Genomic DNA, 71,622 nt, shown 5'->3' with positions numbered 1-71,622 from the left:
GTCACGTTCCTTTTGGCATTTCCCAAGGAGTAGGTTGTTTGGTTAGTGCTGCCTTCAGGGGTCTCCATAGTGTGGCAAGAATTTGGCTCTCACCTGGGAAACACGAAAGAGAAATCACAAGTTAAGGTGGATGGTCTGAATAAGGGGAGCCTTGCAGGTACAAAATTAGGATGCACCTGCTGGTGAAAGGGCTCCGCTTCAGCTTTTTCATTGCTGAAACAACTGTGTTTCCCAGAGCATAGGCAATGTCCTGCCCTGTGACCAAACTGTACATTGTCCCATTTTACCTTGTTTCCAGCCTAAACCTTCCCTTGTTTGGCAGAGCCCTGCCACTCTGCAGAGCAGAACACCGGTTGCCTTAGGCTTTTCATAACTGATGTTGAAAAGGCTGCACCAGAGACATACACATACGTAGGGAACCCAATATGTCACTTCCTGTTTTGCCCATCCCATCCAACACCTGATGAGGCTCCTTCTCTTTCTCCAGAGGGGATAACTGCAGAACAGGGCTTGCAGGGTGCTTGCAGGCATGCAGATCAGTTGCAGGTCTTCTACTGTGATTGCTGCTGGGAAGCGCCATCTTCTCCACAACTTGTGTGCCATCTTGAAGAAGAATGGCCTTGTTGCAGCTAAAAACAAACAGACAAACACAGCAACGTTGTGCCCAAATCCACCTTGTCATTCTGTCATCAATGCATCTGAAAATTGCAGACATAAGAGAGGTGCCCCTGGGTAAGAAACCTGCCAGATTGCGGACAAATAGGCCCAGGGACTTTTGTACTAGGCACCTTTAAAGTTGATGTTTGGGTGGGAAGACCTAAAAGGGATTCGCTTTCTGGATTAAAGCATGCAACTCATACTGCTCCATACCAATCCTGCGTCACCTCTGACAAGTCCCTAATTCCCCCTGAATCCATCCGGATCTACTGTGCACCTCTGTTTTTTAGTATTACATATTAAACTATGGCGTTCATTTAATTGCTTATTGTAACCAGCCCACGTATTGATGGAAGTAAATATTTAAACATTTTAATGAATAATTAAAAGCAAACAGAAACGTAAATAGGCCTAATGTTTTTGGTAATAGGTTTTCATTTTTACACCACCCAGGACTGGCTCTAGGTTTAACAGTGCGGTGGGCAAAGCATCCTCTGGTGAACCCCTTACTCTGTTGGTGGGTCCTCACAAGCTTACCGGGTAGTAGCAATGGGCTGGGAGCTGCCATTTTAATTTCCCATATTTCCTCCAAAGTGATGCTACATTGGGGTCATTCTTGGAAATCAACATGGCACCCAGACACTCTGAGGATTAGGCCATATAGCGAGAGCCAGCCCCCAGAGCAAATGTGAGCAAATGCCCCTGCTTCAGCAAGTGGAGCCCTGGCAGCTGTCCAAGGTGCTGACCCCACCGCTGACCCTGACCCATGAAGCAGAGCAAATGGGGCAGTGGTTTTTCTGAGAGCTTCTACTGCTGTGATGTTTAAATGGTTCCTGAAGACAGAGACTGCATACTCTGAGGCACTTGCAGGAAACCTGCCACGATATGGACAGCTTAATTTGGAATGCATTGAAATGAGGTAAACAGCTTTTTAATCACCAGGCAAGATTTTAATGAGAAGAACAAGAACAAGAGGAAATGCACCCAGGAGTGAAGACTTAATGCCCACCACAACTGGCATTCCATTGCTGCTCTATCTGTCTAATTAGCTTAAGTACCTAATGAAAACAACCGGTCTACAATTATCTGGGGGTGGGTGCCATTCAGTCTTGTAATTATTCTCCTGTTTAATAAGCAGGTGTCAAAAGAAAGAAAGAAAGAAGGAAGGAAGGAAGGAAGGAAGGAAGGAAGGAAGGAAGGAAGGAAGGAAGGAAAGATCAGATCTCCCCATCACATTTTCCAGGTCTAGAAAAACACATCTTTGTCAAAGGAGTGCTCTTTCTCAGCGGTCGGTCACTTTCTCAGTATTTCAAGGGAAACTAATTTTTGCAAGTGCACAAAAGCTTCTCTCCAGCAACAAAGTGCACTTTCCTTTTCCACAAGTCTGAACACAGGCAGCTGAGATGAAGCAGGAGCATATAGAAGAATCAAAAGCCTTGTTCTTCTGGCAATATAAGCATTTACCAAGAAGCCTGTACTTCTGCAACCTATAGGGCAAGGTGAAAAGACCAGATATTCTATCCAGATAGGGCTGTCTGCATGCCAGCTGCTGCCCCCACTCCAGATTTTGAACCTAAAAACCTGAATTCCATGTCAAGGAAGCGCATGTTCTGAGATCAGAAAATGATTAAGCATGAATAGATTTGCTTATTTAACATAATGTTGTTTTGCTCAGGCTGTTTAAATGGAATATAGCCATGCTGCTTATTAAGCAAATGTCTTGCTGAGCTGATTTGAATTGTCTCTTAATTGCTTTGTACTGTACTCTTGAATCTATTATAAACCATCAAGGCATCAGTTTGATTGAATAGCAAGGTACAGATCTTTAAAACCAAACAAACATTTACTTACTCCAATATTTTGTGTGATAGGATAGAATGAAATAGAAGGAAGGCTTTAGAGATAGAAGTATCATAGAGTTGTAGTCAGTTAAGACTGACTCAGAGTAAACCTATTGAAATTGATGGATATAATTTAGTCATCTCTATTTCATCCCAGTGAGTCTACTCTGAATATGACTAGTGTTGGATGCAACCCATAATAATAAACCCCAATCAATTCCATGTTTTGCCTTAGATTTTTGAAATGCATTGACTGCTCTTTAAGCAAAGTCAGTGCTTTTCTGTGTGATCTCTTTATTTCTTGTAAGCAAGTAAGATGTTGCAGAAAACCTAGACATTTTGTAAATGCAAGCAGTTCCATCACAGACTCTAAAAGGCAGGCCCCTCACAATTGCACTGAGGAAACTGAGGGCAACATCACCCGTGCATGTACCCGTGGCTGAGTGACAGCCATAAACCCAAACAACTATTCTACACGATCTTCTGCAACATTGTCAATGATCCTTTAGCACACCTCTGAATGATGCACCAGATCATTGATCTCTGCGTTCCAAGGAACTCTAAGAGTATGCCTGGAATTTTGGGGTGAGAGCATGCAGTCTGCTCCTCATGACACGATATGTTTGTTTTAGGACTTGCCGATCAGAAGGCCAGCAGTTCGAATCCCCGCGACGGGGTGAGCTCCCGTTGCTCGGTCCCTGCTCCTGCCAACCTAGCAGTTCGAAAGCACCTCAAAGTGCAAGTAGATAAATAGGTACCGCTCCGGCGGCAAGGTAAACGGCGTTTCCATGCGCTGCTCTGGTTCGCCAGAAGCGGCTTAGTCTTGCTGGCCACATGACCCGGAAGCTGTACGTTGGCCAGTAAAGCGAGATGAGCGCTGCAAACCCAGAGTCGGTCATGACTGGACCTAATGGTCAGGGGTCCCTTTGCCTTTACCTATGTTTCCAGTGGGAAGGAAATAGGGTTTTTTTCTGACTCCATAGTGCAGCACCACATGGAATGTGGTACACGTTTCTGGTTACAGCAAATAGACATGAATATTGTCAAACTGGAGAAGGTGCCGAAAAAGACAACCTCAGAAACAGCTTATCCCACCCACCTGCCAAAATCCCTTGTGCAGTGATTCCCAAGCACCCAAAATCCAGCTGGGAACCTTGTGCACCCAAACAGGGCAGGATGATTGGCATCCAGGGATGTCACTCCTGCTTTCTGTCTGGTTTGGGTAATGTCCGCTGATTAATAGCCGGGTGTGGTTTCAGAAAAACGGGCTCATGGGCCTAAATGGAACCACTGGCAGGTCAACATTGGCCTGTTGACCTCATGCTCACTCCCCCTGCACTAGGGCAACGGAGCCCTTCATTCCACTTCAATTGTGCCAACCCAAATTTCTGGTCCCCTTCATGAATCACTGCCTTGTTGTGGCGAAGGGGCTTGAATAACTCCAAGAAACTATGAGCTATGCCGTGCAGGGCCACCCAAGACGGACAGGTCATAGCAGAGAGTTTAGAGGTCCCAAGTCACAAGGTGGTTAGATTGGTCTCAACTAGAACCAGGGCCTTTTCAGTACTGGCCCCGACGTGATGGAACGCTCTGTCACAAGAGACTAGGGCCCTGCAAGACTTGACATCTTTCTGCAGGGCCTGCAAGACAGAGCTGTTCTGCCTGGCCTTTGGTTTGGACTCAGTCTGACCCTTATATTTCCCTCCCCTTGTGGTTTTGATCTATGGGCAACTTTTAAAATGAGGCTGCATTTTAAGTTGCATTTTAACCTGTGTTTTAAATTGGGTCCCCCCCCCATTATGTTTTTACTGTAATTTTTACTGTTGTTAGCCGCCCTGAGCATGGCTCTTGCCGGGGTGGGTGGGGAATAAATAAAAATTATTATTATTATTATTATTATTATTATTATTATTATTATTATTAGACTAAATGTGATCCACCTGAAGAAGGAACTGGCAAACCACTCCAGTATTTTGCCAGGAAAACTCCGTGGACATAAAAAAAGGAAAAGCTTTGAGAAGAAAGTGAGAGTTTCCAAGGCATGCTCTGGTTCATGGGGTCACGGAGAGTCGAACAGGACTAAGACGACTAAACAACAAAATTTCAGGTATTTCCTGTAATCCTTCCTGAACAATAGCAATGGTCTAGAGGCACCTTTGGTAAAGTAATTTTGCAGATGGCTTGAAGTGGGTTTCCTGACTTTAGGTTGGTACCTTATCCTCACCCTTTATGGCAGAGCTCCAACATGGCCACATTCACACATGCCTTGGCAGTGTCCAGATGAGGTCCCTGCATTGCACCCTGCGTGCCTTTGAAGAGCCTCCAAAAACCCTGCCTGGCCCCAAAAGACAGCTGCAAGAGTCTTAACAGTGACTCATCATTTGGAGCACATTTTATTCCATTGATTTATTTTTATTCGTGTCAAGATTTATATTGCGACTAATCACTGAAGCCTCAGGGTGGCTAACAAAGATAAATATTTTAAAAACGTGAAACAAAGCAACAGCGGGATTGGAAGCCCTGTAAACAACAACAAAATAGCAGATAAAGCACCAAACCAAAGCTGCCAAGGCACTAATTCAAGGAAGGGAAGGAAACAAGTGCTAAAAGCAATCAGATGTCATACAAGGCGGAAACTGAGCTATTGGGGACCCAGGCCCTGGATTTGTATTTGCTGCCAGCTCTCCAGGTTGAAGCATCAGGAATATTAATTTTTTTAAAATGGTTCCAGTGGGTGGGTGCAAAGTTCCTTTTGCCAAACCACTAAGTGGTATAAAAGTCTGAGAGCAGGCATAAGGCAGCAGTGCAGGGGTGAGGGATCCGTAGTCCTTCATGTGCTTTTGGACTCCATCTCCCATCGTCCCTTACCACTGGCAATGCAGGCTGGGGCCAATGGGAGTTGGAGTCCCAGCAACATCTGGAGGGTCACAGGTGCCTCATCTCTGATGTAGTGGATAAAGGTAAGTTGTCAGGTAGGGTGGGGAGCCCTTGACTGAAATCTCTCCTATCCCCTAGCCAAGAACTAACTAACAGCAACTGCCCAGGATGCAGAGATGCAGGCAGAGGCCATTCTCGCCTGTAAGTACCATGGAAGCTCAGTGTTGTTGACTGGCTAGATGATCCAGGTGCAGGCTGCTGATGTTGACACAGTGGCTAGGCAGCCAGAGACTGCATCCTTGCAGTTCTGACTGAGGTTTCTGCCTCACTCCATAGGCGTTCTTGAGTGATCATCAGTATGGGTAGAAATTTCCTTTCTGCTCATTTATTTGCCCTTCTGCAAGTACCAGATTTCCTAGAATAGGCCACTGCTGCAATAGATCAGCCACTAAGGCTACATCCATATGATCTGTTGATGGGTGATTTACACTTAATTGTTTGCACAAAGTTTGCAGGGAGGGCAGGCAACCCTCAGATATTTGCTGAGCATTCAAGCTGATTTGTTTGTGTTGAAGTTATATGATTTTGCATAAGGCAAGTGTTATTCCACATTTTCTAGTTTATTTTCCCATGCGGGGGTGTGGTTTGTTCCACAAGAGCACCAAGCCAACTTTAATTGAATTTGCTGGTATGTGATTGAATCTCACCCTGAAAGAGTGACAGTCTGAAAGTCTCTGCCCATCTGCAATATGAGGATTCTAATGCTGATCTGTCTTATAGGGGTGTTGTAAGGATTGTTAAGATGATGATTGCAAAGCACTATGAATAAGTGTGCAGAGTTAATATTCCTTCTTACCGAGTAATTCCAGCATAGTCCCATACATCCGATATTAAAAATGGGGCTTACTTGGCAGATCCATTCTGCTTTTTACCCCAGCTACTCCTTCATTTCCTCCATTGATCCCTCCATGTTCAATTTTAGACTGTAAGCTCCTTGATCACCACCTATCCTCTTGAATTCTGTAAAGCACCATTCACATGGCTAGAGTACAACAATAACAGGGATGGTGCTGATGCTGTAACAGAGCCCTGGATTCAGCCATAAACAAATAAACAATATGAGTGAGCTCTCTTTAAAAAAAAGAAAATAACCAGTAGAGTTTGTTCTCTATCCAACCCACGAATTGGTCTAAAGCAGTCCTACATTGATCTGAAAATGTGTTTCATGGTCCATGGAATGGGATTTACCCAAGGCTGGGGGAAGAAGGGAATTGTAGAAACTAAAGACTGGCTGTTATATCCCAAAAGTATGAGAGTAGGCAAAAACAGTTAATGAAGCCAAAGAATCTATCACACACTCTGTATATAAATAATACAAGGTTTGCTGTCCCCTTTCCTTCTTCTTTGCTTCTGGAGAGACAACTGTTAATTTTGCATCACTTTCAGTAACTACTCATCTGCAAGACAGACCCAATTTTCCTGACATGAAATGTAAAATTTAGAATTTATTTCCACAACATTTCCCCCCTTACCTGCATCCTGCAGTGATCTAGGGATCTTCCTTTGTGGCTGGCAGAGAGAGGAATCAACTTTGCTTCTAACATTCTATGCTTCCATCACTGGAACAACAGATAGGTTTAAACACACAGCAGCAGCAGGGATCTAATCATGCCTAGTCTGTTTTAGTCAAGAGAAGAACAGTCTGGAGACAGAAGGAGGTGCTGTGCTCCCAGCTCCCATGCCTATCTAATCCACCTCAGCTCCGAATGAATACAAGAGGATATACAGTCCCTTTATAATAAAAGGCAAGAACAGTGATGTCACTAAAAAGCTTCATAACACATATGTGCAAAAGGGAAACATTGATACTACTGCACTGTACCTTGCTTTCCATTCACAAAAAATAGTATTTGTTGCATTGCTGTTGTTGACATTATTTGGTACAGCCAATTCCTCACTTTTCTTCTTCTCCCACTTTCTTTAAACATATTGCAAGCCTTAACCCTTCCCTTCTTTTTTTAATTTGGAAGGCTCTCCTCTAATGGAATCCAGCCCCCACACAGTACTTAAAAAGTGCCCCCACCCCTAATATAAAATAACAGCATAAAATCACAATAGATCAAGCAACTCATCACCAAACTGCTAGGCAACCCCAATACAGATGATAGTTAGCATGAATCAAATGCCTCCATAAAGAGACAGGTCTTAGCTTGGCACTGAAATAACTGATCTGCAGCATGTGCAAAGTGTGCCATTTATGGTTTTGTTTCACAGCTGAAACCAAAATGTTGCTCTGTTAAAACAGTAAATCCATTTAGCCTCCCTCACAGGAGCCAACACTTAGGGGCCAAGGTCCCTTCTCCCCCCCCAATAAAATATTTGAGCCCCCCCCCCATTTAAGGGCACTGTCATTCAAATGGTGTGATTATGTGAGGCAGGGCTTTTCTTCACACACCCCACCACAAAAAATTATTCAAGTTGCCACCCCTGGCCTCCCTGAAACTGCTTGCTGCCATTCTACCCTGCAAAACTGAATCCAGACAGAAAGTGTGTTCCACATTCCATTAGCATCAATAAAAAGGCTCACATGGTTATATTCTGGCATTGCAGCCTAGCATCCCTAAGCATACCTGCAGTCCTAAGTAAGTTTGTCCCAACCAAGTTGCACTGATTTTAGTGAGACTCAATCCCTGTGAAGAAGTAGGGCTGCAGGAACAAATATAGTAGTTTGTTCTTTGTCATATACACCCAGCCCTTTAAGATACAAAAATAAATGTAATATTAACATAAAGCACCAATAAATAAAGGACATTAAACCAGGTTGGTTGTAAAGGAAAAATGAGGAGGGAGGGGTAAAACCATTTACGGGCTCCTTCAGGTGTTTATTGAGTATTCCTCCTGTTTTTCTTACACCAAGGTTGTTGTTGTTTAGTCGTTTAGTCGTATCCGACTCTTCGTGACCCTATGGACCAGAGCATACCAGGCACTCCTGTCTTCCACTGCCTCCCGCAGTTTGGTCAAACTCATGCTGGTAGCTTCGAGAACATTGTCCAACCATCTCGTCCTCTGTCATCCCCTTCTCCTTGTGCCCTCCATCTTTCCCAACATCAGGATCTTTTCCAAGGAGTTTTCTCTTCTCATGAGGTGGCCAAAGTATTGGAGCCTCAGCTTCAGGATCTGTCCTTCCAGTGAGCACTCAGGGTTGATTTCCTTAAGAATGGAGAGGTTTGATCTTCTTGCAGTCTATGGGACTCTCAAGAGTCTCCTCCAGCACCATAATTCAAAAGCATCAATTCTTCAGCGATCAGCCTTCTTTATGGTCCAGCTCTCACTTCCATACATCACTACTGGGGAAACCATAGCTTTTACTATATGGACCTTTGTTGGCAAGGTGATGTTACACTTTGGTTAAATTATGACTGGTCCTTATTGAGCCTTCATCCTGATTTTATTATGGAGAGGTTATATGACAATGAACATTCACCCTGATTTGCCAGTGCAGTTGTTTAACACATTTTCCCATTAATCATTTGTCCCCACCCCACACTTTAGAAGGTAATTCCTCGTCACTTTCCAAACCACCAAGGGTCAATTTCGCTTTTTAAAATACGTATTTCTTATTCTCTCATTGTGAAAATCTAAAGTTCCAGTATGTGCTTGAATCCCTCCCACAAAATACTGACAGTGTGGAAGCATAGTCGAATAGCAAAAGAGGCAGAAAGTGCTTAGCACAAATGTTAAATGTTTTACAAGCTTCTTGGTCTCTGTCCAGGGTCCTGAAAGGCTAACTACTCTTATTCTAAGGAATCTTCAGCCTGACTCACTCCTGCCTGCCCTCTGCCCCAGAGTATTCACCAGATCTACACCCTCCTAATTTACCTGCAGGTGCCGCTTCATCAGGAGTAGACAAATGCAACGTTCAACTCTCTTCAAAACTATTATCTGGCTAATGGGAGTTGTAGTCCAGCAACACCTGGAAGATACAATTTGGGCTACTTTTCCAGTCCTTCTAAAAATGCATATACAGTAGTGAATAGACAGAAAGAGATTATGCCTGCAGTCTCTGCAATCTCCACCATTAATTAACTTTCTGTGCAGAGAATCTACAGATAAGCAGGCTGTATGCAGCTGAGATTCCTTCCAAAAGCAGAGTCTCACAGTTACACAGCAAGACAGAGACAACAGGCATAGCTTCTGTGCATACTAAACCAATCATTTAAGGGACAAAGACAGCTGGCATGATCTTTCTTCACATGTTTACTTTCAGAAATTCTGGAAAAGACTAAATTCTATAATGAATTAACTCTATAAGACAGAGATATCCCTGCTTCTCAAGACAAGCAGTGCTGCAAACTGAAGTTCTGATACCAAATAGACACCAGGTGTTCACCGTGCATAAACAAAGCAGCTCTGAAACAGCAACTTGCAATTGTCAGCAAAGCCCAGTCAAGTTCTTTGTACAACTGGTTTGTTTTCCAAGCCAGAATGCTAATCAATTCAGGCCTCCAGCTAGGAAGGTACACAGAGGCTGTCAGAGTTTACTCTTGGCTGTCCATACAGGATGGTTAGATTCACCCACACTAAACACTTCACACACAAAATGGCATGTTTCTTAGGAGTAAGACAGTTTACAGCTTTAGAAATTCAATCACCCTGCTTTTCCACCTCCCCTCCTGTCCATCCTGCAGTTCGCTCTAAGCTTCATTTTATTTGTTATGCAGGGGGGAAAACACATTAGATGGATGTCGATATTTATTTCTGTATACCGTGTGGGTGGTCTTTTCTTCCTTACTGGGCTACAATTCAAGAACCATATGCAGCTCTGGTACAGGTGGAAAGGTTCAGAGGCAAAAGTGGGTGGAAGGATGAATATAAATTTTACTTTCTAGGCAACTGGTTATTTCCTATACACAGCTCTCGCTGTCCTCCATTCAGATTAGCAAGAATCAACACCAGAGTTCAAGGACATCATCCAGCCAGACAAAATAACTCAAGGTGGATGTAAGGCAAGACCAGTGAGACCAGTGAGGTGTGTCCTGGGAACCACTGTTTAAGAAAGTACTTGACAAACTGGAAATAAGTCTACAACAGAGTGGCAAAGGTGATGAGATACCTGAGAATCAAGTTCTGTGAGGAATCATTGGAAGAACTGAGTACGTTTGACCTCAAGAAGATACCATTATGATGCAACATGGTAGCTATCTGGAAATATTTGAAGGGTTGTCACATATCAGATGGGCAATTTTGTTTTTTTGCTGCTCCAGAGGATAAGATCCAAACCAATGGGTTCAAATTACAAGAGACTAACAATTTTAAGAGCTTCCTGATGGTATGAGCTGCTTGACAGTGGGAAAGACTTCCTTGGAAAGTGGTGGATTCTCCTTCATTAAACGTTCTGAAACCGAGTTCACCTATATGAGATGCTGCACTCATGAATTCCGTGCATTGGCGCAGGGTTGGATTACACGGCCATTGAGATCCCTTCTGGTTCTATGATTATATGAAAATCCACTTTGAAGAATGCTTTTGGGAAAACTAAAGACAAGTTATACTACTCTCATTCTGAATCAAGAGGGGAAACTGTCACTGTTCCAGTCCAACGCTGGATCCCACAGAGAAGGAGGTGAGGCTGGTCAAAAGTTGCAGGACCATGGATAACTCCATATGAGCAAGTTACTCCAACAAGGGTTGGGAGCAGCCTGCAGCTTAACCCTCTGTCTCAAGACTACAAGCTCCACCACCTCATGTAGAAATGCAGAGCTTTAAAGGGCCAAGCACCTGACCAGCGGACAGACACTCCTCTTCCACTCCACTGCCTCCCTCCTAGTGCGCTCTCTGTGCTACTGGGCTAGTGAAGTGTGGTGGGAGGCATCTGGTTCCTCCGGCTCATGCTCAGAGCTCCGGTCTTGGCACCTGTGAGAATCTGAGCTCTGGTCCTCATAGTCCAGAGGATTATTCTGAGGGCTCCTGTCTGACAGCCAGTAGTCAGCCTAGAGCCCTGGACTTGATCCATCTCCTTAACTGGTGCCTCTGTCTCTGCATCTTGGTTGCTGCTGAATTAAGGGGTAATGAGAGGAACTCATCCCCATTGTCAAAGCAGCAGGGCTGAGAGTCTCTGTTTTCCATTGTGTGCTATGGCAGTTTAATTGCCACCGTACAGCACAGCCAAGGTGAGAGCATCACTTTGGTTGTCTCAGCAACAGGGTTGCATTTCCTTTCAAAGCTAGGGTCGCCCGCACATGATGGGTGTGAACATTTTTCTCTCCTTTCTTAGAACCCAGGGGGGGAATGAACAATGGGGAGGGGCACCCTTCCCCCGTTTCAGCACAGCTCCAGTGAATTAATTCACAAAACATTGTGAGAGATGGTAATTCACATAGCAGTTTCAATATTCAAATGGCTGAGCCACAAATGGTCCGTAACAAAAAAAAAAAAAAAAGAAAAGAAAAGAAATCCTAGCAACCAAAATCAGCATTAAAGCAGGTTAGGGAAAGGGTATTTTAAAAATGCAACTGCTTTCCTTGGCTCCTTTGGGTGAAAAGTTTGGATAGGCATTAATAAATACAATTCTGTATTGGAAATCAGCCCTGAGTGCTCACTGGAAGGACCGATCGTGAAGCTGAGGCTCCAAGACTTTGGCCACCTCATGAGAAGAGAAGACTCCCTGGAAAAGACCCTGATGTTGGGAAAGATGGAGGGCACAAGGAGAAGGGGACAACAGAGGACGAGATGGTGGGACAGTGTCCTCAAAGCCACCAGCATGAGTCTGACCAAACTGTGGGAGGCAGTGGACGACAGGAGTGCCTGGCGTGCTCTGGTTCATGGGGTCACGAAGAGTCAGACACGACTAAACGACTAAACAACAACAAAATTATAATATTTACAAATGCTCAGTGATACACCCTGAGTATACCTGAAGGAGCGTCTCCACCCCCATCGTTCTGCCTGGACGCTGAGATCCAGGGCCGAGGGCCTTCTGGCAGTTCCCTCCCTGCGAGAAGCAAAGCTCCAGGGAACCAGCCAGAGGGCCTTCTCGGTAGTGGCACCTGCCCTGTGGAATGCCCTCCCACCAGATGTCAATGAGATAAACAACTACCTGACATTTAGAAGACATCTGAAGGCAGCCCTGTTCAGGGAAGTTTTTAATGTGTGACATTTTAATGTATTTTTAATCTTTGTTGAAAGCCACCCAGAGTGGCTGAAGAAACCCAGCCAGATGGGCGGGGTACAATTAATAAAATATTTTTATGTTATTATTATTATTATTTTTTTATTATTATTATTATTATTATTATTATTATTATTATTATTATTATTAATAGTCCAAATCCTGTGCAGCATGTTTCAACATAACACCAATGCATTTGGAAGCAACTATCTTGGAGAAAATAATGTAACGTGAAAGGTTATTTCATACATGCATGGTGAAGTTGTAAGGCTATTTTAAAAATTCTGAGGGGAGGGGACTAGAATATAGCAAAATGAGAGGTCAGTGCATTGCAATAAGACTTCAGTGGAACTTTTAACTATCTTTGATGGACAAAACAGAGATCTCCCTGACAAAGACTTGCTGTCATTTCTTTTGGCAGCAACTAGGGAAGTGACAGCATGAAATTGGAAGTCAGATGAAGAAGGTTGACTATAGGAATGAACAAATGTGATTTGGCAAATTGATTTACTGGAAAAACTGACTACACACATAAAAGCAACAAGACAAGTAAACACTGTGGATGACTTTTGTAGTCAAAGGTACGGATTTGTTCCTTGGACAAAATATAATTCTGGCTACTCATGGATCTTTGGGATAAGTAAAGAATGTTATACTAGTTAAATTTACTTGTTGTGTAACAAAAAGTATTAAGATTATCAAGGGTAGTGTACAGCTAATTTACAATGTATGCAAAAACAGGTACATCATTGCTCTTTGCTGCTATTGTTAATGGTATTTTTTAATAGAACAAAATATAAATAAACTGGGTTTTTAAATAAAACAATAAAACCCCAAACATCAACATTAATCATCCTAAAACATACCAAATATTTATCCTCAATACAGTGAATAGAAAATTATTGGTGTGTAGCAGCTACTTCTGGTGGTTACTATGTATGGCTGTTTTTTATTCCAGATGTGCCGAACTGTGAATGATTTTTTTAAAAAAAAAATTGTCATGCTTTGCTTCTCTGATGTTATCTTAGGCCACTGATGAAGACATTTGGGTCAAAATGTGTTGAAGCATGCTGCTGCCTAGAATTTGGCCTATTAAGGACAGATTATTGGAGGATAATTACTGTAAAATAATATTTTTTTATCAATACAAATACCCCACTGTAATGGTTCTAGGGGTTGCTCGTGCGTAAGTTGCTGCCACTCCTGGCTAGGTTGCCTGGTTGAACCCTCTCTGTCTGGACAGCCTCAAGTTTCGTGGCTGTCTCAGTCGCTGGCAGAATCCGTCAGTGGGCGTCTCTTGAACCTTTTCCAGCATAAAAGCTGTTTGACGCCAAGTCTCCTCCTACTCTCCCTGCGCGGAAGTCTCCTGCGCAGGGAGGGTGTGGCCAGTGGAGTACCCGTACTCTCTCCGCTGGTCTCCGGTGAGGAGTCCTGGAGCCTCCTCTCCGATTCCCCCATCTGCCCCCCTTCTCCACTGGTGTTACGCTGATTTTCTTCCCCCATAGATGAGCTGCCTCTCTCCCTACTAGGACCCTCTCCGGCATCCCTCTGGAGCCCTCCCTCTGCCTTAGCTCCGATGGCAGTTCCCTGACACTCCAGTATTACAGCCATAATAACAGATTTATGTAAATTTATTGTGCCTTTTGTCCTTAACTCGGATTTTTGCTACCATTTCAGTATTCAGCAGAATATCTGGGGTGTCTGCACAATAGAACTATTCTATTCATTCCTCCCTTCACCTAGTGGGCAGGCTGCAAAACTACATTTCGTCTTCTGGTGAGGCTTATCCTTCATAATATAGATGGTATTATTATTCAATCTCAGCTTCTCCAAGCATGTTATTATAACTAATTTACAGAGCCAGTTTTAGATAGTGCAAGACAGTGCTCTCCAAGGCCCCCTGACACGCAGAACCATAGAAAATAGGCTGCCGTACAATCTCAGTTGGAAATGAGGACCGTTCGCCAGTCTTTGCTTCTGATAATTCATTCCTGGCATTTTCTACCTGGCCAGGTATTCTTACTGCTGCAAAATAGCATTGGCTGGTCTATGATGCTCTGGTGCAGCAATGATCTAAAATCTTCCCCAGCAGCTTATCCTTAGGCAACGTTGATCAGAATCTTAATAAAGCATCAGGGTTTCATAATGTCCTTGGTGGTTCCATTTGCACTTTTCCTATTAAAAGATTTAATCAAAGTTTATCCCAAGACAGAATGTGACATTTCAGAATGTGGATAAGTGAGGCATTGGACACACCACACCATCAGTTAGTACCCTGAGCAAAGTTAAACTTTTGTGCACATGCAATTGCCAGACTTTCCTCTCTGTATAATGGTACCCACAGAAGCACCCCTGGCAAGTTCTGGGTGCCCTTAACCTTTAATGCTTAACCCTATGCAGAGAAAGGCAAAGGTTGGGTCCAGATGCCGCAGAAATAGACATCTGAACAGCATAGAAATGAGCCACAGAGAGCTTTGGGACTGCAGGCTCCCTTTCCCCCTTTTTTTGTTCAGTGTGGCTGCAAGGAGATAAAAACCTTTTGTTCCCATTCTTTATTTACCATTATTGGAGTTCTGCGTTTGTTTTCAACATTGTGAATCTATTTTATTCTTTGCTTTGGTAATACCAAGGTTACATACACACACACACACCTGTAGTTCAAACAGCTTTGGACTGACTTTGCCTGGAAAAGTGGCATATACTGTAAATTAAATGAAAAACATTTGCAAATTGTGTTTTTTTTATTAAAAAAAAATACCATCATTTGTTTCATGGTTAAGATCAAGTTCAGGAGAAATGGCAAGCTGAAGTGATACCTTCAGGACTTCTTGAAATCTTGTGAGCATGAGAGTTTGCTGTGGTTCATTCTTGTAACACCAAACCATGGTTTATCATGACATCTGAATGCAGCCTACTCCCTCAAGTCCCATTGAACCAGTGCCAGAACTTCCACCAAGGGATGATTCTTGATTTCACTCAGGAACAATGCATTGTGATTACAGCATGTACTAACCAAGGCCATAGGGCCATCCCTGCTGTGAGGTAGAATGAGGCCATCATCTCAGGAAGCTAATCCGGCGTGTCCTAAAAGGGTGACATTCTCTATATCCCCTCCACAGTTATGGAACTTGTTGCCAGTTGGGCACTGCCAGGCCACAGCACTACAGCTGAAGTGTGGGCTTTAGCCCATTGAAGGAACTCCAGTTTTTCATGGAGTAGGTCTAGGTTCAATCCCTGGCATCTCTCTGGGAGAGAACCCTGCGGGAAATGCTGGGAGGCCATTGCCACTTATTGTAGGCAATGCTGAGCAGGTGGACCATGCATCAGACTCAGGCAGATTCCTATATTCCTACAGGCTTAAGGAATAAGCTATAAGGTAAGGAAGCATGTAAGTAGTATTTTGCCCAATTGCTCAGTCCAAATTATTTTAGATGTACCTGGCAGTCTTTAAGTTCTGACTGCTCTGGATTGATTCCATGTCTCCATAAATCCCATGAAAAGCATGCACAAATAACACTGTTGTTAACAGACTATCACCTTTTTGCACAGAGATCTGGATTCTAGCCAAGGTGAAGGCTAGTCAGGAAGACCAGGAGGACCAGCTGGTGTGAATCAAGACATAAATAATTGGAATATTCTTTGTAACAAGTGGGAGACAAACTGAAATTGCAGAGTTATGAAAAACTAAAAAACAAAGTGCGAGATTGGCTTCATTATTATCAAATAATGGAGGCATACAATTTGGACAAAAAAATTGGATTCCAGGTGGAAAAATCAAAATTGGAAACAGAACTGTTAGATCCCAAAACTAAGATTTTGTCAAGGATGTATAACTTGCTGTTGAAATGGAATACTCAGGACGAAACGGTGAAATCTGCTATGATTAAGTGGGCACAAGATGTTGGACATAACATAATGATGGCTGACTGGGAACAGTTGTGGACCACAGGTATGAAGTTTACGGCATGTAATGCCTTAAGAGAGAATATTATGAAAATGATATACAGGTGGTACATGACACCAGTCAAGCTTGCAAAAATCTATCATTTGCCCGATAATAAATGTTGGAAATGTAAAGAAACTGAAGGTACATTCTTTCACCTTTGGTGGACGTGCCCAAGGGTCAAGGCTTTCTGGGAAATGAGATATATAATGAATTGAAAAAGGTATTTAAATATACCTTCTTGAAGAAACCAGAGGCCTTCCTCCTGGGCATCGTAGGCCAATTGGTGCCAAAGAAGGATAGAACTTTCTTTATGTATGCCACGACAGCAGCAAGAATACTTATCGCAAAGTATTGGAAGACACAAGATCTACCCACCCTGGAAGAATGGCAGATGAAGGTGATGGACTATATGGAACTGGCAGAAATGACCGGCAGAATCCGAGACCAGGGAGAAGAGTCGGTGGAAGAAGATTGGAAGAAATTTAAAGACTATCTACAGAAATATTGTAAAATTAATGAATGTTAGAATGATGTTGGATAAAAAGTTAAGTGGTTTTTAGCTATAACGCTATAAGGAATATGAAAAAATGGATTATTAACAGGTAAAAGTTTAATGTTACAATATTTTAAGATTAAAGACTAGGATAAACAAAGAGGGAAAGGATTTGCTGAACTAACAAATTGAATTGGAATACAAAAAGGGAGGTGTGAGGAGGTCCGGGAAACAAGCAAATGAAAGATAAGTGATGGAAAGATGGGATTGTTTTTTAATTATTTTTATTTTGTATTTTTCTTTTTTCTTTTTTTCTTTTGTAATATTTTGAAAATTTTAATAAATATCTTTTTAAAAAAAATAATAATTGGAATATTCACAGTTAGCATTCATAGTCAGGACAATCTGGGCTGTGCAGTGCAATCTTATGCATGTGTACTCAGAATTAAGTCCCACTGAGTTTAATGGGACTTGCTCCCAGGTGAGTCTGCCTTGTGGACTGAAGCCTGAAGGAATAAGTCCAGCTCAGCCCTTACAACCTGTTTTCAAGAGACAACAAAAGCGGGGGAGGGTCCTCACTTATAACACCATTTCTTGATTATTCACTATTATAGGGCCATGAGCTTGAATGCACAAGACTGTCCAAGTAGCATTCACATGGAAGGTCAGCAGAGGGCACCAGAATGCTATGTAAACACCTCTGGATTCTGAAAAATGAAGATCAGTTTAGAAGAAAATGTTACCAGTCTTTTTTCTTCCACTTCTTTTTTTTTTTCACTCAAGCTTTGCAGGAATATAAATGATCGATTGCTGTAAAGGTAAAAGGTAAAGGACCCCTCGATGGTTAAGTTCAGTCAAAGGTGACTACTGTATGGGGTTGAGGTGCTCATCTCGTTTACTGGCCCAAGGAGCCGGTGTTTGTCCACAGAAAGTTTTCCGGGTCATGTGGCCAGCATGACTAAACTGCTACTGGTGCACAGAGGACCGTGATGAGTGCCAGAGCGCACAGAAATGCTGTTTACCACCCCACCACAGCGGTACCTATTTATCTACTTGCACTTTGGCATGCTTTCAAACTGCTAGGTTGCCATGAGCTGGGACAGAGCAACGGGAGCTCAATCCATCGCAGGGATTCGAACCGCCGATCTTCTGATCAGCAAGCCCAAGAGGCTTAGTTGTTTAGACCACAGCACCACTTGTAATGATCCAGTGCAACTGGATAGGCACTCATTTCTGCTTCTATAAACTAATAATTGGGTGAAATTCTTTGCCGTTTTATTTGCTATGGGTGTGATTCCATCAAGGAAAGGCTGGTGCAGGAAATCTGCTGCTACAAGTGCCCATCAAGGCCAACTGGTGCAACTTGCAAAAAACCATGTGATTCGCCTCCACAAAAAGCAAGGAAAATATTTTCAAGTTGCTTCAACACTGGCACTTCACACCACAAAACTGTAATCATATTAATCCATTTTCTTCACCTCTCTCTTGGCGAGGAGGCACAGAGATCAGGAGAGTATTTCATATGTGGTGATAAAGTTCAAACATTCTGAGCAGAAATATATTCAATGAAATAAGTCTCTTTACAAAACAGACAGTTCACAGTTCAGTTCAGTGCAGCGCAGTTCACCACAGAACAGCTTTGCCGACTGTCTTCCATGAGGAACAAAAGGAGCTGCATTCTAAGGAATTAATTACATTTCTACGCATGGCAGCCCATTAGTAGAAACTGGTGGCACAAAACTGGAAAAGCTCGTCAAACATGCAACTTTCTCCATGGAGACAAAAGGCAAAATGGACAGCAGCATTAAGGGCGAAACTTACAAAATATATGAAAGCTTTAAATGGAACTCAAGACGCCAACAATTTTATGGAAATAGACTGTCCTTTTTTTACTTTCTTGTCTGGCAATCCACACAAATTGCACCCTCCATCTATGCAGTGCAATGTACTTTGTTAAATACCCGAGCTTTTAATCAGTGTGTGGTTGAAGACTGTACTGTTTTTGATACATATTTCTGCTGATGTACTAGCATAATCTAAAGCTTCCCCTTGTAAAATTGAATATCAAAATAAATTTAGAAATGAGAGAGAGAGAGAGTTTTCACACTTTAATGCTACATCTGCATGTCCCAGTGGATAACCAATCAGAAAAGCAGAAATATACCAATGTGTATGTTGGATAGATAGCTGCAGCAATATATCTGATAATGAAGCAAAATATGCAACTCGTGCTGATGTTATTTCACACTCGTCAGCGTCATAATGCTTCTAAAGAACTATTCTGACCACATTTCCTGTTCCAATAATAAACAGACCTTCTGCAAGAATAAAAATAAAGTAAGTACTCAAGAACCATAGCCATTGAAAATGTCAGGACATTTCCCAACAGCGAATGACAGTGACAGATCCTTTTGAGTTGACACACTGCTTAGGCAGTTTCCTCTTCCCTTCTCTATTAGTGACATTTTACCCAGTGGAAGTTTACACCCAAGTTGGCAGAAAGAGGCAGAGCAGAGCATGGGGCTAGCGGAGTCACAGAGATATAACAATTACCTTTCAGATATGAATGCAAACATGTGGCCCTGCTTTCATCAGCCAACCGATGTGCCAAAGGCACAGTGGGGCACACCTACAGATGGCTAGGCATGGACCACACTGGATTCAGAGCAGTTAGGTGGTCTTGCTGACCACCCACTTCAATTCATCCCCTAGGCAATAAATCTTTCTTTCTTTCTTTCTTTCTTTCTTTCTTTCTTTCTTTCTTTCTTTTTTAGGTTAACATTGCCCAGCTATTAGGAACAGCAGAGAGAACGTCATTCACAGAAACATTGAGTCAGCCAAACTGTAAGTTTGCGCTGGTACCCTGAATACCCTTTGCACAGCAATGGAGCATGCACATGCGTATCTCAGTGGAAAGAGAGTTTGTGTCATGCTCATGAAGCAGATACAACCACATGCATATTACCATATACTTTGCATATTTACAGTGTGATCTGGTGAACGTTTACTTGGAGCTACAGTAAGTCCCATTGTGTCCAGGTGGACTCGTTCACTCCTAAATGTGTTTGGACGCTGCAGCATTTAGCTTGCCAACTGCCATAATGAAGATCTTCTTTTATACCACCCAAGCTAAGAACATACATTTCTTACCAGTGTTGCCAGCTTTTCTTTTCTTTTCTTTTTTAACCATCCCTGTTCATCTGCCTTTAACTATAGTCTGGCACAAAGAAATTAGAAATTAAGCCAGGAAACATTCCTCAGCCAGTCAACAAAACTTTGTTACTCCCATTTTCTGCACCTCAATTGCCTATTTTTAGTTATCATTGCATGCATATCACAGCTTTCCTCCAAGGAGTTCAAGTTGTGCATGGTTCTCCTCTCCACAACAACCCTGCAAAGGAGGTTAAGCTGAGAGACTGTGACTGGCCAAAGATCACCAAGTAAGCTTCCAGACTAAGTGGGGATTTTAACTAGGGTGTTCCAGGTCCTTTTCCAACACTCCAGTCACTACAGCACACTGGTTTTCTTGATGTTAAGAGCCAAGGGTACTAAAAAGGGAAACAAAAGACTAGTCCAAACACCAGCAGTTAGCCAGTTTGAGCACTGGCTGAAGGTCCCCAAGACTTGGAAGGGCTCTTCATGGGACCAACCCAACAGAGATCCGCTGCCCTCCTCAGCAGGCCCTTGGATGCTGCAACAAACTCCCCTCCTCCATATAAATACATTTCTAATCACCACAGGTTACCTTTTGGATTTTGTGTGAGGGAATTCTTAGATACTTGGAAACTCAGGCAAAAGCAGAACAAATAAGAAAAAATTATTTTACAGAACAAAGTAGATAAAACAAAGGATGTTATCAGGAAGTAATGTTCTTTCGGGAAATGGTTAACTTATTAATAATTATACTAAAACTAAAGGATGTTACAGGCTTCTAAACAAGGAAGTAAATTCATAGCTTCTTTCAAACTTAAGTTGCTTAAATTCAGTTATTACACTTCAGGTAGTTGTTACAGGTTTCCACACTAAATGGAAAACGCTCAGCTTATTTGGAGTTATTTTACTTCACGTCCTTAAGTTAGTTAGATGTTTACAACTTAATACAGTGGTACCTCGGGTTACAGACACTTCAGGTTACAGACGCTTCAGGTTACAGACTCTGCTAACCCAGAAATAGTGCCTCGGGTTAAGAACTTTGCTTCGGGATGAAAACAGAAATCGCGCAGCAGCGGCGCGGCAGCAGCAAGAGGCCCCATTAGCTAAAGTGGTGCTTCAGGTTAAGAATAGTTTCAGGTTAAGAACAGACCTCCAGAACAAATTAAGTTCTTAACCCGAGATACCACTGTACTTTGGTTCTTAAACAAGGTGGTACTTTCTGTCAGTTACCCAATTACACTCCTGAGGTATTTCCAAATAGTATAACAGACCCAGAGGATCACCACACCCCTCTTAACTGGTTTGGGTCTTAGGAGTCTTCTCTTTCTAGGTACATGAGAGGTACCCAAACACCCCATACTTCTTGACATAGCACATAGTTAAATGGTGGCATTTGCTCCTCCCGCAAGAAGCAGCGACAGGCATCAAGTTGGATGGCTTCAAAAGAGGATTTGACAAATTCATAAAAGCTAAAGCTAACTTTAGCTAACATAAAAGCTAAAGTGGCGACTAACAGCTTCTACATTCTTAATGTTTGAATGTGAAGGCTAGTGCAGGATTGGAGAACATGTGACTCTCCAGATGTTTTGGGACTGTAACTCCCATCCATCCTGACCACTGGCTGTGCCAGCTGGGGCTGATGGGAGATGAAGTCCAAAAGTATCTGGAAGACCCCAGGTTCCCCACCTCTGCACTAGTGAGCCAACCCTATACTATATTTCCTCCATTCTTGGCTCTTCTTGTGAGAGAGAGACTTGGGGAATGGCCATAAGTAAGGATTTGATTCTTCCACACGCCCTCGATTGTCACCCCAACAGGTGAAGTTTGACACAATGGCAAGGTCACACAGAGACCAAAGAATGGGAGATGGAGGGAGGGGAAGAGGTGGAGCAAAAGAGTGGCGAGAAGAAGGGAAAGCTGCAAAATCTGACACCGCATGGGGTTCGCAAGTGGTTCCAAAGGCCACCCAAACTTTTCTTAGGAGAACAGAGGGAAAGTGAGCTGGGCCACAAGGGGACGGAACAGACCAAAGACCTGGAACAAAGAAGCAGCAATAAGAGAATGAGATGAATGGGGGGGGGGGCTTTGGTGCAGGGGAGGGGCAGGAGAATGGAAATGTCTAAAAACGTGAAAGAAAGGGGAAATTACAAGGGGCATGGAGGAATGCATTACCAAAAAACTGAGAGCAGTAGAGGACTCAGATGTGCATAAAAGTTCTGTTATTCTTTGAAGGAGAACTACCTGAAAATGATTCACAGATGGTATTTAACTCTGAGTAGGCTTGCTAAGATGCATAAGCCCGAATCAGATAAATCCTGGAGATTCAAAGAGGCAGAGGAAATGTTTTTTCGTACGTGGTGGACTTGTAAAAGGGTAAAAGAGTATTGGGAAATAATCAATAATGAATTGGGGGGGGGGTCTAAAAGTACTTTCAAAAAAAAAAAAAACAACAACAAAAACCCCCAGAGTCTTTTCTGTCGGGGATAATTCAGACTGAAATTCTCATGTGTCAAAAAAGGTCATTTAGGTATGTTACTACTGCGGCTCGTGTTTTGTTAGCCCAAAAATAGAAAACGAGCGAGGTCCCAACCAAAGAAGAATGGCAACTTAAGTTGACAGAATATGCACAACTTGCAGACTTAACATTTAGAATAAGAGAACAAGAAGAACGTATGCTTAAAGAAGATTGGAAAACGTTTATTGAATATATGGAAAATAATTGTGTACAGCTGAAAACGCTGGCAGCATTAAGATAAATCCAACAGTGTAAATAAGTTTTGATGGGTGCAATAATAGAATACTGAATGGTATAGTTTTTGTAAAATATGGAGGGATTTATGATATGTAAAATGAACCATGGGAAGAGAAGGGAAGTCACTGATAGCTAAAGGATGTAAAATAGGTATTTTAAATTGTAAAACAGAAAAGTTAATAAAAAATTATATATGAGTATAAAGCCTGTTTTCAGAGCACACAAAAAAACAGATTTGCATAAAATTTGCATGCACTAACCTGCCTGTGTAGGTGCACATTTACAAATGATTGCTGTAATTTAAACAAAACCCCTAGCGGTGCACTCCATTGTCTCTTAAGGCAGACCACTGCCAACAACATCATATTGGGGAAGACCTATAACCAGATGACCTGTGTGTCTGCTGTCCATTGTTGATGAGCTCTCCTTGCTCTTCCTTCTTAGAGTTCATTAAGTTGAACTTGGACTGGAAAGCCCTTCAAGCAGATGACTCTTTTAAAGGCTGCCCTTGGTAAACTAGGACCCTAATACAACTATTAAAAGTGGAAGAGTCCTGTCCCATTTTTTATGTGTCTTGACATCCTAGCACAATAGGAATAAAGGAAGCTTATCCCACGTCAGACCGCTATAACAGCTCAATATTGTCCACACTGACTTGGAGCAGCTCTCTAGGGTTTCAGACAGGGGGGGGGCACAGACAGCCCTACCCAGGGACTGAACCCGGGACCTTCTTCATGCAAAGCAAATGCACCAAGGCTCTGACTGTGCAATCTATACCCTGCAGGTAGGTGGGGGTTTCCGTCATGAGCACTGTCTCTGTGTAAGTAAATCACACATAAGTTGAAGGTCCGCCATAACGCTAAGGTAAGTCTGTGTCTATTGCTCCCTGCAAATTGGCATTTTAGAATTAACAATGTGCATCATGGGGACAAATCAAAAGTGAGCGTGTAAGGGTGTGGGGTGTGTGCGCGCTATTGTTTGCTATTTTAATTATGTATTTTGTCTTTGACGATATGACATCTCTCGCTACCTATAAAGGAACTGCTCACAGGCACAGACTTTGTCTGGATAAATATGATAATATATGGAAGGATTTTATGCAAACATTTACATAAGTATTAGGATAATAACACTATACCAATTTATATAAGAATATGGGAATGTCATATATTGCATTTTTGCTTATATCTATCCATCTATCATCTATATCTTTATATGTATCTTTTTATTTTTTATAATTTTTATTTGTGATTTTTAATTTCATACATTTCAATAATTTTACAATCGTTAAAATAATTTTGAAACTCGACTTCCTTCCCCCTTTTTCTGCGGTTCCTTGAATTTAATTTTGATATTTTCTGCATATTCCAAATTAACTTAATCATTTGTTCATCTGCTCTAAATGTATACTCTTATAAAACTGCAGGTTATTACAATAATCCTGCCAATGTTCTTATCTGTTTACAGTTTGTTGGTAAATATTCAATAGATCATTTCTATTATTTTATATTTATCTTGGGGGGTTTTTCTCTCCCCCTCATCTTTCCTTCTTTTTTCTGTATCACTTTATTTCTTTTTACAGAAATCACTCCAATAAAATGTAATATTTTTTAAAATGTATTTTGTGTTTTTATACTGTAAACTGTGCTGTGGTCTTCGGACGCTGTTGTCCAGAGACAATGGAGTGCGCCTCCGCGGGTGAAGTCAAGCCGCAGGAGAATCGCAGCAGCTGCAGAGTCTGGAAACACGTAACTGCTGCCTCCCACATTGTTCTTTCTGCATTAGCACCTTCGGATGAGAGGCGGTATAGAAATTCAATTAATAAGAAAAAGGTAAAGGTAAAGGTAAAGGTACCCCTGCCCATACGGGCCAGTCGTGACCGACTCTAGGGTTGCGCGCTCATCTTGCTCAAGAGGCCGGGAGCCGGCGCTGTCCAAAGACACTTCCGGGTCACGTGGCCAGCATGACGAAGCTGCTCTGGCGAGCCAGCACCAGCGCAGCACACGGAAACGCCGTTTACCTTCCCGCTATAAAGCGGTACCTATTTATCTACTTGTACTTAGGGGTGCTTTCGAACTGCTAGGTTGGCAGGCGCTGGGACCGAACGACGGGAGCTCACCCCGCCGCGGGGATTCGAACCGCTGACCTTACGATCAGCAAGTCCTAGGCACTGAGGTTTTACCCACAGCGCCACCCGCGTCCCCTAAGAAGAAGAAGAAGATGTTAAATTATTTTTGTATGCCACAACTGCAGCAAGAATTTTGTTAGCAAAGAATCGCAAAACACAAGAAGTACCAACAGTGGAAGACTGGCAGATGAAGATGATGGACTTTTCAGAGCTAGCCAACCTGACTGGAAGAGTCCGCGACCAGAAGGAGGAGTACCAGGAAGAATGGATAAAGTTTAAAGACTATTTAGCGAAATACTTTAAGATAAGCTACATGGAAAAGCTTGCAAATACGAGATAGTCTTAGGATTTAAATATGTAAGGGTAGGAATTAAGATGTTTAAAGACAGACTAGAAGGAATGAAAGATATTAAGTGATCAAGATACTGTAATTTTTCTTTGAGTAGATCGATTTTGGAAAACTGTTAAAATGATATATAATGAAATTCAACCAGGGGGATTTGAGGAAGTCACTTAACAATGTTACCAAGATTGGTTTAATTATAAACAGGAGGTATGTATGTATGTATGTATGTATGTATGTTTGTTTATTTATTTTAATTTTTTTTGGAAAATTAATTAAACAATTTGAATAATAATAATAATAATTTTTAAAAAGTTGCACGCTGGAAGCCAGAGGCGAGTCCTGAGTCTATGCCAGTTTGAGACCATTCTGGTGCAAACGACAGCGTGCTAGGTGGGAAAAGGCGCTCCCAGCGCCCTTCCCTCCCTGGAGGACTACGCTTCCCGCCGTGCTTTGCGCGGCGCCGTAAACCAAGGGGCGGGACCAGAGGCCTCTCCCAGTTTCTTTCCCTCCCTGAGGACTACGCTCCCCGCCGTGACGTAGGGCAAAGGGGCGGGGGCCGGCGGCCGCTCCCTGCGTCCCTCCGCCCCTGAGGACTACGCTTCCCGCCGTGCTTTGCGCGGCGCCGTAATCCAAGTGGGCGTGGCCGTGGGGCGCTGGGACAGAGAGGGAGAGCGAGCGCCTGGTCGCGCGTCTTCTGGTCCGCGAGCGCCTCCGCCATGTCCGCCGCCAGCTGCTGCCGCCCTCACCCGCCTCAGGGGCCGACGCTGGGCAGGGATATCCCCGGCCCCGCCAAGCGGCTGATCCTGCCCGACGGAGCCGCGCTGCCTCCCGGCGACTACAGCACCACGCCCGGAGGAACCCTCTTCGGGACCACGCCGGGCGGTGAGCGGCCGAGGGGAGGGAGGGAGAGAGCGCCCCTGAGCATGTGCAGAGCGCCCCTGAGCAGCCCCCCCCGGCGGGCGTTGGCTCTTGGGACTCCCCTCCGCCCACCCCCTCACTTCCAGTGGGAAGCAGCTGTGGAGTGCCTCTGGGCATGTGCAGAGTCCCGTTCCCAGGGAGGGCTCGGTGTGGCGGTCCCCCTTCAGACCAAGCTCTAGTAGTGCCTCTAAACATGCGCAGAGTGACAGCTGCGGGCGGGTAAGCAGGCGGCTTGATCAGAGGGAAGCAAGAGCGCCTCTGAGCATCCCTTACCAGTGTGAGCTCTTGAGGGAAATGGGGTGGTGGGAAAGGATTGGGGGCCGAGGCTCCCCTGCCACTCCACATCCTTTTTGCAGTAAGCACTGTGGTCCCCAGGGCATCCTCAGAGGGGCAGGGTCTGTTCCTGGGAAAGAACTGGAGAATAGGTGTGGATAATATGAAGGTGAACTTGAGCCAGACCTGGTTCATCCCCCTCTTTTTAATAACACTTAAGTACTATTCAAGTGGGGGGGGGGAGAGAAAGAGGGAGGCAATATTTCCTTGGTCACTTAGATGCATGAAGTGTGATTCTCAGTTAACAGATTGGCCACTGAGTATAGGGAGCCAGAGGATGTAAAAGTCCTGAAATTCAGAGTGCTGCCTTAACCACAGCACTAAGGGCCAAACTGTTCCTTACGTGGGGAGAAATGATTGAATATGCTGGTGTCCTTTTGCTAAGATTACACACACGTGGCAGTTGCCTATTTGAAATCAACCATTCCCTGAAACGATGAACTGACACTTAGTGCCAACATTAAATGGAGGATCCTGGGGTATGGGGATTTTGGGGTAGGGGACAGTAGTTATGGTCAGGCTTGAGTCATGATACTGCCTGTTTTAGAATGATACTAACCAATTAGGTGCTCCTTTGCTGCCCTGAGTGCTTAGGAATAAATATTGAGTTTGGAAGGTGGGCAGGGGAAGATAGTGTATAATTCTGTTAATTTGAGGTAGTGGAACTAATTACCTAACACAAGAGAGCAAGCCTAAAACGTCAGAAATGATCTTCATTGTGTGGAGAAATGTTTTGTCTTTATGCTGTGAAACAAGTCTTTGGTTTAAAAGCTTTCTGTCCTTGGCTTCAGTGCAGGAAACTGCACAAATGGCTGAAACCAAAACAACTGATTGCAAACGGTGCAGATTAAGCCTGGTTGCTGCATGCCTTCAAAGAGGCTTTGTTTTTAGGGGCAGAGAATGGATACCCCGAGGTTGGGGAGTGGGAAGGGACTGCCGGAGAATGCGAGAGTGGAGCATATTTGTTCTTTGGAAGTATTTGGGCTAGAGATCGTGTGCATAGTTCAGGCGACTCTCAATTTACAAGGGTCATGCAGCACTCCATGCAGATTATTAGGCTTTTTGCCACCCCTGATGTTGAGAACAAAGTAATGAATTTCTTAGATGCTAGGAAATGCACTTAGGTGCGGAATTTAACTTGGAATGACTTAAGGCAGCGGTGAAAATGCTTGAACATAGGGCACATAATTTGGCATTGTGTTGCATATAGGGGGATTGCTCAAGACCATTCACTGAAAGTAGAAGAGCTACATCTCGAAATAATAAGGATGGAACAGCTGAGGCAGCACTTTTTTGAACCAGCACTATGATTCGGTTAAAGACTGTTTCTGCCTTCTCTGTGTTTACTGTTATGTCAGACAGTAGTAAATCTCTTGAAAAGAATGTGACTTTATGGAGTTGGGTGATGGCTGAGCAGGGCATGATTTGTAGAATTATGTATACGGGTCTGTCAGAAAAAAAGCTATTGCTTTCTGTCAGGCATGAGACAGTTGATATTAAATGATTATATTGGCATTAGCGGAGAGGAGTCCTGGAGGCTCAAGTGTATTTGTTTGCTTAGGCTGCAATCCTAATACCATGGAATACCTGTGGAATTCAATGGGACTTACTTCTGAGTAGACGTGGTTAGAACGCTAGCCTTAAGTCGCCTAGCACAGTGCAGAGGACTTAAATTCCAGTTTATAAAACAGCATACAAAATTGTGAACAGCAAATTATGTTTGCCTACATAAAGGACGGCCATAGTCCTCTAAGCTGTCATGTGTATAACTTTTTCCAGAGTTTATCTGTGTACAATGGTTTAATCAAAGGCTGCCGAAACCTCCCCAGAATGATAAGAATAAAAGATAATGAGCAGCCTTCAGTCCATTGCCCCTTCCAATTTATTAACATTGCTGAGCAAATGTCCACAGCAATACCTGTTCATAAATTACTGGAAGTAAAAAATACAGAGATCCTTCCAGTGTGGAGAACATTCTGTTATAAGCGCCGATGTAGTAATTCTAATGGGTTGTTTTTGAATAAAAACTGTTCAGTAGCTTTATTGTTATATCAGTCCAAGAGAACGAGCTGTGCTGAGGAATGCTAGTAATTTCTTTTATTTGACTAATATCCATCTGTTTGCAAATTTCTCTGGTTCCCCATGCAGAAATGTTGCCAGGCTTTAAAATCTGTACGCTGTTGTCAACTAAAAGCAATTGCTGCTTTTTTTATAGATTGTTTGAACCGAGTTAAACTGTGTGGCAGACATGCAAAGGCAAAATTTAATTCTTTGGGCATGTCCTTTTCTGTCTGAAAGTCTTGCTGTTGATATGAGTAGTTGAAGACCATAGGGTAAAGTAGCTAGAATAGCCTTGTGCACCTGAAAATGTGATCAACTGGTGAAGCTTCCTGCATCCCTGTAGTTCAGGGTTTCCCAAACTTGGGTCCCCAGCAGTTTTTTGGACTACAATTCCCATCATCCCTAACCATTGCTCCTGCTCTAGCTAGAGATGGTGGGCATTGCAGTCCAAAAACAGCTGAAGACCCAAATTTGGGAAACCCTGCTATAGCTCATAGAGAACTTGTGGCTCTCAAGATGTTGTTGGACCCCAGCTCCCATCAGTCCTAGCCAGAGGGGCCAACAGACAGGAATTATGGGAGTTGTAGGCCAACATGGACAACCACATATTCCATATCCCTGCTTTAGCTCTTTTATGCAAAACTTGGCAGGAAGCAATGCCTGAGAAAATACAGTATGGTACACCCAACTTTGGTAGCCCCACACCTGCTAAGCACACAGGTCAAGGATTGGTGTGAGATATGCACAGGTGCCGTGGCCTTGCAAGAATCAGCAAGCTGAATCCGCGCACCAGGGACATGGGGCGTGGAAGAGGCATGCCTGGTTTTGTTTGTTTTTGTGTGAAGCATGATTCCTTGGCAGCCACCCAGACTGCTTCATAACATTAGCTGCTTTGTAGCGTGTAGCAACGCACAAATATAATGGAGCAGGTATCTTGCAAAGAACAGAAGTGGTTTGCTTAGTGAGCAGTGTAAAAGCTTCTGTGACGATTCATGGAAGGCTCCAGACTGTGCATAAACTTTCTGGGTGTTAGCATTGCTTACAGTGTTTAACTTGTTGGAACTGTGTTTAAACAGTCTTGTTGCTCTAGATTGAAAGGTTGTTGTGGACCAGAAACCACATTGTTGTGGCATAGTAGAGACCACGTTGTCAGAGGCACGAACTATTACCCCTTGGTTGGCAGGCTAGGTCAGGGGTCTGCAACCCTTAAGACAAAAAGAGCCACTTGGACCAGTTTCCAAAGAAAAAACAACAACTGGGAGCCGCAAAACCATTGTGACATTTAAAACAAATATATCTCCGGAGCTGCAATCTGACAGCGGGCAGGAAGGTGACGTCGGGACGGTGCGTGACTAACGCACGCACCGCCCCCATGCGACGTCACAGCCAGTACAGCGCCCGCCACAGTGAGGAGTGTCAGGGCGCACAATACGCCTCCTCCCCTCGCTAGTATCCGCCCCGGAGCCGCGGCAAAGATGTAAAAGAGCCACATGCGGCTCTGGAGCCGCGGGTTGCAGACCCCTGGGCTAGGTATTTGTACACGCCTCTTAGGCATAGAGGGGGGAAATAGTAAGCACGGGGTCAAAAAATATAAGATACAGGTACAGTTCATGACATTTCTATGCAAAATTCAAATATATGCAAATTCAGAGCAAGTGATGCTTCATGCATCTGACTAAGTGGGCTGTATTGGACATAATCTTATGCCATAATGACCTTGTGCATCTGTTACTATTTAGGTCAGGCATCCCCAAACTCGGCCCTCCAGATGTTTTGGAACTACAATTCCCATCATCCCTGACCACTGGTCCTGTTAGCTAGGGGTGATGATGGGAGTTGTAGTCCCAAAACACATGGAGGGCTGAGTTTGGGGGTGCCTGTTTTAGGTGCTACAAAATGCATAGCTATTCTTCTGGAGTTTGTCAGCTGGGAATTAAACATACTTAAAAAGTTATTGCTGTCTGCTAATTAGTAGAAACCTGAAATGAGAGCCTTGGGTTCTCTGCTCAGAGTCAGAAGTCCTAGAACCTAGAATATTTTACTGCACCACTATAATTTTACTTTATTTAAAGCCTTTTTACCCTGTTTTTCTGCAGAAAATCCTCACAGAGTGGCTTATGGGTCAATAAAAAAAAGGACAGTCTCTGCCCTTGTGTTTGCAGTCTAAAAAACACAACAAAAAGGCAGAAGGAATTGGGGGGGGGAGGGAAGAGAAGAAAGTAAACTCAGGCACTAGTTTTTAAAGTTGGAGGGTTCTTAGAACAATTAGTTGCCATTGAAACAATTCAGGTACCTGCTGGTACACCTGCTGCAAGGTAAGAGTTGAGGGAGAGCCAAAGGCTGGTGTCTCCAAAGACCATATGTGATAGTTCTGCTTCCTTTCTCTCCCTCTGCTCTGCAGCCTGATAGAATGGCTGCTGTTAAGTGGCAGATACTTCACGATAGTACCAAATTATTTTTGTCTATCTTTTATAGTGTCAGGTTAGATAAGATGCCCAGTGAGGTCATGAAGTATGCTCTTGATTTAATCAGTGCTATGCGGATTATTATTATTTGAGACTAAATGCACAATTGTTTCATTTTTGACTTAAGTATTTAAGGCTTGAATTTAACTAGTCTTTAAAGTTAATAACTCTGCAGCCTCTCTGCACAGATCTGTCATTTTCTTGTAGTGTAATCCTTCCCATATTTGTCTAGCACAGTAAGTTCAATGGCACTCGCTCTGTAACAATTGTGCGGAGGCTTGCATCATTAGCAGCTAAGCTGTATTTCAGCAGACGGCGACAATGCTGTCTTCTGTTTATGAGAAACTCAGTTGCTTCATGCACTGTGGATTCCATCATGGAAAGCACTTTGGAAATTGCCATATACAAAGGCTATCCATCTTGGTTGCCTGGACGTGATTCTTATTCCCTTCAGGTGACCAGGTCTATGGTTATTTAGAAGCCTGGAGGCGGAAGGCAATGCAATCGTACCTTGGAAGTCAAACAGGATACATTCCAGAAGTCCGTTCAGCTTCCCAAATGTTTGAAAACCGAAGTCATGGAAGCCCGGTCGGACATTCGGGTTCCAAAAGAACGTTCACAAACCGGAACAGTCACTTCCAGGTTTGGTACGTTTGGAAGCCAAAACATCCGAGTTCCAGGGCGTTCGGGGTCCAAGGTACAACTGTAAATGTTTGTGGCACATCCAGCAAAGTCAAAACTGCTCTTCTGGCTACAGTGGAACCTCAGGTTACGTACCGTCCTCCTTACGAACGCTTCGGGTAACGAGCTCCGCTAATCTGGAAGTAGGTCTCCTGGTAGCGAACTTTGCTCCAGGATGCGAGCAGAAGTCGCACGCCAGTGGCGCGATGGCAGCGGGAGGCCCCATTAGCGAAAGGTTAAGAACCGACCTCCAGAACGAATTAAGTTCATAACCAGAGGTACCACGGTACTTCAAAGTGTTCTACATCCTAATTTGCCACAAACAGCAGTGCTAAGCCATGGTTTGACTTAACATTGCATGTGAACCTGGACTTGTATTTTGCCTTTCTCCAAACTAACCATGAGCTGCAGCCAATAATTGTTCTTCGCTAACTGCACATGGTTTATTTGTGGAAAACACACCATGAGCCTGAGTTTGCACATAATGCTAAGCCAAGCCATCGTTTTGCTCCAGGCAGCACAGCAGCAGCAGGATGAGAGGAGGAGCGGCTGCAATTTTTGCTCTGTATAGCCACAACACTTGCTCATTCGTGCTTAGTTTTGCATACAAACTGAGCTTTGCCATCTTGTGTGAAGATTTAGTTTGGCAGCTGGCTACTGATCTGAGGCGCTGACGACAGGGTAAAATGAGTTTTGCTGAATAATATGTACTATGAAATGAGATGAGTTACCCTAGTAGTCTCTTGCTTGGCCCTAGTAGCTTTTGCAATTATAAGTTTTTTTAAACTGTGTTTATTGTTGTATTTTAAATTGTTGTAACTCGTCCTGGGATCTGAGGGTAAAGAGCTGGTATTAAATTAAAATAATACAGTACGGTACGTGCCCTTACCACAGCAAAAAGACTGATACTGATGAATTGGAAAAATAAAAATGCGTCTCCCTTCTACGATTGGATTGAAGACTTATACAAACTCGCAACGTATGAACAATTTGCATATAAATGCAAACTTGCCATGGACAAATTGAATGATATTTGGAATCCATTCTTACAAATAGTGTAATTGGTTAAGATCTTGTGAAGTACAATAACCTTGTAAAATAAAAATAAAATTAAAAAATTTAAATAATGCAATACAATGAATTGTCTGCAGTTGCTTCTTGGAGGAAGGTTTGCAGTTGTTATCCTCAAGGAATAGGAACTAGGCATACAATCAAACCTACATGCAAGCTCTGGTTCTAAAATTGAGGTTCTCAAAATCTTGTGCCAAGGCATGGCTTGGCATTGGGTGGGGAAACCCTGGGATAGATTACACACTTTTCTCCCTATTCCCTTTGCATGCTTTGCTTTCGACTTGGTGGCAAATGGCAGTCTGCCATTACATCTAAACCCACCAAACCAGCACCTGGACCCTTCCTAGAATAAGGCCAGAAACCGTTAAATCTAAAAGTGTGTGTTTATGTGAATGCTGCTTGTTTCCTTTCTTAGCTGTGCTGTTGGGGAGTAAGCGCGGGAAAGGCAGAATTCACCTGAAAGCTTTGCTGGGAAGGAGAGGAGAGGTGATGGTCTACTGCAGAGCTTTCCAAACTGTGTGTGTCACAACATGCTGGTGTGTCGCGCAAACACTCCTGGGGCTGGAAAGGGGTTAGTTTAACCTCTGGTTTGCTAATAAAAGTGAATTACCATGTTGCGAAATGATGCATGCCAGCATGAAAAGTTTAGAAAGCTCTCTAAAGCTCACCGTGTGATTTCTGTTCTCATCCTGAAGCAAAGTACTTAACCCGAGGTACTATTTCTGGGTTAGCGGAGTCTGTAACCTGAAGCATCTGTAACCTGAAGCATCTAACCCGAGGTACCACTGTAGCATGGTCACTGGTCAGGGACGATGGGAGTCTAGCAACAGCCCTTTCTTCCACACCACCCCATTATTGTGTAGGGGAACTGCAACTATAAATTGGGAAGTGGAGTGTAGCTGGCCATAGTGCATCTGTTGAGTTGCTTGCAAGTCTTCAGCCAAGTCCAGAAATGTCACCTTGACCAACACTTCTCTCACTCCTCTAAATTGTAACCTGGACAGAGAAAGGGGTTTAGTCACACTGGTGTCAACAGCACTGACCTTTGACTTTCTAACCGAGGCTTATAGAGAGTGGAGGAGAGAGAGAGAGAACTGAGAGGGACAAACAGAACAGCTGACCTGATCAAAACTGTTGTTTGTCGATTGCGGCAGAGCTCAGTATGGGGAAGTGAGAACAAGAAGCTGACCTAAATACGTGACTCCCTTGATATGTCAGGGAGCACGTTGAATTCTGGTTTGTGTAAAGTGTCCAAACGTTTTTCAAAGAGCGCCAGTTTTGAAGGGCCAACCAAAGTCGTTGTCCTTTTTTTAGGGTTGAAGCTGTTCAAGTTTTTTTAGGATTTTACCCCAGGAAATTAACTGCCACAGGGGCCAGATTACACCGACCAGCGGGCCGGATTAGGCCCCCGAAACGGACTTTGAACATGCCTGGTGTAAACTAATGCTGTAGCAATGTCCTGCCAATGCAGCTTTTAGATTCCATGGCTTTAGTTACCTCTGTGACCCCCCAGCTCTGCAGATGTGTTGCACATCAACAGGCCTTGGCCCATCAAAAGTCCAAAATAAATCTTATTGCTGCTCGGCAACAAGTAAGTGGCCGACGGTCCTATTCGTGGCTTGTTTTTAACTGTCTCGGATTGCTGTTGAGAGGCTTGCCAGCATCGAAGGTGTTGCTGCATAAGTGGTAACTGAATGACGTGCCTCCTTAGAGCAGAATCTCAGCACATGGTGGTCTCTGGGAAAGGGCACGTTCAGCTTTTGGCAATCGGTCACAAATGCTTGAAAAACAGCATACAGAGTGAAAGGCTAAAAACTGGGCATGGTGATGGCTGTGCATAACTGCCTGTTCTTGGGCTGAAGTAGCAAAGAGGGGCATTGAAGTGGACAAGTGTTTTCCCCACTGCCACCACACAGTGCTAATGGAAATAGGCCCCCAGTGCTTGCTGTGTTGAAGAAGGCCATTGGGTCAGGTCGAGATGTCGTAGATCAGCTTTTCCAATCTGGAGCCCTCCAGCACCTAGTGAGTTGTCGTCTGGGACATCTGGGGGGCACCAGGTTGTGAAAGCCCATGGTGCACCGTTCTTGTCAATCAGTGATGGGGAGCCTGTGATTTTCCAGACGTTCTTGGATTCTAGCTCTCACGAGACCCAGCCACCATGGCCGATGGTCAGGGAGGATGGCTGGGTCTCATGGGAGTTGGAGTCCAGTAACATTCAGAGGACCACAAATTCCCCACACCTGTTGTAGAGTGAGAGTTTCTGACTTTAAATCATGGCACACAAGCATCATTATGCCATAGGAACATACAAGAGTCACAAAGCAGATTGTGTGAATGGCTTTTGGACACTGTTTTGTAAAAAAATCCTAGTAAATTATATGTGTGGGGTTTATTTGAGCAATTAAAACTATATAAATTTGCACATAAAAATGAAAGCAGTTTTAAAGAAGTAAAAGTTTTGTTTTAGGTGTGCATATAATGCACCAGACTTCTTGTATTTCACATACAAGAGCGGATTCCTCAGAATGGTGTTTGCTTTTCTGCAGTTTTTATAAATATGTTTATTTTAAATGTAGTTGTTTTTTGTTTTTTAAAGTCAAAATATTGGCTTGCTGCTTAAGTATCTAGATTTTGCAGCCCTATTTTTAACTGATGATGCAATGTGTGTGTGTGTGTGTGTGTGTGTGTGTGTGTGTGTGTGTGTTGATAATATGCCATTGTTTAAAAGTCTGAGAACATCCAGTTTGCTACCACTTATGATTGAAAGGGTACCTTCTTCACACATCACAGAGTTAAACTGTTGAGTTCCACAGGAGACAGTGATGGCCACAAAGTGGGATGCCTCTAAAAGTGGATTAGACAAATTCACAGAGGATAAAAGCTATCAGTTGCTACCTGCCACAATGGCTAGGTTCTGTCTCTGTTGTTGGAAGCAGTCCATCTCTGCCTCCCAGTTACTAGGAATGGCAGGTGAGGTGACTGTGCTGCTACACTGGGCTCCTGCTTTTGGTTGGCCACTGTGAAAACAGGATGCTGGACTATTAAGCTCTTGAGCCAGTGTGGTGTAGTGGTTAAGAGCGGTAGACTCGTAATCTGATGAACCGGGTTCACTTCCCTGCTCCTCCACATGCAGCTGCTGGGTGACCTTGGGCCAGTCACACTTCTTTGAAGTCTCTCCGCCCCACTCATCTCACAGAGTGTTTGTTGTGGGGCAGGAAGGGAAAGGAGAATGTTAGCCGCTTCAAGACTCCTTCGGGTAGTGATAAAGCGGGATATCAAATCCAAACTCTTCTTAAGTTATTTTATGACCAGGGAGTAATTGGGGGCAGGGGGAGATTTAGAAGGGCAACCCTGTACTTGATTACACAGAAGTAAGTCCTGTTGAGTTAAATGGGGCTTACTTCCAAGTACTAAAAAATACTACCTCCATTACATGGTTTCATAATTAAATTGTTCAATGAGAAAAGCATATTAGCCCTTCCCTGCAATGCACACACCAGCATGTGCATACAAGCTTATGCAACTGTATATTAATGTAAAAGGGTTCCCTCTTATCATTATATACCTTCAGGGCAGTGTACACTTTGCAGAAAAACAGTCACCACAAATGAGAATTCTCTGTTAAATGAAGGCTGATCTGCTGAGCATTTGCCTTACATAAAGAAAATCCCTGGTTCGATCTCTGGCATCTCCAGCCAAAATAATTTGTTAGACTGCCTCTTTCAAACTTGTTTCCCCAGATGTTGGGCTACAACTCCCATCATCCCTAGCGACCAGGACCAGTGGTCATTGGTGATGGGAGTTGTAGTCCAACAACATATGGGGACCCAAGTTTGAGAAAGGCTGGGATAGCAGGTAAATTTGATGGACCCTTGCCTGGTAACCCTGAGACACGCTATCTGGCAGAGTATTTATTATTTAGTAAAAGCACATGCAAACCACCAGCAAAGCAGTTTTTACAGCTTAGGCAAAGATGAGGCTGACTTGAGCTATATGTATGAGCTTACATCCCAATTACTTGGCACTGGGGGGAGGAGGGGTTCAAGCACAGTTCCAATGTGGCAGCAGTTGTTCAAAGGGGAAAGGTCAAAAATCCCACCAGGTATGCCCTGTGGAATTTGGCGCTAGAAAACAGCTGAAAACTTAATGGGCTAAGTGGGAGGGGGTCTCTTGAGCACTTCAAAAATGAAAACATTCAGACATGGCAAAACACAGCCTCTGGTTTCTGCCAATCCCATTTGTATAATGGCACAAGCCTGTTGTGCTCCCTGTCCCGTATTTGCTTTAGCAGACTAGATCTTTAGATATGTGACTTGATTGTAAACTCAGGGATGGAGTCCTCCAGTGAACCCGTTATGAAATGTCCCTGCGGTAACTGGTACACTGACAACACTTCTAGGAAAACTGGTGTTGTTCTGCAAGTGTTCCAACGGTTGGCAGCTGTAATAACTGACAAGGCTTGGCTCCAGGACCTTGATTAACGGCTGTTTAATGTGGGGCGTAGTCTGAACTGGTGACTCTGCCCGTGATCTGCGGATACTAGCCAGATTTCGAAATACTGCTACTGTGTTGGAAGATTATTTAGCACCAGTTCTTCCATGCTGAGTTTCGAAAAGCCTTTCCTCACCACACATACACATTGAGCCTCTGTTTTGTTTGAAGAGGTCTGTTTCACTCGGCTCAGTGAATTGCAGAAGTGACATTTATAGGCCTCCTTTCTTCCAGATGGACTACAAGGTTCACCCTCCCATTTCATGCTCACAACAGCCCTCTGAGGTAGGCTAGGCTGAGATCCACTGATCTTCATGGCTGAATTGGCTTTTGAAGCCAGGTGTCCCAGGACCTAGCCCACACACTATGCTTTGAGCAGGCTAAAGCAGACACATGGTGCTTTATAATGTTCGGAGCACTTCATGTTCATTACATCAATAATCCTTGCAACAGCGCTGCAAAGTACGGCAGTATTTTCCTGGCAAGTGAAACTTGCAACAAAGCATTGCATTATATCCTATCACCTATCGTATGTGGTGCTTCCCATGGGCATCTATTTGACCACTGAGAACAGGATGTGGAACCAGATGGGCCTTTGTCCGATCCAGCAGGGCTTCTCTTACTTCCTTATCCTTATCCCCAAATGGGATGTTCAGGGTAGCCAGTCTCTACCCCACTTCTCTGTTTTTCTTCTCCAGCTGACTGTCAACATTCCATAGCTACTGAGCACACTCAGGCCTCAGTTTGTGGAGGGTTGCACCCCCTTAATAGTCTAAAATTCTTGGCTCTCACAGCCTGCAGTTCACAAGAGGAGCAGGTGGCAGTTTGCCTAAAGCCCACTGAGTAGGTTTCTGGCTGAGAACGTTTCTGGCACGTTGAATGCAAATGTGTGTAATAAAACCCTGATGATCTTTTTTATTGTTTTAGTAAAGGGGAAAGCTGCTTCAGTGGGGGGGGGGGGTGATTTTTGAATGGAGAAGTGAGAAGGAAGAAAAGACGCTGAGTTTCCCCTGATCCAATTGCTTCAACTCCTGCCTGTCGTCTTTGCCTTTATTCGCTTATTTGGAGTGTAGCTAGGACCAAAGTGACCAATTGGGCTCTTCAAGGCTCACACTTACAATTTTTACACCAATTGTTGCTAGGTATTGACAGTCAATCCAGAAACAAGATTTCATTGACTGACGGTGGCTTTTGGAGAGTGTGTTTTGTTCTTTAAAACTATTTGGGGTCGTCTTTCTTCCATCTAATCCTGAGTACACGTTTTGAGATTTGGCTGCTTTTTATAAATATGCTTCCTTTTAATTCTCTCTGGAAGCAACTGCCATCTCTGCCACATGGCAGAAGATAAACATTTAATTGCATTTGTGTCAGGGATGGGGGAAAGATCTCATTTGCACCGTATGAATCAGCCAACTTATTGGATATATTTATTCATTTTTTAACTCAACTCATGACTTCACATTGGCAACTGACCCCTCTGTTAAATGCCACTAAGCTGTCAAAGGGTGAAGACAGAACTCTGATAATGCCCCATGCCGGCTTGAATAGAGTTTGTGTAGAAGTACAAAGGTATATTTTACATTTGTTGTTCTGCCCACTTTTACCTCTGAATCAGAGGCCCCCAGAAGGGAAAGTGGCCATCCTTCTGAAAAAGGTTCCCCACCCCCTTCTCCTCTCCTTCCAGTTTTAAATTAACCACAGTTCCCTGTAATTGATTTTGAATTGATTTTAAAATGAATTGATTTTAGAGTGTTGTGTTACTTTTACTGTTGTTAGCTGCTCTGAGCCTGGCTTCAGCTGGGGAGGACGGGATATAAATAAAAAAAATTTTACTATATTATTAATGCCCATACTTGGTATAAGCAATGGTTTTGAACTTGGTAGGCCAAAATAGGTGCTTGAGAGGAGAGTGTGCAAACGTGATGCCGTGAAATGCAAGAGTGTAGTATAGCCTATAGCACTTGGGTGATGAACACACCAAAAAGTCCTTCTTACCTCCTCCCCGGGATGAAAGCAGTGATTTGTGGTTGTCTCTCTTTCCTAGGTACACGCATTATATACGACCGCAAATTTTTAATGGAGTGTCGGAATTCTCCAGTTGCCAAAACACCACCTTGTGACCTTCCAGACATTCCAGGTGTTACAAGCCCAGCTGTCGAAATCCTTGGGACCGAGACCAATCTCATCCATGCTGAGGAGGAGAAGCAACCAGGCTCAGGTGAGTGATCTGTTGCTGTGTCCTAAAGTGCCATCGTTTTAATCACAGGTTGCACTGATCTTACCCAGCAGCCGGTTATGGTGGTCCATCAGGAGCGCCATCAAGCCTGTGTGTTGTTGCCTGCCTAGGATTGCAAAATAGGAGAATGAGGGAGACCCAGGCCTGGGTGAGCACCTGGAATCCAAGGGCAAGTGCAAAGTTCTCAGAGCTCCAGTGGAGCCCTCTACATTGGGCAGCCATGTCTGTGAGCCTCCAGTTTTAATGGTTCACAGTACCCTACAGTAGAACGGTGTCAAGTGCTCCAGGGTGCTGTTGCTGCCACCACTGTCAGGTAAGGGGGCTTATCAGTGTAAGGAACCCACCAGCGAGCACTTAGTCCAGGGGGCTTTGGAATCAAGCAAGGCCCCAAATATGTGGCCAGTGGACTGCGTTGAGGGAGCCAAGTGGGTCTCAAACTGTGCAGTAAAATGAGATAGAGGTGTTAAAATGTGTGAGAGCAGGGGTAGCAAATGCGGTACATTCCAGGAATTGTTGCACTACAACTCTCATTATCCCAGGCAAGCAGGACCAACAGTCAGGGATGAAGGGAAGCTGTAGTCCAGCACATCGAGATGAGAACTGGTAAAGCTGCCTGGAAATGCAAAGGTTAAGGTACCTTGCAAGGTTGCTTTCCCATAGCACAATATTGCTCAAGCCAAATGAATATCAGCTTTTGAGAGAACACATTGTTCTCCGCTGGCAGGCAAAGAACACTGAAAACTTTTTCTACCACCTGACCATCCTTATCAAAGGTGGCAATGCCATTTGTTTGTTCATAGTCACACTGAAAATATTAAATGGATTAAAGGCTGCCAACCTTTGAAGTCATTCCTTTTTCCAGCTGTCTCAAGGAACACATTGTGCCCAGAACTAGGTGCCTTAAATCTTTGGACACTTAAGCAGTAGGTAACATCAAGTTAATATATGCAAAACTTGGAATTCATCAGCAATTTCTTTTTCTTTTGCAGGTGAGGAAGCCCAGTTTGACATGGATATCTGAAAACCTGCCCCCTGAAATATATCTATGCATATAGATAGACACACTTTTCCAGTGAAGACGCGAAATCGGTGATGCTTCCAAAACAAGTGGGGCTCGTAGAATAGCCCACGCTTTGCAAAGCTTTCCAAGATGGAAGGTCCATTAATTATTATTACTTTTCTGGGAGGAAGAGGAGATTTCCTGTTACATAAGGACTGAAAACACTTGGCAGAGCCTCTCTGTGTGGTGGTGGTGGGAAGGCGGCCAATGAAGAGCATTGGCATGGAGAGGTGGAGCGCTCTGTGCAATTCTGGCCCTTGAGTTCCAGTGCCTTTGTTCGTGAATGTCTGTGCTGCCAAGCAAGGCATTGGATGCAAGGACAGATGCAAAATTATGCCGGATCTAGGGGATTAATACAGTGGTGGGTCACTCTTCAAATCACATCACTTGTCTATGCAATGTGCTCTACAATTGTTATCTCATCACTGTTCACAAGAAATGAGATCAACGGATGCAGGGCACCAATGAGTTGTTTCTGTAAATTGACAGAACAACTTTCTGCCTTAAGCTTTTTTGCAGCACAAGCACCAGTCCAGCACTGGTATCTTGATAAACTTCTACAAATAGAGTGGAAAAAGAGAGAGCCATGCTTGTTAAATCGGTTTTCCTGTTGTCTTATCTGTAGCAGCTTTTCCTAGTACCATACAAATTAATGGCATTCTGAAATTAATTAGACATTATCAGCAGGTTCTGGTCAATTTCACTCTGGTAGAAACACTTCTTTAAAAAAATATAAATCCTGAATGTGTTGGAGAGGGCAAGATCACTTGCTTCAAAGAGAAGTGGATTTTCAAAAACTATTGGAATGAGAAAGTATTGCTGTGGGAAAGGGGGTAGCCTGCTATCTTTCTTACTTTTTAAAGGGCTGCATACACATTCATGGAAATCTGTACACATTATTCACTGTACTTTAAAAATAAAGAAATAAAACTTTACAATTGCTCTAAGCTTTGGAGGAAATGGTTTCCCATTATTAGTAATGTTGCACAAACTATCCAATCCAATGGGCGCCTGGGCTAATCACACGTTGTCAAAGAACACATAAGAGCCTTTTCTAAATTGGTGCCCTCCAGATGCTATGGACTACAGTTCCCATCAACCCAGGCCAGTGCTTGGGAATTGTGAGAGGTGTAGTCTGTCAGCATCTGGAGGGTAACAGGATCATAGACAGTAGATCATAGAATTGTTAAGTTGGAAGAGATCATGAGGGGGTCTATGCAATGCAGGAATATTTTGCCCAGTGTTAGAAACTGAGATATGAAAGCTAAGAGCTACAGTAAATGGCACCTTAAACCTAGGTTATGGGCGCAACGACAGAATGTCTGGGCGCACTTTTTTTATATAGAACAGGAAAACAAAGCAGAAAATGAATGAACTCTACTAAAATATTATGTTCATTTTTCACATGGTCTAGTCCTTCCTCTGCCCCCCCCCCCATATTCTTAAGAGGGTCTCCTCTTCAGTCTTCAGAGAGTAGCTGGAAGTGGGGAGGCAGGAAAAGGTCCTCCTTTCCTTCCACTGCAGTTTTAATCTGAAATCTTCGCCACAGTACTGCGCTCAGTGCTCAGAAACTGCTCGTGCTAATGAAAATCCCTGTCCCAAAATGCGCCTAGAACAACAGGAATTTCGAACACTGCTTTTGCCCAATGTGGTTCCCCATCCCTGAATTAGAATATATCAATCTTTCCTTGGAAAATGTATAAGTTTCACACACACACTACACTATAAATGGCACAATTCTATAAGCCATTTTTTAAAATGATTCTGCTACCATAGATTGTGTTTCCTGTAACTGATGAGAGATGGAACTTTAGTGATCTGCAAAAATGGAGAGTCTAATAAAGAGATTTCAAGGAGTTTAGAAAGGCTAATCTGCTAATGGCATAAAAAGCAACAGTTGACAAAACTTTCAGATATATATGTACAGTGCTTTTTTCTGGGGGGGACGCAGGGGTACGCATACCCCTTAACATTTTGTGAATCTAAGTTTGGCCCCATTGAGGGGCAATATTTCAATATGAACAGGAAAATGTACCCCTAAATTTTTTTTTTTAGAAAAAGAGCACTGTATGTGTGTGTGTTTTAGGTGAGCTATCTGCCTTTGTGCATTCTCTTGTGAAAATGTCCTGAATTTCAGTTGCCCAAAGGGCCGATTGAAACCTTCCAACGTTAACACTTGAATAGCTGTCAAGACAATAGAGTAAGATGCTATTTGTAAATGAGTGTGAAGAATTTAGCAGCAAAATCCTGGATGGTTCAGTTAGTTATTTTTAAAACTGATATTCTGCCCTTTGTCCAAAGACTCCAGTGCAGCTGCAACAATAAAATATTAGCATCAATCTCAATAAAGACAGGCATCAATCCAGTGTATTAGATTTCTGTAATACAACCACCACTTAAAATTAAAGAAACTGGGTTTTTTTTTTCCTTTTCTCCAGGGAAAGGGGGGAGGAATCCCCTTCTTTTAATTATATCTCCCCTTCTCTTTCTACTCTACTTTTCTGACATCTCTTATACTTTCACTGACATCTTTTAATTATCACCCATTTTTATTTTTTATTTTTTATTACCATTATTAAATATTTCAATACACCTTTTATCTTTTACTTCACACACACTATTACAACTATTTTTCTCCCTCCCCCCTCTGCCCACCTACATGTGCTCCTTTTTGCTCTTCAGAATATGACAACCCTGGGCTATGCTCACCTGGTTTAGCCAGCTAACCCAGTATGAATGATCATAAATGGTCAGACTGGTGCTAAATGTATTTCCTTTCCTCTGGACCACATTAGTGAGGCTGAGAGAGGGGTCTGGGCAGCCCAGGATCTCCATACACGCTGCCCACCCCTGGACGTCCATTATCTCTTGAGACAGATGAATGCCAACATAACAGCTTGCAAGTTGCAAGAACTTCCATAAAATCTCCAACACTGCACTTCAAATATTCTTGTCCGAAAGAGCCATCAAATGCAATTTTATAATGCCCAAGTCATTTACTACAGGCTGGTAGCTTAAACATTCTGGCATTTCTTTCCCTCTGTCTGTGAAATCTTCCTTTATGTCTTTTCTCTATTCCCCCCCCCCTTCTTTTTTTTTGCATGTGTTCTCTTATCCCTTTCCTCTTTCAGTTTAGGAAAGGTTCCAATATGGTGGTCCCTACAGATGGATTTGAGGATTGGGAGACCACTTAGTGGGTAGGCAAACTAAGGCCCCGGGGGCTGGATGCGGCCCAATCCCCTTCTAAATCCAGCCCACGGACGGTCAGAGAATCAGTGCGTTTTTACATGAGTAGAATGTGTCCTTTTATTTAAAACACATCTCTGCACTATTTGTGGGGCCTGCCTGGTGTTTTTACATGAGTAGAACAGTGTTTCCCAACCGGTGTTCCGCGGCACACTAGTGTGCCGCGAGACGTTGCCTGGTGTGCCGTGGGAGGGAGGCGGGCGAGTCGGGCGGCGAGAGGCGGGGCGGCGGCGGTGAGGATCCGCGTCGAGCCGGGGGCGGCTCCGCGGTGGTGGTGCCGAGGTTTCTCTCTCCATTCTCCCCTCACACACACACACAGGAAATAACACAGGATCAGCTGACAGGACCCGGCCAATGGGGCGGCGGTGGGGCAGCGCGCGCAAAAGGGAGGAGCGCGAGACAGCGGACGAGCAGGAGGCCGGCATGTCCGGGCAGCAGCAGCAACAACAGCAGCAGCAACTCCCGGCGACGGCTCCTCAAGCCCCGGGCAACCCTACTCCCTCACCGGCCTCGGCCGCCCTCCTGCTCCACCCGCCGCCGCCTCCCCCGCCGCCGCCGCCCACCTCGGCCCCGCCGCCGCCCCCTCCTCCGCCCGCTATCGCCGCCACCACCACAACAGCCGCCGCCGCATCAGCTGGGCCCATGCCTGCCGGGAGCGGCGGCGGCAGCAGCAGCGCCCCGGCGCCCTTCCCTCCCGGCGTGACGCTGCGCGCTGACGTCACGGGGCTGTAATGGTGGTGTGCCTCGAGATTTTTTTCATCAAACAAGTGTGCCTTTGCCCAAAAAAGGTTGGGAAACACTGGAGTAGAATGTGTGCTTTTATTTAAAATGCATCTCTGGGTTATTTATGGGGCATAGGAATTAGTTCATTTTTCCCCCAAAATATAGTCCGTCCGCCCCCCACAAGGTCTGAGGGACAGTGGACTAGCCCCCTGCTGAAAACCTTTGCTGACCCCTGACTTAGTATAAATCATGTGTTGTTATATCAGTGGTGACTGGTGCCCATTGGTTCTGGTAGGGCGTAAAGGAGGGAGGCCAACAGCAGGGGGAGCCAGAGCTAATAAGAAGTGGAACTAATGCAAGTGGAACCAACTATTTCTATTTTTGAGCCCCTCCCGGCTGACGTCTACAAGGGCGACACTGAGGCAAAGGAGAAGGAAGGCAACCCTCCGCTCTTTGGGCTGGTAAGACAGGCAGATGGGCACTGGCTGAGGGCAGACTGAGTTTGGTGGCGCAGGGCTCCATTCACCCACATGGACCCTTCTCCACTGTTAGAACTTCATTAGCTCCATTAACATTTCTAAGCAATGTATATAAAACTACAAACACACTGAGAGAGAAAGAGTGAGAGAATAAGAGCAATTAAATTAGTCACAAAGCCACACGAAATGCTAACTTAAAATGCAAGCTGCAATAGGAAGTTCATCAAGGAGTGTGCCTGCCTAGGTTCAAGTGGGATGAAGTTCCACAGGCCTGGGCCCACAACACTGAACGCACAGTTTCTAGTAGTTACAACCTGTGCACCTGAGCCATGGGGGATCACCCAAAGAGACTCCCCCAAAGTGATCTGGCAGGGATATAAAGGGTTAAGATGATGAGGAAGGGAGACACACACTAAGATATGCAGGGCTCCAGTTGGTATGCTAAATCAGGGAAGGTCAGAAGGCAGATCAGGGATCTACTGGGAGAACTCTAGGATGATTTGCAAAGGTTTCCAGCTCCCTATGTTTTAACAATGGCAACAAAAACAAAGCTTGCCTCCCTTCTAAATGAGGCTGCTGCAATCAACAAGGTTGGTGAGAAACAGGAATAGATAGATGATAGATAGATAGATAGATAGATAGATAGATAGATAGATAGATAGATAGATGATAGATAGATAGATAATAGATAGATAGATGGTAGATAGAATTTTGACTCTGCTTTATATTTTTTAGAAGAAGAAAAATACCTCAAAGCAGTTTATGACCTAAATTAAAACATCCAATAAAGCATTACATAATATGGTGGTACCTCAGGTTAAGTACTTAATTCATTCAGGAGGTCCGTTCTTAACCTGAAACTGTTTTTAACCTGAAGCACCACTTTAGCTAATGGGGCCTCCTGCTGCTGCTGCCCCGCCAGAGCACGATTTCTGTTCTCATCCTGAAACAAAGTTTTTAACCTGAAGCACTATTTCTGGGTTAGCGGAGTCTGTAACCTGAAGTGTATGTAGCCTGAGGTACCACTGTATCAAAATAAAAGATTCCAGATAATGGTCAGATGAGAAACACAACATTTAAAGCAGAATTTAACTAACAGGAAAACAAAAATTCTCTTAAACATAAAAAATTATGGACCAAAAGTCATTTTCAAAATACAATTATCTCAAAATGCCATAATAACTGAACAGAATTGGTGGAAACTGCCCCCACACTCACCCCCTGTGACGGTTTCCTCTCCTCTGCATCCAAAGCAAACATTTAGTCTGCAGAATTGCATAGCAGTATATTAAGAATCGGAGGGACGCGGGTGGTGCTATGGGTTAAACCACTGAGCCTCTTGGGCTTGCTGATCAGAAGGTCAGCGGTTTAATCCCCGCGACGGGGTGAGCTCCCGTTGCTCGGTCCCTGCTCCTGCCAACCTAGCAGTTCGAAAGCACATCAAAGTGCAAGTAGATAAATAGGTACCGCTCTGGCAGGAAGGTAAAACGGTGTTTCCGTGCGCTGCTCTGGTTCGCCAGAAGCGGCTTAGTCATGCTGGCCACATGACCCGGAAGCTGTCTGCAGACAAATGCCGGCTCCCTTGGCCAATAAAGCGAGATGAGCGCCACAACCCCAGAGTCAGCCACAACTGGACCTAATGGTCAGGGGTCCTTCACCTTTATATTAAGCATCATTTATAAGCAGCTCATTCAACCACTTTCCATCTGGAAGGATTAGTGTGCAAGCTTTGGAATACCAATTCATGCGCTGAGCATGTGCTCAGGTTTGTTGTTTTTTTTTTTGCTCCACTTCTATCTCCCCTGTCCTCCAAGGGGGGTGTATGTGGTTCTTCTCTCTCCCCCCATTTCATTCTCACAAGTGGTTTTCCGCTTGTGGGTTTCCAGCGGGATGAAGAGGTTTTATCAGCTGGGAAGCTTGCTGTCTTCTTGATGAATGTTTGGTTCCAGTCAAGGTATTATAGGAAGACATGATCAAGGCAAACCAGTGGCTTTTATAGCTTATGATTGTCAACACTGGCTGGCTCCTAAAGAAGATTGGCAAGCTAAATTAATGGAATATGCTGAAATGGCAAAACTGACAATGAAATTAAGAGGCAGAGATGACAAAGAATTTAAGGAAGAATGGAAGGTGTTTATTGCATTGTCTCCTTCTGTAATCTTCTTGGAACTCTAGCCCAATGGTTGCCATTAATTTGATTCTGAATTGATTTTAGAATGTATTTCAATTAATTGATTGTGATTTTATGTAAACTGTACTATTTTTACTGTTGTTAGCTGCTCTGAGATCGGCTTTGGCTGGGGAGGGCGGGATATAAATAATTTGTTATTATTATTATTAACAGGTTAATACATTAGCAGGGTTTTAAAAGTACTTGTAATTTTGCAATTAATGGATAATAGGTGATTTAAATATGTTACAGACATAACAATGGACATGCAGTATGTTGACAAATAATGGAACCAGGGAAGGGATTAGAGGGAAGTCAATTTGTTTTGTTTTGTTTTCGTATTGTGTTATTTTGTTTGTTAGTTTTTTATTTATTTCTGTTATTTTTGAAAAATCAATAAATTATTTTTTTTAAAAAAAACAAAACACTGGCTGGCTCTAGCTGTCCATGGTTTCAGGCAGGGGGTGTTCCCTACCCCTATCAAGGGCTGCTGGGGACTGAACCTGGGATATTCTGGGTACAAAGCAGATGTTCTACCACCAAGATAATGGCTTTACCCCAAACCAACAATGCTTGTGCTACATTAGGATGGGACTCCTTTGTCCCTCGTGAAGTATTTTCCACCCAATCATGGCTGATAGGCGCCTTCCATTCATTTCACTGGGACTTAAGCATGGATTGGTCAATAAACTGGGGATTTACTATCAATCCGAACCACAAACTAGCTTAACTGGATTATTCCGATTCAACGGGACTTAACAGGGCTTAAATCCAAATGCTGTCGACTCAATGATGCTGAGATGAGCAAGGCTATAGTTTAGCAAATTGCAACAGTGCAGTGAAAATCAACCAATTCCAGCAGATGTTGAAGACATTTTGATACATCTATGCCTTTGGAAGGAGCTGCAATTGCAACTTTAGGCTGCTGCAATCCTTACTCTAATTACCTGGGAGTAAGCCCCCAATGAATTCAATGAAACTTACTTCTGAGTAGACACAGTTTGGGTTGTGCTGTTGGGCATGATCATTTTAATTAACCAAAGGTGCCTAGGGTGACTAGCAACATAAAAGCCAATGAAATTATTATATCCAGTAATTAGATATAATAATCTCATTGGGATTTGCGTTGCTAGTCTCCTTAGACACCTTTGGGTAGAAAGGATAGGTTACAAAACCCTACAACCTCACCCATAACTACACACCTTGCTACAAACAGGGCTATGACACCTCTCACAAATAGTATTTTTAATCTAGAATTATTATTTTTGGAAATGAAGTTAAGAATGCAGGCAATGAAAAAGGAAGAACAAGTCTATATGGAAAGGAATCATTAATCAAAACTCTGGTCCCCCCCAGAAATCTTTTTCATGGATTATTTGTGCTCATTATGATATCAGTGTGGTTATACGGTGATCACACTTCCATTACTGTTAGCACCTGCAAAACCTTAGGAGTGGACACTGTGCTTCATTTCCAAGTGGACCATGTCCCAGAGCCTCCTGATGCAATCCAGTAATTTATCACAAATGTTTGGGGAGCAGCGATTGCCCCACTTTGGTTGCACTATAGTGCAAGAGTGACACCCCCCTCCCCAATGAGATGGCAACAATCTGATTGAGGGAGCATCACAGAACAACCGTGCAGAACAGAATGATGGATGGATTGTCCAGTACTGTATATAAATCCAGCACTAAGGCACTTTTAATCTTTCAATGACATGTTGTGGAATATACCCGCAAAAAAAGAACAACCAAAAATTTAAAAAACCTCACAAGGAACTTTAATTGTTTACAGTCCTTAGTACAGTGGTACCTTGGTTTACAACCATAATCGATTCCGGAGGTCTGTTTGTAAGCCAAAACAGGTTGTAACTCAAGGCGTGCTTTCACCAATGGGGCCTCCAAAAAAATTTGTTCGTAATCCCCCCAAAAAAGGATTGTAATCCAAAAAGAAGTTCGCAAACTGGGACACGAACTTCCGGGTTTGCCATGTTTGTAATCCAAAACGTATGCAAACCAGACTGTTCGCAAACCAAGATACCACTGTATATTATAGGCAAGCTTGTGGGGAAATTCAAGTAAAATAGCTAACGGAGAAATCACTCTTGAACTGAGAAAGTCTGCATGTGCATTTACATTGAAGCCACATCGTAGCAAGAAATAAAAATATGTTTCTGTATTTGATTAGAATATGAGCTGAAGTTTGAAGGGCTTTCTCTTTTTTACATTTTATTTAGTTTTTCAGATTTTAAAAAAATTACAAACAATTATCAAACCATCAACATAGAAAGAGAATTCCGAAGAATCTCCTGAACTTTCCTCCTCCCCTTTGTGGGTCCTTATATTAACCTTTTCTTCCTGCATCCTGTCTAATAGAGATTCAAATCTTTTAAAGCTCCATTATACCCCAAATTCAACATTAAGCTACAAGTGTTATTCCAGTCCTACTCATAATTTTAATTGTTTGCAATGGTTTTTAAGGTAAATTATATATTTCCCCCATTCCTTCTTAAAATTTTGGTCTTCAGGAAGACCATGAAGTTTGAACGGCTTTCACATAGGAGATTAATGGAAAGAAACAATATTAGGTTCTACACAGAATGAAATACGAATAACAACTCTTTTTTCACTTTAAAGATGAACAAATTTATTGTGTTTGAATCTTAGCCACACAAGGAAGCATCCTTTATACATGGATATAGAAAAGTAAAAAGCTGTGATCATCGGGGTCAAGCGGTCATAAATGTAAAAAGTAGAGACCGATAGTATTCAATTAAAGCTTATATTTATAACAAATAAATTCAGTGAACATAGATAATAAGAGTTATAGGTGGTAGCATAATCCTCATAACTCATGCAGTGTCAATTAATGCCTGTAGTGAGACACAGAGATGGGGGGGATAGTATTAGTATTATTGCAAAGCAAAGGGTAGAAAAAGAACACAAATACTTAGCCCCATAAAGGGCTAATTTCAAAATGATTAAGCAAGAAAGCAAGCACAGGTGATATAATAATTAATGGGATAGTTTTAGTTTAGTTTAGTTTAGTTTAGTTTAGTCGTGTCCGACTCTTCGTGACCCCATGGACCAGAGCAAGCCAGGCACTTCTGTCTTCAATTAATGGGATAAGGAACATTAAAGTCAAAAGCAAAAGAAAGAAAGAAAGAAAGAAAGAAAGAAAGAAAGAAAGAAAGAAAGAAAGAAAGAAAGAAAGAAAGCCTCGAATCCTTGACTAAATAATTAAGGCAAAGAAAAAACCCATACAAAGTTTAGGAAATCATGCAAAGCTCAGGCTCATCTGAAGAATATTTACTTCTCAGTTATCCAAACAGAAGAAAATCTGGGTCAATCAGCTTTCTTCTGAATTCACCATACAGCCTCATATCAGTGCAATGCTATGCTACCAATGCATTCCTGTTCACCAGAGAATTTTGATGACCCACATTTCACACGCCCAAAAGGCATTCAAAGAGGTGTGACAGCAATTTATGAAAAAAATCAACAGTGCTAAAAAGGCCTCTAGGGGAAGGAAGATGCTAACTGGTGCTCAATGGAGTCCAGCTCGGCAGGTATGTGTTTCCCTGGCAGGGGGCACAAAGCTCCAAAAAAATGCATTTGAAAGCAGGTGTGTAGCTGGGTTAGTAGCCTTTGCTTAGCACATCCCTGCTTCAGAGTGAGAGTAATGGCACTTGCGTGCATTTACATGCAAATGTCTCTCATCAGATCATCAGCACTTCAAACATGTTCCTACATGCTAAAGGTCCAGCACAGTTTGGGAACATTTGCATCAAAGCTAGTCAGGCCTTTGCCCCTTAATCCTCAAAATAATCTGCCTTGTCTGGGTGTGTAAGATTTAGGCTCATTATTGATGAAGTGGATGAGGATAATACCACATCGGGGCATCATAGCCAAATCCTAAGTGTACTGCTAATTTTTAAAAATGGCTTCCTCTGGGTTCAGAATGTCAATACATAAGAATGCAGAAGTAAGAGAAGCACAAGGTGGGCTGAGTTGGATATCTCTCTAATGATCTGATCTAACAACCCTTATTTTCCTCCCACAGAGAAATGCAGATTTAACGTTTAGATGTGCTAGTCCCTTCTAAATATTTTGAATATTTCTTTATTTTTCTGAATTTCCCTGGTGAGGGACCAGCAGGATTCGAATTGCACTGGAATAACAAATGTCTATTTCTTCCATGCCATTGTTTTCTGATGCTGTTTCCAGTTTCTTCTGAAAACAATGCCTGCTGTGTGGTACGTCTGCAACTTCTTCTTTTTTAAAGCCATCACCAGTGCTTTTTTTCTTTAAGAATGTTTAGGGCTACTCTCATTTTGACTCAAGAAAATCACCATTTTATAGTTCAAATCAGGGAAAATAAATACAGTAAATGGACAAAAGTACAAAGATTCACAAAACGTTTAGGGATATGGCACTGGCCATCCTCCTATCATTGTTTCTCATATTTACCTGACTTATTTATTTCGTCTATAACTGACTAAATAACTAAATACTGCTTAATATGCACAGGGTTATCTCCATTGCTAGTCTTACTCAAAGTAGACCCATGGAAGTTAATGGACATGATTAACTTAGGTTAATTAATTAAGTAGATCTGTTTATTTCAGTTGGTCTACTCTGAGCACAACTGAGTTGGATACAGCGCATTATCTCAAAATGGAACAGCAACAGATTTATCACAAGGTGGAAACAGAGCCTTACCTGACACCTGTATGCATGTTGGCTCTATAAGCCAAAGAGCAGGGTATCTCATTGTGTGTTAAGACCCCACCAGCATACATTTGTACAGTGGTGCCTCGGGTTACATACACTTCAGGTTACAGACGCTTCAGGTTACAGACTCCACTAACCCAGAAATAGTACCTCGGGTCAAGAACTTTGCTTCAGGATGAGAACAGAAATTGTGCTCCGGCGGCACGGCGGCAGCAGAAGGCCCCATTAGCTAAAGTGGTGCTTCAGGTTAAGAACAGTTTCAGGTTAAGAACAGACCTCAGGAACGAATTAAGTACTTAACCCGAGGTACCACTGTATACCTAAAAAGTCTGTTTTGACCTTCCAATAACTGTTTGAAGGTAGGCAGTAGTTTGTGCAGGTGTGCTTTCATAAGAATTGAAACACAGAGGCTGTGGAGGTCATCTGCTCTAACCTCTTGATGAATCAGCAGCGCAGGATGCATCCCTGCCAGATGTTTCTGCAGCCTCTGTTTAAATGCCTCTGGAGAAGGAGAGCCCACCCACCTCCTGAGCCAGTCCGTTCCACTGTCAAACAGCTCTCACCACTGGGATCTTGCTCTCCTAACGTTTAGCCAAAATCTGTTTCCCTACATGATCCATGGATGTGGGCCACAAACATAAGGCAGAATAAGGATAGCAGCGGAAGTCTGCCAATCCCTGCTTCCCATAAAGCTGGTGGCCTCATGTTGTGCACCCCCAGCATAGCTGCTTGAAGCCAGGTGTCCATTAACACCTCTACCCTGAAGAGAAAGGGGAACATATGGGCCCTTCCTGACCCTAGGATGCATAGGAGGAAATTATGGGGAGGTTACGTGTGTGACACAGGCTCTAACTAAGGCTGTGCTGCTCAGGTGGGTGGCACCAACTATCTATCTATCTATCATCTATCATCTATCATCTATCATCTATCATCTATCATCTATCATCTATCATCTATCTATCTATCTATCTATCATCTATCTATCTATCTATCTATCTATCTAGCAAGGGGAGCAGCAAGACAAAAAAATGGGAAAAGGGAAAAAAGAGTGGCAGATGAAATTAATGGACTATGCAGAACTAGATAAGATGACAGGAAGAATTCAAAACCGGCAGGACCAGAAATGCTTGAAAGACTGGAGTAAATATACGAACCATTTGAAAAACAATTGTATTCAAATTGACTACGCTCGTAGGATTACAAGAGGTTTTGTAAGGAGAACTATATGAAATATTGCAGTAAAATTTATGATAAGGGACTTTAAGTTATGGCTATTAAAGTAACAGTGAAAATATTGAAATGCAAGGCTATGGGATGAAGGTTGAAAATCATTAGATGTGGTTGATGGAAGTCCTAGGCTTACAGCCAAAATGTTGTATAAAAGGAGAGGAGATGTTATGTTTTGTTTGGAAAATATATTTAAAAACTAATAAAAATATTTTTAAAAATGAGGAAAGGAAACATTTGCTCGCATTAGAAATGCAATCATCCATCTCATCCTAAACATGTAAGTCAACATATAAGTAACATTTGCCATCCAAATGTCTTGATAGATATCTGAAACTGAAACAAAATATTCTACGTTCAGCAGCAGCAAAGGGCAGTGAGGTCCTGGAACCATTGCAAAATGGATGGTGGGTGTTTGTCCTTCCAGGTTTGAATCAGAAGTCTCTTGGAAACCATAAAGGTAAAGGGACCCCTGACCATTAGGTCCAGTCGTGGCCGACTCTGGGGTTGCGGCACTCATCTCGCTTTATTGGCCGAGGGAGCCGGCGTACAGCTTCTGGGTCATGTGGCCAGCATGACTAAACCACTTCTGGAGAACCAGAGCAGCACACGGAAATGCCGTTTACCTTCCTGCCGGAGCGGTACCTATTTATCTACTTGCACTTTGACATGCTTTCGAACTGCTAGGTTGGCAGGAGCAAGGACCGAGCAACAGGAGCTCACCCCGTTGCGGGGATTCGAACTGCCAACCTTCTGATCAGCAAGTCCTAGGCTCTGTGGTTTAACCCACAAAACCATAAGAGCTTGCAAAAACCACTTTGATCGTCCTGCTGTTGCTCCCTGTCCCACAAGCATATAATTTAAAAGTGCATGGCCATCTGCAAATACCAAGGATTTCTCTGCTACAAAATAAATGTGGACAACTATTTTGGACCACAAAGAAAAATAAATCGCACCTCCAACATCTATCTGTATTACCTGTGAAGATGTTGGTGAATCTAATCTACCAAAAGCATCTGTTGAATCTTCTTCCTTTTTATGAGGAAGCCACAACACAACCCCCATTGGATCTCTTTGCTTGTGGTAGATCAGGGAAATGAACGAATTCCTACGCCCCACAAATAACCCAGAGGTGCATTTTAAATAAAAGCACACATTCTACTCATGTAAAAACACGCTGATTCCCAGACTGTCCGTGGGCCAGATTGAGAAGGTGATTGGGCTGCATCCAGCCCCCCCCCCCCCCCCCGGCCTTAGGTTGCCTACCCCTGAGGTAGACAATTCATTCCTAGATTTGGGGGAGAAGGAGGGGGAAATAGTGGGTTCATTCCTTTCTGGGGAGTCATTTTGGGTAACAGCTCTTGCAAATGAACCTCTAGCCACTCCTTAATTGCTAGAGGTTCACAGTGTGAAACTGCTGTCTGAATATGCAGCAATGCTACCCTCTCCTTTGTGCTGACAGGCAGGCCTCAGGGGTGAGAACCAGACACGCTTTGTTTATCTGCAAAGGCTGATGTGGATTGGAGCTAATCAGCCTTGAGAAACATGGTGGATTTGTGAGGAGGCAGTGACAAAACAGCACCTTCCTTCTCACAAGGCTTGCTCCTTTTCATCCCCCCACCCCCTCCAATTGGTGGCCAGCGCAGATCATGGTGGAGAAACTGAGAGCTGGGCTCTATGACTGATTGGTCCTATAATGCTCATCCTTTATCCAGCCACAGATGTTGCTTGCTACACACACACACCCATTCTCATGAACTCTCAAAATCTGAGGGTTGCAAGGTGGCGAAGTCACAAATTCAGCCCATACACTAGCAGAACAGAAATGCTTGGGTCAGGGAACAGTGGCTCTCTAGACCAAAAAAGCTCAACAACTTTGATTTCCCCCAAAAAGCTCAACAAATATGATTTTCCAAAAAAAAGCTCACCGCCAGTTTTTTTATTGTGGGAGTAGATCGCAGTCTCTTGGGAGCTGGACAAGCCTGCTCTAGAAAACATTGGATGCCAACTCCCCTCAGCCCCAGCCAGAACAGTCAATGATCAGGCATGAAAGGAACATGGGAAGCTATGATTTTAAAATCACTTTGAGAACTGTAACTCTGTGAGAGGAATAAGGGTTTCCCAACAACTACCTGACATTCAGAAGACATCTGAAGGCAGCCCTGTTCAGGGAAGTTTTTCATATGTGACATTTTAGTGTATTTTTCATCTTTGTTGGAAGCCGCCCAGAGTGGCTGGGGAAACCCAGCCAGATGGGCGGGGTACAAATAATAAATTATTATTATTATTATTATTATTATTATTATTATTATTATTATTATTATAACAAGTCTCAGCACCCTTGACAAACTACAGTTCCCAGGATTCTTGCAGGGGAGAGGCATGACTGTTTAAAGTAGTAGAACAGTGCTTAAACTGTGTGGAGTGGATATGGCTAATCACAGAATTTTAAGGGATCTTGGGGGATCAGTTAGCCTCTTCCTCATCACCTTTAACTTAGGGCAGGTAAAGTTTCGTCACATCTTTGCAAATACCATTACAGTATTATTCATTTATTCATTTTGTTTCCTTTATCCCACCTTGTTCTCCCAAGGAGTTCAAGGGGGCACACATGGTCTACCCCCCCCCCCCGCTCCTCATATAATTCCCACAATGACTCTGAAAGGTAGTTGGCCTAAGGCTGAGAGGCAATGAATAGCCCAAAGTGAGCTTCATGGCTGAGTGGGAATTTGAACCCTCATCTTCCCAGGACTTAGTCCGACACTCTAACCCAGGAGCAGGCAACCTAAGGCCCATGGGCCCGGCCCACAGGGGTCATTTTACCGAGCTGCCCACTCAGTGAGTCCCCGCACGCTTCGCTAAACCGACGGCAGTGCGGCTTCTGTGGTGCCATAAATCACATCTGCGCAGATACAGACACCGGAAATCGTGGGGGTGCCTGCTCATGCGCATGTGCAATCTGGCCCACGGAGGGATCTGCACTGGAGTGAAACTTGCCAACCCCTGCTCTAACCACTACACCACACTGGCTCCCAATGTACTCTCAGTATACTCTCTGAGTACTCCTTTTGAGTACTGCTGGTTACTGAACCAAGGCAGTTTCATCAATGAACCATCACTGTACAGTCATTACAAATTACTGACTACTAGGGAGAAGCTGCTACTGATTTTAGGCAAGGGGTAAACAAGGGGCAAAGCACACTTCGTTTTTTTAGGTGTCTGGTGGGGAATCTGTACAACTGGAAAACCAGCTTAAAAAAAAATAAAGGTAAAGGTACCCCTGCCCGTACTCTAGGGTTGTGCGCCCATCTCACTCTATAGGCCGGGGGCCAGCGCTGTCCGCAGACACTTCCGGGTCACGTGGCCAGCGTGACAAGCTGCATCTGGTGAGCCAGTGCAGCACACGGAACGCCGTTTACCTTCCCGCTGGTAAGCGGTCCCTATTTATCTACTTGCACCCGGGGGTGCTTTCGAACTGCTAGGTTGGCAGGCGCTGGGACCGAGCAACGGGAGCGCACCCCGCCACGGGGATTCGAACCGCCGACCTTTCGATCGGCAAGTCCTAGGCGCTGAGGCTTTAACCCACAGCGCCACCCGCGTCCCTTAAAAAAAATAAAAAAATAATCTGACCCAATTCTTCCAACTGTCTCCTCAGGGCTTGAATCCCAGACCACCTGCCATCTTGGCTGTCCTCTTCTGTCCCAGTTTGTCAATGTCCTCTTTAAAACATGCTCAGGACTGGGCAGATTAGTACAGTCATGGCTTGAACAACTCAAGGGTGCAAGCTCAAATGGAAGGTTCAAATGGCCTTCCTGGACTGGCTCTCTCATGGGAAGTGACCCTTAACTCAACTTTCGTCTGGGGGAGGGTGTTGGTTGGCGATGATTAGCTGTTTATGAGCATGAATGATGTTTCCCCCTTGCTGCAGAGCCCAGCCTCCCTCAGGTGTCTGGATCCTCACTTTCCAGGATGACAAGACTCCCTGGGGAAACAGCTTCTTCCCAGTTACACAAACATCCACTACACAAAAGACCCCAGACTTAAGATCAAAGGGCATGACCCATAGCACAGTCTTCTGCATGGTATCCTGAAGGGGGGGGTGGAATTTAGCCTTGAGGACAGGGAGCAGGATTAGGCTTGGCTTGAAAATAAGAGATCATAAACTGCAGTTTCCCCCTTTTGCTCAGAATTGGTTTGTTTCTTTTCTTTTTCGTTTATTACTGCCCCTGGTAAATCCCTGCCCTATGTTTTGCAGGTTTGGAGGGGTGCCTGGATAAACATAAGGATGTAAGAAGAGCCTGCTGGATCAGGAATATGGTCCATCTAGCCAAGCACCCTTTTCTCACAGCAGATCTACAATACGATACGATAATCTTTATTGCCATTGTCCCATACAGAACAACGAAATTGAAAAAAATCTACATAAGACATTCAAAAACCAACAAGCCTGCTATCCCAGCTATCCTAACCTGGTTAGCCCCCTAAAAACTCTGATACCCCATTTTAAAATACAATATGCTCCCATAGAGACTCCTTAAAGGTAAAGGTAAAGGTAAAGGGACCCCTGACCATTAGGTCCAGTCGTGGCCAGCTCTGGGGTTGCAGCGCTCATCTCGCTTTATTGGCCAAGGGAGCTGGCGTACAGCTTCTGGGTCATGTGGCCAGCATGACTAAGCCGCTTCTGGTGAACCAGAGCAGTGCACGGAAACGCCGTTTACCTTCCCGCCAGAGCGCTTCCTATTTATCTACTTGCACTTTGACGTGCTTTTGAAGTGCTAGGTTGGCAGGAGCAGGGACCAAGCAATGGGAGCTCACCCCATTGTGGGGATTCGAACTGCTGACCTTCTGATCGGCAAGTCCTAGGCTCTGTGGTTTAATCCACAGCGCCACCCGCATCCCTAGAGACCCCTTACACCGCATTTAAAACCAAAATCGCATTTGGACAGAAACTGTTTCTCAGGCGGCTAGTCCTAGTCTTTATAACTCTGGACCTTCTTCCAGAAGGCAGAAGCTGAAAGAGATCATTTCTGGAGTGCGCACTATCCTGCCCTATCTCTGCAGTTTTCTTATGGCACCTGGAAGCATAGATTTGATCCAAGGTGGGAAGAGTGCACCCAATTATTGTCTCCGCAGTCTTTACAACTCCTAGGGGAGAGCGACTGGTTTGGTTGCACCAGGGACAGAGCTTCTAGGGCGTCTCAGCAGGGACCACAACTGTGGCATCCAATAGAATATTTTGGGGGGGAGGGGTTACTCCAGGGCACAGGGTACCACTGAAATTTGAGGCGCCAAGGTCTGCCTTCTCACAGCAGCCAGCCAGGTGCCTGTGGAAACCCTGAAGCAGCATTCAAGGGCAAGAGCCCTCTCCCGTCTTCTGCTTTCCAGCAGACACCCCTCTCTTCCATGAATTTGTTCAGTCTTTTTAAAATTGGTAGCTACTAGGTGCTGCATGAAGAAGTGCCTCCTTTTAGCCACCTTGAATCTTACCAACATTCAGATTCACTGGATGTCCACAAGTTTTAGCACGGAAAGGGAGAGAGAACATTTATCCACTGCCTCGCCTGCAGAAGCTCCCAGATTTAATCCCCAGCATCCTCAGAAGTGGAAAACTAGGCAGGTGGAATAGAATGGACGATTGTGGAAGAGAGAATGGGAGGCTGGCTGGCTGGCAGAGGAGCACTCCACGCTGCAACATTTTGTTGCAGGAGCCATTTGTCCAGTCTAATTACAAACCTCATCCCTTTCCATATCCACATCCCCCTCGGCCTTTATGACTTATTTATTTATAAAAAATATATTTACAACAATGTAAAAACATAAAACAGAATGAAGAAAAGCCCAATTGAATGGGACTGGAGCAAGATCTCCCTGGCAAATTGTAGCCCAAAACTGAGAAAACATGATAATGATTGTAAATTAAAGGCAGCTGTGCATATTTAGCTATGCTGAAATGTTCTGATCTCAGAATGCAAGGGCAATTGCATTGATCATTTCATATGTAAAATTTTGTTTTCTGCTGAATTTTGGGCCATAGAAAATATGGGGCACAATCTAGGTATTGCAACAGAGATGCAAAAACAGGCGGAAAACAAAACACAGAAATCCTCCTTTCATCTCTTTATTGCCTTTATTTGAAGCATTGATGACAACCACATCATCCAACATCTTTGGTTGTTAAATAAAAAGGTAAAGGACCCTTGACAGTTAAGTCCAGTCGCGACAGACTCTGGGGTTGCGGAGCTCATCTCGCTCTATAGGCCAAGGGAGCCGACATTTGTCCACAAATACCGTATTTTTTGCTCTATAGGACGCACTCTTTCCCCTCCAAAAATGAAGGGAAAATGTGTGTGCGTCCTATGGAGCGAATGCAGGCTTTTGCTGAAACCTGGAGAGTGAGAGGGGTCGGTGCGCACCGACCCCTCTCACTCTCCAGGCTTCATGGACCTCTCCGCAAGCAGCAGGAGCACTCCCGCTGCTTGCGGAGAGTTGCCAGCATGCCGAAGCCTCCGCGCGCTGAGATCAGCGCGTCCAGACTTCGCGGACCTCTCCGCTAGCAGCGGGAGCCAGCGCTGGGCTCCCACGGCTTGCAGAGAGCTGCCTGTTTGGGGGCTGGGGTCGGGGGAAGCTCGGGCCTCCCCCGCCCCAGCCCCGCACCTGGGGGGGAAAATAATTTTCCCCCCTTTATTTCCCCCCCAAAAAACTAGGTGCGCCTTATGGGATGGTGCGTCCTATAGGGCGAAAAATACGGTAGTTTTTCTGGGTCATGTGGCTAGCATGACTAAGCCATGTGGCACTTATTATAACATCTCCATGGTGATTACTGGCACCTCTCCCCCCCTTTTTCGATAAAAAAAGGCCAGCACTCAAGAGGCACTGCGCAGAAGTAACCCCCTTTTCCTCCCTAGCCCCTTCCCCTGTTTCTCTTCCAGCCATGTTGTCCCTGTTGGAAACTTATCCCAACAGGGAGGCAGAAAAATACATTGAGGCTGGATTTTGCAACCGTTGCCACTTTCCTGTTTTGGTTCGCCTGTTTCTAGAACGCCCCGCTCCCCCCAGCCAAAAGCCGTTGCCCTTTGCGTCTGGGAAAATCATTTCAGAAATTCCAGGGTTTGTTTCTGCCGGACAATCAAGCGGTGATGGAGCATTTCCACTAACTGGCACATGAGGCACTGCAGACACCAGACAAGTTCCCAGTCTTCCATAAGGCTATAGGGCAGTGTTCCCCAACCTTGGGCCTCCAGCTGTTTTTGGACTACAACTCCCATCATCCCTCGCTAGCAAGACCAGTGGTCAAGGATGATGGGAATTGTAGTCCAAAAACAGCTGGAGGCCCAAGGTTGGGGAACACTGCTATAGGGGGCCTGTGGCGGCAATCCAAGGGAATTCTCAGGTCACTCCTTCCACATTGGCATGGCCACCACAGCAGATTGACTGTTCAGTCACGTCTCATGATGGGTAAGGGCCATAGCTCTCAGTGGGTTGGTTGAGCAAAGTAGCTGATGGGGAAGGTGGTCCTCAGAGAGCTACTGACTGCCAGTCAATATAGCCAAATGGTCTGACCTGCTATGCAACACTTCCCTTTGTACCCTATGATTTTAGTTCAGATGATCTACGCTGAAATTATGCATTTAAATCCCAGTTACATTGGGGGGGGGGAATCTGTATTACAAAACGTTAACTCAGAAATTTGTTTTATGATCTCGTTTAAACTGTTAAAACTTCACAGAATAATCACACAAGACAGACAAAGTTTGAAAGAATGGAAGTTATTTTCTTTAATACTAAAAAGAAGCTGGAGGTCAGCAGTATGACAAACTGTGGATTCTTTAATGCACATTTACTTGGGAGTAAGCCTCACTGAACCCAGAGGAATTTTCTTCCGAATAAATGCACATTGAATTGACCTGCATGACAGAATGATTTAACAATCAATTCCACTTCCCAGGGAACTCTGGGTATTGTAGCTCTGTGAGAGAAATAATGGTTCCCCAAACAACTCTCAGAACCCTTTGCAAGCTACCGCTCCCAGGATTCTTTGGGGGGAGCCATGGCTGTTTGAAGTAGTGTAATAGTGCTTTAAACATAATAGTGCAGATGGGGTCTCTCATACCTTGAAAGGAGGGCTGTATACCTTTTAAGGAATATATCACTACTTTCTCAAAACCAGTCAAGGAGGCTCTTTACAGACGTGTACAAAACAACTGTCTTCACTAGTGGTTCAGCATGTGCCTATCATCCCACCGATCTCAGTAAAAATTGGTAGACCTGTGTTTTGCGTATAGGGGCTCTATTTATAAATAATCTCTCACAGGTGGGACTTTTGGAAAGAGCTACAGATGTTTGAGCCAGCATGGACCACCAATGATGCCTGCTCTGAAGCCCCCTTTAAACAAACTTATGCACTGGGCAGCTGGCTCTATGTTAATTTCCCACAATTCTCTAACATTACATCAGGGGCATTGTGGGAAATTAAAAAGATGGCAGCATCAAGGCCTTCAAGCCACCAAACAAGCTCACCAGGGAGGCCAGTTGACACAGAAAGGGGCTCAGCTGATATTACTTTGCCAAGGGACGCCAAAAACCTGGAACCAACCCCGGGTGTGGGAGAGGGGTTATTTCTGTGAAGACCGTCTGCTTCTGGGAGCAGACTAAGTTCCCTAAGAAAAGCATGACCCCTATCATAATCCTCTGCCTATTCCATTCCCCCATTTTGATAAGGATTATATAGACAACACCCTAGAGAAACAGCTTGATCTCCAAGTTGCTAGGAGTCTACTTTTTCCTCCATTTAAGGTCAATGCTTCTTGGGCTTCTGCTGCAAGAGGGGAAGGCGCTTTGGGTTTTAGGGAGCTGGTATCTGGAGGAGGCCCCATCCACCAAGTAGCTAAGACTCATGTGCATCAGTTGCAGCCACATTCCTCGATGATCATGTCGTCATGGTGACGGACCCTCACTTTCCCTTTCTCGTAGTACATCATAGACAGCGGGCTCATTTTGACAGGGGCACAAGATGGGCAAGGCACCCGGTTGGGTTGGTATAACTTCAGCAAGCTCTGAAAGGGAAAGAAGGAAGAGGAAAACATCATATCCAGGAACTGGCAGTTTAGTTAAGGGCAGTAGGGCAGGGCGCAGTGGGGCTACACCACTTACTTGGCCTCCCCAGCTGCTTCATACCATGACAGAAAGGGGCAAGTGAGGTGGTGAGGTCACTGCGGTGCAAATGCTGATTGGAGCGCCAGATTGGCTCTGATGATGTGTTTGCACTGCACTGACCTCACCGCATCACCTCTCTCCATCCAGAACGCAGGAACAACTCGGCTGGAGGGCAGTCAGGTAAGCAGTGCAGTCCCATCATGTCCAATTATGACCTGGCAGAATCTGGTGCAAATATTTTGTGACACCCTACCCTACCCGACCCCAAATACATAAAAGTCTGGAATTTGACTAAGAGGAGGAGCGGCCAGCCCAATCAGAAAGACCAGTGCAATAAACTATGGAAGGGATTTGCCCCAGGCCCCTGATATTGAGGGCTTGTGACAGGCCCCCAAACAAGGAACCCCAGAGACAACACCCCCTAGGCTAGTTTCTTCTGAGGGACCAGCCTCTTCTACATCAAGGAAACCCAAGAGCAAAGGAGGAACCCAGAGGAAACTTGCTGATTGCTGACAGGGCTAGAGGACTTTCTCTTCAAGGCTCTCCATACTTCAGGAAGGAGCCAAGAAGTGCCACTCTGCCCCAAGAGGGATATAAAGCCTTGGCAGAGCTCCAGAGCTTATCGGAGCAAGCTGCTAACTTGGAGCTCTCTCTGGTGATGTGGCCATGCCTGCCTAGGGCATTCTTGTGCCTTGTTCACTGTCAAAACAGGATAAAAACACCTCCATTTTAGGGATTGCAGGGCCAAGGAATGCACCAGCTCACAAGGAGCATTAATTTGCCCCCACTCAGAATGTTGTTGCTTAAAAATTAAAAATCCAAGGCTTTTAAAAAGCCAGTGAAATTTCTTCCTCAACAGTGAGAACCTCTTTATAGAATTGTGCGGGGGGCGGGGGGTGGAGTCTGTTCAAACCAATTTGTGACCTTCTAGAAGTTGGGACTCCAAGTCCCATCATCCCCTGCCAGCACAGCCAACAATGAGGGGTGAAGGGAGCTGTAGTCCAGCACCATCTGGAGGACCACAGCTTCCTCAACCTGCAAGAACTGGCAGTCGCCCAAAGTGAAGGTGTTCCGAACCCCACACACTTTAGCTGTGAGCATAGCAGGCTGCTGAGAGATCTCAAAGGGTTAATCAAGGAAGCTCTTCATGTAAGGAAGGTGTCTGTTGTGGGTGGACACAGGCTTCTCGGGTCAAGCTACATGTGGCATTGATAGGTCCTGATCGACACCCCCACACTATTTCCCCACCACAATAGCCACCTGCGGCCCCCCAGCTACATGTGCTCCCAGAGGTGCTTTTGTCTTCTCTCCAAAAGGCACCTTTGGGGGCAGATAGCCTTGGGGGCAGAGATGTGCAGTGCAATCCCATACCACGTCTATGCAGAAGTTAGCCCCAGTGAGTTCAGTGGAGCCTGTGTTGAGAATTCTATTCCACCTTTTGCTGCAGATATGTGGGATTGTTACATGTCACATGTCTGTTTACATTCCAGCACAGGTTGCTGACCTGAGCGGAACTTCCTCTCTGTATTGCTTTTGTTTTTCAGTCTCTCTCTGAGAAGATGACAAGGGGAGAAGCCATGTTTTCTTTGTCCTGATTTATGTATAATAAACGCGTAGCCTTAGTATTGTATGTACGCCTCAAGCCTCTCTGTTGCATAGTTTACACTGCTGAGTAATGGGTGCCAAGGATGCACTGCAGCTTGAGTCACTGACGCATGTCGGAGGAGCAGAGGTTGATGGATCTCCGCAGCAGCTGAGAGGAGAGACGCTCCAGCTGGGACTGAGCCAGCTGGCTTTTCATCCCCAGTTCCGACAGCCTGAACTTAGGTAAATGTACAGTATTTAGGACCAAAGCCTTAAATTCTAGAGAGAGCTGGAGAAAGACAGCAATTAACTAACATGTTAACACATTAACAGGAAATCAGGCCTGAGTGCTCACTGGAAGGACAGATCGTGAAGCTGAGGCTCCAATACTTTGGCCTCCTCATGAGAAGAGAAGACTCCCTGGAAAAGACCCTGATGTTGGGAAAGATTGAGGGCACAAGGAGAAGGGGACAACAGAGGATGAGATGGTGGGACAGTGTTCTCGAGGCTACCAGCATGAGTTTGACTAAACTGCGGGAGGCAGTGGAAGACAGCAGTGCCTGGCATGCTCTGGTCCATGGGGTGACGAAGAGTCAGACACGACTAAACAACAACAACAACAATGTTAACAATTCATGCCAAAAAGCCAGTAGAGGAATAAAACAGGACTGACATTTCCGGATGGAGTGAGGGGACAAACAGTCAGAGCCTTAGGACACAATCGTAGCCCAGTGCAGTGTCACCCACTGAAATTCTTGGTGGGATAAGACCTCCTTCTTATGGTCCCCCTGGAGGTAGCCCTAGGGTGGGACATGTCATGCCCCCTCAGCCCTGCAGATTAGTAACAGATGGCTTTTGAAAATCATGCTACCCACTGCTTTTTTTCTTTAAAAAAAAATCTTTAGGGGTACAGTGGTACCTCTGGAGACGAACGGGATCTGTTCCGGAGCCCTGTTCGCTTCCTGAAGTAAACGTAACACGCGACTGCGCATCTGTACATGCGCAGGTTGTGTTTCGCCACTTCTGCACATGACGTCATTTTGAGCATGTGTGAGCGGCAAAACCCGGAAGTAACGCGCTCCGTTACTTCCGGGTCACCACAGAGCGCAACCCGAAAATACTTAACTTGAAGCTACTTCAACCCGAGGTATGACTGTACTCTCATTATCCTACTCAAATTGAAATGCTGCCCCTCAATGAGGGCAAACTTAGATTCACAAAATGTTTAGGGGTATGCGTACCCCTGAATCCCGCCAGAAAAAAGCACTGATGCTACCTGTTGCCTTAGCTGTCCTTATGATCTTTTTAAATTATATCACTGCCAGTTAGTGCCAGTAATGCTGAGCTACATGGATCAATGGCCTGACTCCGTATAGAGCAGCTTCCTATGCAAATGTGTAAAAGGAGCATTTGCCGAATCTCAGTTTTTGAAAATCCAGCCTTTCCTGCACCTCCTCGTGCTATTTTCTTTCTCTTCATTTAAAGCCCTATACAGCCTAGGACCCTCGTACCTATGGGATCGCCTCTCCTGGTATGTCCCACAGAGGGCCTTACAGTCTTCAAATAACACCCTGAAGATTCCGGGCCCCAGGGAGATCAGACTGGCCTTGACCAGAGCCAGGGCTTTTCAGCTGTGGCCCCAGCCTGGTGGAACGCTCTCTCACAAGAGACCAAGGCCCTGCGAGATTTGACATCTTTCTGCAGGGCCTGTCAGACGGAGCTGTTCTGCCAGGCCTTTGGTCAGGGTTCAGCCTGACTCATTTTCTCTTTGTATAAGAACAAGCACAAAGGAGGTTCCCAGCCCACTCATAGGTCCTTATAATATCAGTGCAAACAGTTGGTCCTGGTGAGTATCAACCGCTTCCAATTTTAACCTGAAGATTGCTACTTGTCCAGTTTTAATTTTAACTGTTGGAATTAATTGTGGGATGTATCTTAATTGATTGATCCCAGGATACAAATAAAATTATATTATTATTATTATTATTATTATTATTATTATTCAGTATCTATACATAAATGATCCCCAATGTTAGTTAATACAGTGTTCTATACGGAACTATGAGCTGAGCATACAAGCAACTAGGAGAAAAGGAAAGGTTTTTGCAGGTGTATAGATATGGGCTTCACTTTCCACTGTTCTTAATGTACTGTTTATAAAGCATATAAGACTGGACTGTGCAGCTGGATATACTGCATTGGACCCAGTTTCTAGTTCCCAAGACCCCTAAAATGCAAACATAAAGACAAACCTGAATATATGCATGATTTGTTGGTTTGAAGGTCTCATCAACAGGCAACGGGCACTCTCCCTCACACCGGTAGGCATTGTATTTCTTGGGGTGCACAATCCAACTTCCGAAGCCAGTCTGCTCAAAGTCCACAATCATATCTACCCTCCTGCACAGAGATCTCCCTTCTTTGCCAAAGTTGGCGGTGGAAATATTAGCCGCTTTAATCCTTTGCTTCTGCTTCCTGTTCCGCCGGTGCCGACGGCCCCCAGTCTCCTTGAAAGTGTTGTCCATCATGATGTACTTGGACATCTCCACCGTCCTGATGAGACTTGGGCCCTGAGAGGGCTCCACCTGTTCCTTATCTTTGGAGAAGATAACCAGTAGGACTCTGTCAGTCATGCTATGGGTCAATACGTGGGCCTGTTGATCGTCATTGCACCCACATTTTCCCTGGAACCCACCAGCTGATCTTCCGTCATCGTCCTGAGATAGGTTCTCCTCCACCCAGTGCCGCTCCTGATCATCTGGAGCACCCATGCCAAATGATACCCCTTGGTGGAGCCAGAAGCGGAGTATGCTGGTGGCATTGAAGACTTTCCAGGAGGAGTGGCTGGAGTTCCTGCTAATGAAAGAGCCAAGGAAGATCTTGTCTGTGCAGGTCTGGTTCCCATGACAGGTGCGCTCATGGCTGTGGTAGATGTTCAAAGTGACACTCCTGTACTGGGGGAAAGGCATCAAGCAGACCCGGAACTCTGCCAGCCTCACCTCAGAGCTGCTGGAAATGGAGGTCAAGTCAAAGGAGAAGTCCCAGTGGTCCTCAAACTGGAAATAATCTGGAAGGCAGAAGAATGGCACTGGTTGGGATGAATGGAACAAAGGAACACCATTAAATATTAAAGGTTCTTAACTCTAAGACCCTCAAAAGGAGTCTTGGGGAGAGGGCAGGACAAGAGGACATGGGGTGGAAAAATAAAACAGCAACTCTGAAGGCCAGGATAGAACTGGGCCCCCCATTGCAAGAGCATTTTCTTCACTCAAAAAATTTCCTCTGGACTTCTGTCTGTTGCAGCTGAAGTTGCCTGTGTGCAGTACTGATTGGCTAGCACCTCTCATGCCACTAATCTACCCACCCACTTTTCCCTGGAGTCTTTCAGCTTTTTCTTTAAAAAAGGGGGGGTTGTCATATTATTATTAAAGAAAAAAACAGCACAAACAAGTGAGAAACGGGTCCAAGAGAACTGAGGGGGACTATAGCACATTGGTTAAGCATGTGTTTTGGCATATGGTTCAGTCCTTGGCATCTCCAGATAGAAGAATTATGCAGCAGGTGATCTGAAAAGATCCTCTCCCTAGAAAGCTGCTCCCAGTCAAAGTAGATAACAATAAGCTAGATAGACAAATCAAATAACCTTTGTTCTTACAATGGTAAATTTGAAATGGACCTGTAATTCTTGGTATATTGTTGAGCGTAGCAGTGACTGAGCTGTTCTCAAACTGGGAAGAGGGGTTTTCCAGGAGCAGCCAGGAACATATCTAGAAGAATAGGATATGAGCCAGCATGGCGTAGCACTTAGGGTCAGACTACAATCTGGGATATTAGGCTTCAAATCCCCACTCAGGCAGGAAGTGCACTGGGTGACTTTGGGCCAGTTACTATCTCTCAGCCTAACCTACCACATTGATGTGAGGATATAATGGGGCGATGAAACGTTGAGTTCCTTGGAGGGAAGGCAGAATATTAATGTACTAATTAGTAAAAATTAGTAATAAAAAAATACTTCCCTTTCTTGCTGAGAAAGAAAGGCCATAGAAAATTAACAGACACATAAATGAAGCTTAGATGCACAGGAAATGATCTGAATTCCATTAATATCAATGGGTGCTAAGTGAACTCAATTTTTTGAAGAAAAATCTAGCCTTTACTGCCAGGTACCATGGAGCTGGTTTTTATGGTGGCAAAGAAAGAGGGATATGAATTAGTAATTTCCTTGCCTTAATGAAGCCACATCTATCCCCAGGAACCTCCCCCCCCCCCACCTGCAATATGGGGAAAATACTGGCCTCCCTCACAGGGTTGTTGTAAGTATTACAGGGCAGCTTATATGAATGGTTGTCGAAAACTGGAGTGGTATATAGAATAAGAAAATTGAAGAGTTGGAAGGGACCCTGAGGCTCATCTGCATATACAACAGCTGAGTATTATAATTCTCCATTTCTAAGATATGGAGTACTGTGTCCAGTTCTGGGCACCACAGTTCAAGAAGGACACTGACAAACTGGACCGTGTCCAGAGGAGGGCAACCAAAATGGTCAAAGGCCTGGAAACGATGCCTTATGAGGAACGGCTAAGGGAGCTGGGCATGTTTAGCATGGAGAAGAGGAGGTTAAGGGGTGATATGATAGCCATGTTCAAATATATAAAAGGATGTCACATAGAGGAGGGAGAAAGGCTGTTTTCTGCTGCTCCAGAGAAGCGGACACGGAGCAATGGATCCAAACTACAAGAAAGAAGATTCCACCTAAACATTAGGAAGAACTTCCTGACAGTAAGAGCTGTTTGACAGTGGAATTTGCTGCCAAGGAGTGTGGTGGAGTCTCCTTCTTTGGAGGTCTTTAAGCAGAGGCTTGACAACCATATGTCAGGAGTGCTCTGATGGTGTTTCCTGCTTGGCAGGGGGTTGGACTCGATGGCCCTTGTGGTCTCTTCCAACTCTATGATTCTATGATTCTATGATATGCGTATCTTAGAATCCTTACTCTCCTTAATGCGTGTCCCTAACAACATCACTTCCAGATTAGCTGCACAAGCTCCAGCTGTCCATTTTATCTTCCCCTGGCCCGGCTGTCTTGAAGACAGCTATTAACTCATTGCATCAGCTAGTTAAGTGGTTGATTGGGTTATGGAAGTTCAAAGGCTAAAGGCACGTAGCTCATTAAACTTCATTGTACTCCTCACACCCATAGACCCTTTGATGCCCCCTCTTTGAAAGTGTTGATAACTAATTAGGACATTTAAAAAATACCTTTCTGCTTTTGAAGTGCTAACAAAAGACCGAGGGGAAACAGTTGGTATTGACTGTATAAAATTGTATTCCAAGTCAAAAGATGAAATGGAAAAGCAAGAAAAGGAAGACAAATTGACCACGGCAGAGGCCATGACTGTTGCACATCATTTGCAAACATGCTCCAGGGGTTGAGGGGGGGAGGTGAGGGTTGATATTAGGCTGAATGCACAATTAGACCTGATAAGAGGCAGCTTCCTATGGTCCTACGTGGGTGCAGTATAAATAAGTGGTGTTTCTAATCCCTAGAATAAAAACCAGCCATGGTGTACAAATGTATTCTAGAGTTCCTGAACCCCATAACCATCCACGGACTCAGCAAAGTGTGCAGCTGGATCAGACAGAACACGCACAGCCATAATGGGAGAACAGTCAAGCCTGTACACAGAAATCTGTTCTCCCACCTCCACCCGTCTCTCTCCACCTGTTTTCCCTTTCTTTGAACGCAGCTCAGACAATAGCATCTCCCAATACCCTTCCAGGGAAAGTTGAGGCGCCGCTTTCTCCTCCGCTGGCCATTTCCAGGTGCCTCACTCCTCCCCGAGTGTAAGGCAGCTTTTGGAGCGTGGCAACCTCTAGCTGCACCCTTCCTGGGCATCATGCGGCACCCCCAGCCTCGCTTCTGCCCCCTCCCCGCTTTCCGATCTGGTTCCTGCCAGATGTCCTTAGTACTAAGGGAAAAGGGATGTGGATTGCATCTCTCTCTTGGGGGGCTCCCTCCGTTGCAGACGTCTGGGGCCACAATCCACAAAAAAGAGACCCGGGAAGGAGAGGCGGGAGGCGGGTTGACTTAAGGCCAGAAGGACCACCACCCAGGGATGCTGATAAGCACCCATCCATCCATCAAGGATGTCCTTACAAACCCTGAGCAGGAAATCAGAATGGAAGTAACTCAAAATGGAAAGGGGTGAGGGGAGGTTTTGGGAAGGGGGGGACGGAAAGGGGTCAACCGAGGCAAGGAGCAGGACTTACGTCGCGCCCCCAGGCTGAGGATGGTGTCGGATTCTCTCCAGGCGGAGGCTTCTGCGCTGGGCTGGCTCGGGGGGCTGCCCACGACGAGGGCCCGGTACAGCTGCAGCATGTACACCGGGGAGCGGGGCGCCGGGGGCTGAGGGCGAGGGCGGGCCGGGGCTGCGGCCAGGCCGGCCGGAGAGGAGGCGGCGGGCCGGAGCTGGCCCTCGGCGGCCTCCTGCAGCAGCTCGACCGTCTGCGAGCAGGCTGGGCCCAGGAGGGCGAGCGCCCAAGACATCAGCTCCAAGAGCGAGACGGTCCTGGGAAGCATCGCTGCATAGATTGCTCCGAAGTCTCTTTCCCCCTCTCTCTCTAAACTTCTAACCGAAGACTCTGTTTTCTATCTTGTGTCACCTAAATCCCCGTTCTCTCTCTCCTGTGCTCCGATCCGAATTGACTCCGAATTCAGGGAACTTAAGAGGGTTGACTCGGGTCAGAACTGTCTCGCTCCCATTCTCCCCCTCTTTTTCACCCTCGTCTAAATGAGAAGTCCTCTTGCTTCTTTCTTTCCCTCTCTCTTCTCCCTCTCCCCGGAGGGGGTGGTCTGCTCAAGCCCCTTACTCCGCTTCTGCTCGCTCCGAATGCTCCTCTCTCCTTCTTCGAGATCAGCACTTTTATACCTGCCGCTGCCTAATCTTGCGAGTCTTTGATGTCAACAAGCTGTCAAACTTTCTCTTGCCTTTTTTCCTCTGGTCCCTATTCTCATGCAACTCCCCCACCTTCTCCCTCGCCCTCCAATGAGGAAAGAAACAGGCAATTAATGACCGCTCTCTCATTAGACATCAGCCTCGGCGTGGAATGTGAGCGAAGTGATTCTTTTTCACAGATGCTTGAAAATAGCCAGACCCCCCTGGCGGGTGTTATTCCCCCCCCCCAAACGCCTTATCCGACCCCCTCCTTCAGTCTTTGCATCCTGATTCTCTAATACCTTCATCTTTGACACTTGGCTGAGAAAGTCGAGATCTGGGTGGCAATGGATGAGTTCTGATCGTTTTTAATCGGGGGAGGGGGCTTGTGAAATGAGGCGTTTGTCTCTACAAATCTTCATACGTTTCTAGGATACGCCCCCCCCCCAGTTTGTGACTGTAATTTCTTTTAAACTGTTTTTAATGTCGCATTCTAAATCGTTGCAATCTGCCCTGGGACTTTAGGGTGAAAAGGGTAGGGTAATAATAAGCCAAATAAATAAAAGATTACTTGTTTCTCTTCCTTCCACCTTTCTATATGATTTCAGGACAGCTTGCAGTGGTGTTAATTTAATTTTTATTAAAGATTTTCTTGGTTTACAAAAGTATGTGCATTGCCTCCTTTTTCAGGTTGTAA

The 71,622-nt window shown here is 44.4% G+C and overlaps 3 protein-coding genes across 3 annotated transcripts in view; 1 reads left to right on the top strand and 2 right to left on the bottom strand.

The window, feature by feature from the left end:
- Positions 1 to 83, bottom strand: part of LOC114585994 (neuropeptide FF receptor 1-like) — a 4,414-nt gene extending 4,331 nt beyond the window's left edge. The window contains exon 1 of the mRNA XM_077919631.1: positions 1 to 83. This exon is cut by the window's left edge and continues 230 nt beyond it. Within this exon, the coding sequence (XP_077775757.1) occupies positions 1 to 68 (68 nt within the window). The 5' untranslated portion in view covers positions 69 to 83.
- A 25,926-nt stretch (positions 84 to 26,009) lies between these two features.
- EIF4EBP1 (eukaryotic translation initiation factor 4E binding protein 1) lies at positions 26,010 to 41,622 on the top strand. Its single transcript, XM_028708762.2, has 3 exons — positions 26,010 to 26,243; positions 39,426 to 39,599; positions 40,607 to 41,622. Exons 1-3 carry the CDS (start codon positions 26,078 to 26,080, stop codon positions 40,636 to 40,638), a joined length of 372 nt encoding a protein of 123 aa, XP_028564595.2. The 5' UTR covers positions 26,010 to 26,077; the 3' UTR covers positions 40,639 to 41,622.
- A 19,285-nt stretch (positions 41,623 to 60,907) lies between these two features.
- Positions 60,908 to 71,108, bottom strand: LOC114585943 (nodal homolog 2-A). The gene is made up of 3 exons (XM_028708851.2): positions 70,261 to 71,108; positions 66,245 to 67,059; positions 60,908 to 62,308 (listed from the first exon to the last, which is right to left on the bottom strand). Exons 1-3 carry the CDS (start codon positions 70,568 to 70,570, stop codon positions 62,156 to 62,158), a joined length of 1,278 nt encoding a protein of 425 aa, XP_028564684.2. The 5' UTR covers positions 70,571 to 71,108; the 3' UTR covers positions 60,908 to 62,155.
- Between the last annotated feature and the right edge of the window lie 514 nt (positions 71,109 to 71,622).

The sequence above is a fragment of the Podarcis muralis genome, chromosome 15 (genome assembly GCF_964188315.1).
Source record: "Podarcis muralis chromosome 15, rPodMur119.hap1.1, whole genome shotgun sequence".
Taxonomy (NCBI): Eukaryota; Metazoa; Chordata; class Lepidosauria; order Squamata; family Lacertidae; genus Podarcis; species Podarcis muralis.
The sequence above is the reverse complement of the archived record's forward strand: the minus strand, read 5'-3'. Positions and strand labels throughout refer to the sequence as shown.

Bases quoted from the DNA above. Each gene is read 5' to 3' on its own strand.
- EIF4EBP1 (XM_028708762.2), top strand. From the start codon at position 26,078: ATGTCCGCCGCCAGCTGCTGCCGCCCTCACCCGCCTCAGGGGCCGACG. The intron at 26,244-39,425 runs GTGAGCGGCCGA...TCTCTTTCCTAG, and splicing joins CTTCGGGACCACGCCGGGCG to GTACACGCATTATATACGAC. The intron at 39,600-40,606 runs GTGAGTGATCTG...TTTCTTTTGCAG, and splicing joins GGAGAAGCAACCAGGCTCAG to GTGAGGAAGCCCAGTTTGAC.
- LOC114585943 (XM_028708851.2), bottom strand. From the start codon at position 70,570: ATGCTTCCCAGGACCGTCTCGCTCTTGGAGCTGATGTCTTGGGCGCTC. The intron at 67,060-70,260 runs GTAAGTCCTGCT...TCTGCCTTCCAG, and splicing joins CCTCAGCCTGGGGGCGCGAC to ATTATTTCCAGTTTGAGGAC. The intron at 62,309-66,244 runs GTTTGTCTTTAT...TTTCCCTTTCAG, and splicing joins CAAATCATGCATATATTCAG to AGCTTGCTGAAGTTATACCA.